Source organism: Callionymus lyra, chromosome 10 (assembly GCF_982586985.1).
Source record: "Callionymus lyra chromosome 10, fCalLyr1.hap1.1, whole genome shotgun sequence".
NCBI classification, from domain to species: domain Eukaryota; kingdom Metazoa; phylum Chordata; class Actinopteri; order Syngnathiformes; family Callionymidae; genus Callionymus; species Callionymus lyra.
Genome location: NC_141827.1, coordinates 18,713,791 through 18,774,738, shown reverse-complemented (window position 1 = coordinate 18,774,738; position 60,948 = coordinate 18,713,791). Strand labels below are relative to the sequence as shown.

Below are 60,948 nucleotides of genomic sequence, written 5' to 3'. Positions count from 1 at the left end.
AAGCAAACAAAACCCCCCAGAAATAGTTCAAATTATTATAAGAATAAGAATATAAACATAAATAAATGTAACACAAGTCTTAAAGTTTGAGACAAACCCAAGCTTGCACACGCACACGCACACGCACACGCACACGCACACCTCACTTGAAATGTTTCACGAGTTGTGCATTAGACTAACAATGATGTGTGAACCGAGGGCTTTCCCCTGGCTAGCTGGTCCAAACACAAGTTCCTCTGTTAGTGAGTGAAGGCCGTGAGTGAGGAGGAGATTGAATCATTGTGTGTGAGAGTCATGACCAGGACAACATGACCGTCCAGACTGGAGCTCAAGTGTCTCTAAAACAAGAGAACCTTTATTTCTAGACACTAAGAAAATGTCCTTTCTACTGCAATTTCCAATTCGACCTGAGTGGCAGTAATGAGCCAGAACTGGCTTACGACCATTCCCTCTGCACTTTTTTTATTTATTTATAATCATTTCTGTCATTGTACATTTTTGCAGCTTGACTTGAAAAAGTATGATAAAAAATGCAAGCGATGGTCTGATGACGCTTCATGAAACAGTGTCATTATTTTCAGAGTCCACTAGATGGCGGTCTCTGCACTATTTTCCTTTGTTTTGAAAAAAGAAAGTTCTAATGAAACAACACTTAATTTTTAACCTGATGGCGCCACCTACTGACCTCTAAACATCATGACACTGCTCCATGAAGCTTCATTACACCATCACTATTAAAGACCTTTTTTTTTACCAGAGCTTGTTGCAATGTTTTCTTTCTTCTTTAAACTGTTACATATCTTGTGTCATAACTTCTCAACTCAACATCGTACGAACCTTCTTCGTAGACCACAAGACGCATGTTTGTCTGTTATAACCCTTCAAACGTAACAAGATCCTCTCTTTTTAAACAAATGACAACGGTGGCGCCGTAACTCAGAGGTATAATGATCCTGCACAGGTATTAGGAGAAACGCGTGTACAAAGGGTGCGACTAAGTGCTCCATCCATCACGGCGAGGAGACGAGCGAGGGAAGGATGGAAAAAAAAAAAAAGCAATAAAGGAGGGAACATAAACAGACACGATGCTGATGTGGGCGACTCGGTACAGGTGGTTCACAGATGGTCCTGCGCTGGTTAATGAGTCTCTCTGAGAAGGTGGTGGGGGGTGAGGCGGGTGAGGCGGGTGAGGGGGAGGCAGCGCCCTCTGGCACAGTGTCGGCGTCCTTCTTGACTTCACTAAGGTCCTCCATCACCTCCAGACTCAGACAGCAGGGATTAGCTGCCGAAGAGAAGTCGGATCATCGGTCAGCGAGGAGGCCGGCGGGAGGGCAAGGGTCACGCGGAAGTGGATGAAATGCATTTTGGGATTAGAAGGTTTAGTTCCCAGTCCGAAGGTCTAATACGTGACGATCCGTCCGTCCTGCTGCCAGGAGAAGATCCAGTGTTTCCAGAGTGAACGTCTCCACGACTCTGGATATCAACACTGAGTCTCTGACCGACGACACAGCTTAACGTCTCATGATCATTTCTTCAGTGCAGTTCACTGAGCAACCTGAGTGGCAGTAATGAGCTTTCTTAATGTGTGTATGGCCATCATTCCACTGGCTTTTTTTTTACCATTAAATTGTGTAGTTATTTATTTGAAAAGATTTTTGTTTTAATCTATCGAGTTATATCTAGTTTTCTATAATTTTCCTTTCTTTCCCATTCCTGGTCTTTAAAAAGATATATTATTATAACTTTTATTTACTTTTATGTGTAACTTTCTTCTTCACTGATAACTGTGTGATGACGATAGATGATGATGTTTTGTCTTTTTTGTGTATTTTAATGCTGACTTGCATGTTTCCACAGTATTTTTGGAGGGTTTTGATGCTTTTGTAATTTTTGGATTTAAACTTTTATGAATAGCTGTTAAAAAAAAAGTTTTCCATCTTAACTCTTTGAGGGCCTTTAACATGTAAACAAAGTTTCTTTTCTCCACTCGTTATTTAAACAACATTTTCAGTTTGTGTTGACTTTTTACTTTTTTTTCTTCTGCAATTTCAGTGTTTTTTATAAACGTTTTTTATTTACCTCCTTTTTCTAATACCCTTTAAACTTTTTTATTTCATCTCCCTGGTTCATCTGATGACTGTTGAAAGAGCTGTTTCTTCAGTGTTGTTTTTCTGATTAATTAAACATTAACCAACATCCTGGTAAATAAACAAACAAATGTTATCACAGCTTCACCAACGATGATGAAGACACGTCACATGAGCAAAAACCGGCTGAGCCTCGTCTTTTTAATGATCGTTTTACTAATCATTGTGTGTCTCATGGAATATCACACTGTTTAATTAACAGTGTGTGTGTGTGTGTGTGTGCGTCCAGATGTACAGCTGTCATGAGTTGAGGTTGTTTTGAGATCCTCTAAACGCCATAATTACCGGTCCTTAAGGCTGCAAATTACAGCTCAGAGCAACTCAAATAGCCGGATTCAATTATTTACAAATGAAGAATGCCGATGCTGGGTTATTGTAACACACACACACACACACATGCAACATACACACACCACACACCACACACGCACACATATGTACACAACATGTACACACACAAACACCCACACCCACACAGAAGACACACACGTACACAACATGCACACACACACCCAAACACACGCTTACACACACACACACACACACACACACACACACACATAGACACACACGCACAGTCGCACACACACACACTCGTGCTGGTTAATTGGAGTCCTATGACAGTCGGCGTGAGCAGCTGTTGTGTTTTATTTGTGGCTCAAGAATTTCAATGAAAAATGCTAGTGCTGTTTGTCCTGCAGCTCAGAAACAACACAACATTAAAACAAATACAACAAAAATACAAACAATGTAATAAGACTCTTCATAATAATATCTACAAATATTAAAACATATATTTTAAAGATTTTTTTTTAAAACAATGAATGAATTAAACTAATAAATAAAGAACAACTTTTACAAACATTCTAATCGCAACTTACTGTATGAATTTTATTTGATACATTTTTATTTTTTAATGTATTTTGTGTTCATGATGCAAACTTTGACGTACATGAAACTGTTAGCGTATTAGCATGAGCAGCTAACGTGAGAACGCTGCACCATTAGTTAAACGTTTTTTCTAAAACACAACTTTATGTTTAATGAATATTTAACAACCCATGAAAAGCAGGAACGTGACAAATAAATGGCTGAAACGTGGACGTCGCTAACAAAAATGACATGCTAACAGAATTAGCTCTGATGGGATTAATAAATAAGCGACATAAGCAGCTTTCTGTCGTTTCGATCTCATATTTAGCAACGCATTACAAAAAGCTCATGACGGGAAGTTGGTGGTTCGATTTTCATCTTTTCGAGGCAGTTTGACGAGCGATTGTTGGAAAGTCTGGGATTATCTCGTCGTGTGTGTTTGAGATTATAGTTTTTATGACAGGTGAGAAAAGACAGAGCTTAATCCTGCGAACAAAGAGGCTTTTAAAATATATAAAAGCATAAATATTAGACTTTAGTGTTAATACTTTTCCTGACTTTTAAAGGTTTTTAAAAAACATGGAACAACAACAACAAAATTCAACACTCGCGTAATAAAGGACATTTAATATATGCCGTTTACGGTTAAAAAACATTATTTTTTAAAGTAAAAATGTTTCTGTGGAATCGTGTGTCCATCAGAACACAATTTCTCCATTAACCTAGAAACTAATACTTCAAAAAACTTCAGGATCCAGATGGAACTACAAAAAACAACAACAATATAATCAGTTACGGTAACAAAAGTTGGAAAATATGTTCATAACTTTTCCCATAACTTCTCCACAGGTGTGGAGGAGAGGGATCTAGAGGACGACTGAGGTCAGGTGATCTGAAAAGCCGTCAACAGCTCTGGTGATTATCAGGAGATTGACACATGCAGACACACGTCAGGGTCTGCTAGTTCGTGGATTATGCTAACAATCCTAGTGCTAACACGCGGACGTCGACCACAATCCAATTTGCACGAAAACACTCAGTGAACCTCCCACCTGCCCTAATAATACCTTTTTTTTTTACACGACTAAAACGATCCATTTTGTTTAGCAGCCATTTTGAATTGACAAATGTCCATCGTTTAGGGAAAGCTTTTACCTGTGAACATATAAACATTTATTTTCACACGTTGTGACATTTGTTTTTGTTGGGATAGATTTTATTATGTTGTTGTATTATTAATGTTGTTTAGAGGTCAGTAGGTGGCGCCATCAGTTTAAAAATCATGTGATGTTTCATTAGAAAAGTTGTTCAAAGTAAAGGAAAAGAGCAGAGACGCCATCTAGTGGTCGCTTAAAATAATGACACTGCTTCATGAAGCTTCATCAGACCATCACTAGTTTAAAGTAAATTATTTTATTCTATTTAATCGTTTTTGTGTTGACGAGCTTTCATGATACAGACTTGTATATCTTCAAAGGCCACTAGATGGCACTTTAGCTCTCTAAAATATTTAGCTGTGAAACAATACTAATGAAAATTCAAATAGTTTAACTGAGAGCGCCACCTACTGAGCCCTAAAAATAATGACCCTGTATCACGAAACTACATCAATTTTTTTTAATATAAGTTATATGAATCTTCAATTAAATGACAAAACTATAATATATTATATCAAACTAAGCTTATTTTATATTATTATATATATATTTATATATTATAACAAGAAATAGATTTCTGTAAAATGTCTCAAGTTATTACGGGGTCAGAAATAGAGAATAACAAGTTAGTAGCGAATTATAAATTTGAGTCATATTACAAAGAAAAAAGAATTTGGTGTTTTCATCTGCGTCGCCTAGTTTTGATTAGATTTAGGGATTTTAATCAAAATTTCAATCCACTGATGTTGTGTAATTAGATTTGTTTTATTAAAGTCATGCAGAATAAGATCCTCGCTCTCTGACTTTAGTATCATTTCTTCTCATCATCCTTCACAAACACAAGTTACAAATAAAAATAAAGTAGTTCAATGGACTGTGTAATCAGACTGTTATTTAATAAACAAATCAGTTTCTGGCATCCTTTACAGCACATGAAAATAAATCCAACAGATGAGTGAGTTCGGCCAAATCAGACATGCATACGTCGTTTCTACGTCATAGATATTTAATACTTAAATGATTCTATCCTTACAAAATATAAAAATATGTGAGGCCTCATTTACAACCATATTTACACCCTCGTTTTAACTTAAGTGACATTATTAGCTCATTCTTCTATGTACAGACATCAGCAACGCAGAAGCACAATTCACACTGCAACGAAAACAGAAGCCGGGTTTGGACCCCGAATAAATTGCAAGTCAGCCTTTTTATCAAACCATTTAAGGGCGTATTTGGAGTCGGAAATAAACACTGATGCGCTTTTCACGGTTGCTGTAAGGAAAAAAAAGAAGTCGAGTGAATAATAATGTTAAGAAATAATGCAGTTCTTGCTTTTTCTGCGTTTGTGCAACTGTGCGGTGCGGGTGGGTCGGACCAGGCCTGTGTTGTTGTACTTGTGGACCAGCTCTTGGTTGCTGAGGTAGCGCAGCTGGATCGGCCGGGGAATGGGTTCCCCGAGGAAGTACCCCTCGTCCTCGGATTCGGAGGACGAGGAGCAGGTGGAGCACCAGTCGTCGTCGTAGTCGTCCCAGGAGTACTGGTTCAGGCCGGAGCGGTGCGCCGCTCCTGGGTTCTGGAGAGTCACTTCAGACGTGGTCCTGGGACACTGCCTGAACATCTGAGACGGGCGCCTTCCCCCTCCTCCTATTCCGTATGAATCCCTGGCACTCCTCGGCGGCGGGAAACGGTCGTAGTCCTCGCGCACGCACAGCTGCGGGCGCTCTTGGGGTCTCACCCGCCGCTCGGCCACTAAATTCAGAGCGTTTTCTGAGCGGGAGCGCCGAGACCTCCGAGAGCGATGGTGGTGATGGCGGCGGCGTTGCGGGGTCTCCTCGGGCGCGTCTATCCTGACGCTCGGCCCCCGTCTAGCCCCGCTTCCGATCCCGCTGTCCGCCCTGCGCTCGCTGATCGGCGGCAGGCGGGCGGCGTTGGCGCTGCTCACCAAACTGACCCGGTCCTCTTCCTGGAAGGTGAACCCTGGCGGTAAATGGGTCCCACTCATGCCGGCGGGCTCGCAGTACTGCAGCTGGTACGGGGCGGAGCGAGGGGGCTCCATCTCCATGTAGGACTGCGGGCCGTTGAGGCTGTGCAGAGACTCGGAGCTCCTGAACTGCACCGACGAGTTGAGCGTTCCCATGTTGCTTTTCTCGGACACGTTCATCCCAGAGTCTTTGCTCAGGTCGGGCATGGAAAAGCGCGACAGGTGCTCCTGGCGTTTGCCTCCTCCGTCCGCAGAGTTTCCTGTCGGGGATCAAGAACAGATCGTCACAATTTGTACAAATAAACTCACAACTTGTTCAGTGAAACCACGTCCTGTCCTAACTTTAGAGTTCACTCTACAAAAGTACCCACCTGTGGCATTAGACAGGGCCAAAGACTCCATGGACCCTCTCGGGGTCTGGTCCAGCGGGGTCAGTTGGTCGGGAAAGCTAAGTGCATTGATGGGGTTCCTGCTCCGGGCCACCTGAGGGGCCGGAGGTCCGGGTTCTCGGTCCCTCTGGAAGCCGTGCAAACTGATGGAGCGTTTGTCCGTAGAGAAGCCGTTGCTGTGCTGGGTGCACTGGGACACCTCCGTGAAGCTCTTCTGCGTCGGCAGCTTGGGAGGGTAGTAGTCCTCGAGGGCCGGTTGTTGGAACCAAGCCTCGTTCAGTGAGTGGCCCTTCATGGCTGACACCGGAGGCCTCCTAAGTCCTCCGCTCTCCTTGATTCTATGGTCCTGCTGGCCGTTCTGGCCGCCCTGGCTGTAGGACGTCCTCACGTTGCACTGGCTCAGCAGCTGAAGAGGACTTGGGTTCTGCTCCGGCCGAGACTCGTAACTGAAGTCGTTTCCTGCCTGTTTTTGGTTCTGCCAGGTCGGCGGCTCTCGAGTCAAACTTGGCGTCTGGCTGGAGAGACTCAGAAGGTCCATTTGAATGGAGAGGGGATCCACCTCGCCGGAGAACCGCTCCGGCTGGGACCCGCCGCTGTTCTTGCCGGCCTTCGAGCTGCGCCTGGACTCCCTCGTCGAGCGGGCGCTCTGGAATGCAGAGTCCGAGGAGTCTGACCCGTTGGGCTCCTCGCCGAGGCTGCAGGAACGCGAGCAGAAGATCTGCCCCTGCTTCGGCAGGAAGGGGCGACCCAGCAGGGAGCGCTTGCAGCGGGCGCAGCAGAAGCAGCCCTCGGTGGCGTGCCAGTGCTGCCCGTCGTACGTCATCTGGCCCTGGTCGATGCCTGTGGACACATGGCACAAGGGTCAGCTGCTAAAATCATAGACGGTACTTCCTGTTGGGTCGGTGAACTTCATGAGTTCACCGAGAGGGAGTGAGACGAAGAAAGAGAAAATTGTCGCAGACCATTTTTCAAATAAACTCACGAGTGTTTATTGAGTTCGACGGTGAGTCAAAAAGTGTTTTTAAAGTTTAGTTAATCGGCCAGTTGGTCAGCTTTGTTAGTAAAGTTTTTGATTATAGTAAAAAAAAAGCTTAAAGGTCAGAGGAATCCTTCACAAAATCCCACTGAAAGTTCGCCTAAAGGAAAGGGGGCTGACTTTACTGAACTAGCTTGTTTGGTGTTTGTGTATTTGTGTGTGTATGTGTGTGTTTGCGGGGAGAAAGATCTGCTTCGGGTAATGGCTTCCATCTGGTCCAAACATGTTGTCTAATGGTTTTTTCGTTTTATAACGAGTTTCGTTGCCAAAACGCTTTTCAATATCCTGTCAAATAATTACAGAGCAGCATTTTTCTAGCATATGTGCTACGATCACACCTGGGCTGCGACCTCATGACCTGGGGGCCATAAGGCTGGGAGACCACGTTTTTTTCCCGCGTCTCCTATTGTACGAGTTCAAGTGTAAAAAAAAGTTTGTCAAATGTGGCTGTGAATGACGTCATCAGTGATTTAAAGGAAAATAACGCCATGAGCTAATGTCTCGCTCAAAGTGGGTCGTCGGGTTTCTTGTTAAAAGTGATGGATGAAGGGTATGAGGGCAACTTACCGATGTGCTCCCCGCAGGAGTCGCAGTACTCCGCGTAGAGGGACTCGAAGCAAGAGCAGCAGTAGGGCCGCCCCTCCTTCATGATGTAGCGCTGACCCCCCAATACCGTCTCGCACTCGAAGCAGCAGAAGTGCTTCATGTGCCAGTGGCGACCCTCGGCCTCGGTGCACTCGTCCGCCAGGATGATCTACGGGAGGAGAGATGAGGAAGAGAAATTCAAAGTATGTTCATCGCCCCTGTGTTTTGGATGCTGGAGGAGAAATCTACTCGTGATGACGTTATGAGATTAACTCCAAAGGTTATGGACGTCTAGGTGCTGACTCAGCAGAAAGGGCCTAGCTGGTAGCATGCTATGTAGCATCCATCCTCTTCTTTCCATTCAGATAATCGAACAACACTTCAAATTTAGTTTTTTTTAAGTTGATTTTTGCTAAACATTAACCATCTAAATCTAAGTTTGACCTTGTGAATTGTCATTTTTGTTTGTTTTGATTTCTTAAAAGACAGTTACGGAGCACAGAAAATAACTTTATTGACAACTTTAGAGAACTTTTATTTTCTCTAATTGGTTGATTGAAGATGGGTTGTCCGAACAGGAAGTAGTCAAATACTACTCGAACAGTAAATTAGCCGCATGATATCCCCTACAGGAAGCAATATCGTTTAGTTCAAACAGATTTTAGTCAAATTTCGGCCAAATGGGAGAAGACAAAATTCACCCAGAAGCCAGAAGTATTTGAGTATTTCACCAGACTACCAAGAATTGTCGCCTTAACAGGAAGTAGTCAAATGTCGCCCAGACAAATATTAGCAGAATTTTCCCCGAACCAGAAGTGAACAGGCTTCATCCGAACAGCAAGAACCATTGCCTAAACAGGAAGTACACAAATGTCGCCTAAACAGGAAGTAGCAAAACTTTCCCCAAAATAGAAGAAAACAAGCTTTAACCAAACAGCAAGAAGCTTCGCCTTAACCTAAAGTAGTTAAATATCGAACAACTGGGATTAATCAAACATCAACTGAACCAGGAATATATGAGTGTCACCTAAACCGGAAGTAGCCAAATTTTCCCCAAACCAGAAGTAAACGAGCTTCAACCAAAAAGCAAGATGGTTGCCTTAACAGGAAGTAGTAAAATTCCACCCAGACAGTGAATAGACAAGTTTAGACTAAACAGGGTGAACTGAATGTTGCCCAACCAGGATGTAGGCAATTGTAGCCCATACAGGAAGTAAAGGAGTGTTACCCAAACAGGAAGTAGCCTGATTTCACCGGAACAGGAAGCAGCCTTGGCCGATATCGCAAGAGAAAACCATGTTCACTCATAGATTGATTTTGTTGATGATAAAAAGTATCTTCTGTGGTGCGTCTCTTAAAAAAGTCAAAACCGTCTTTTTCAAATTCAAATGACGGAAACCTGCAGTTCCGCAAATCAGGTAATGTTTCTTCTGGATCCACGGCACATACACAAGGACCGTTTTTTTCGTTGACGTAATTGTGTCATGAGTAGTTAAACCTGATATTAGAGCCTTCATTCAAGGTTCATGGATAACAAAAAAAAGCTCAAATAACATTCAAGAGTCCCACCGACCAGGAACCTCCGGAGCGTGATAAGGACCGGGCGATAAAGGACTGACCTCATTAGATCGGACAAACAGTTGCGCTCATGTGACTCAAGCGGCTGCTTGTATGTATGGACTGAATGTAAACTTTTAAAAATAGCCGCGCAGACATTCCGTCACTGGAGGTGCAGGAGCCGACACATGCGAGCGCATGATAGTGTTTACCTCGTCGCAGGCCGTGCAGCGCGGCTTCAGCCTCTCGGCGTGGTGCCGCCCGCAGTAGATCTTCCCGTCCTGGAAGAAGTAGATGAGGTCCACCAGGAGCTCGCTGCACATGCTGCACACGAAGCAGGCCGGGTGCCAGCACACGCTGTGGCTGGCTCGCGACGCAAACACGGCGATGTCTCCGCCGTTGATCTGGCCTCCACACTGCAAACACAAGAACACTTCAAGTTTAGCTACGACAGTAGAATCCATTAGAATCAATACAATGAAAGATCATTCAAGTTACACAAGAACAATTGTTGTCTTTATGATTTAGGGACCAGACACGAGTCAGTGTTAATGCAGGTCATGTGATAATAACTCTAGATCAATATATATGTAAAGTATGTAACTAATGCTGTAGATGAAAACAAAAGGGAAAGACCAAAGTCATAGAGAAAGATAAAAGGGCTCGGACCTAGTTAACTGAAAACTGACTAGTCTAAAATATTAAGACTAAATTTGAATGGTTGAATTTAGCAGGTAAACCTTTTAATTGTTTTACTGAAATGTTATATATTCAAACACCACTCATTAGATTTTTAATAACGGATTTAAATAATTTGTATTTTTAAAGTTCTTTTCATTATTTTTGGGAATCATTTCATTTTAAAATATATTTTACTTTTTTTCTTCAAAATAAACATATTTTTACACATCAAGTGTAATAATCCAATTGCCAAATTCTAATATAAATATCCAAGAATTCAACATTTTTTATTTCTTAGCCTTTTAAATTAAATATTTGAATTGATGGTTCAATTCAACCATTCCCTATTCTGAGGCACACCGGGGGGTGAGCTGTGGACATTAGCTCCATCTAGGCAAAGTTATTTCACCGTAAAAATTCCCATTTTATTATCCAGTCCAGAGTTCACATCAGGTGTCTGGTTTCAGTTTTGGCCCGGTTCCATGTGCCCCCCTTTCATGTACGAGTACACTTTAATAAATTCATCAGTCATGCGGCCGCTTTATTTCAGAGGGCACCGGAGTGTGTTACACACTCGCAGAGCGAGCCAGTGGACATCAGAGTGGCAAAGGGGACGGAGGAAAATGGAGTGATGTATGATGGGAGCTAAAAGTGCACGAGTGGAAGAGAAATGACAGGGAGTGCTGAGGCGACATGGAGGAAAGGTCAGGAAGGCAGAGTGGATTTTAGCGATGATGGAGACATGGAGCGTTAGCGTCTCGCTGGCGTGTCTCCAGTCCAGGAGGCAGAAGGGCAACATTAAGATGGAGTGATGAAGGATGGGGGGGGTGGCTCGATCAATACACACTTTCTCAGCAATCTGCTCCTTTATTCGTGTGGAGGCTCCGAGCAGCTCTGCTCAGCAGGTTCACAGAGTGAATATTTGATGGGATAAAGAGAGAACGTAACAGGTTTCCCTGACGGATTGCGCCTTAAAAGCGTGACGGCCGAAGGGAAATGACACAAACAGAGACACGCAAGGGCCCGTCCACGAAAAAAACACGGGCGCGACAAGGTCGCCAGGATGCTATAAAAACAGACGACGGTTGTGTTTACGGCCGTCGTAAGTCATCCGACATTAGGCCGTCATTACACCCGACACGTTTTCTCAACGCGCCCCACGTTTACCTGTTCGCAGATGGCTCCGGTCATGGTGACAGGGAAGGGGCGGACGTTGCCGCGGCCCAGGTTTTCCCGCTTCCTCTGGTTGCTGAATAGCTTGAGCTCCCGCTTCTCCTCATCATCGAGACTGTTGCAGTAACGCACCTGGACACCAACAAGAACATACCGTTTGAAACTCACCATGACAGTCCTGGGTGTATGAAACCTTTGTAAAAAAAATGGTGTTTTAAGGTATCAAAGTGTATTTAAAAGACTTAAGAGTGGTCTCTTAACGACTATTCCAGGTCACTGAACGTTGTGATAATGATTTGATACATTACTAGGGGTGTGTAAGAATCTGGGTATATATTACGTATTACGATACAGGGGCAACAATACGACATATTGTGATACTGACGATACTACATATGTAGTATTGCCGGAGCCGTTGCAGAATTTACAGACTTGCACGACTTTTGCCAATCATCGTAACTGCTTTCATTTCATCGGAGGACATAGTGACTGCTGCTATCTAGTGGCTGGAAGTTTAATTGCAACACAGAAATTAACAGACATTGTAAGTAAGTAAGTAAGCAAATCATTTTTATTTGTATAGCGCTTTTCCAGATCAGGGTCACAAAGCGCTAAAACAATCAAAACAATATTCAATAAAGTATATATTTTAAAGATCAAGATAAAACTGATAACACAACAGGAGTTCCAGAAAATCAAGGAAAAGCCTGAACAAATAAAAACGTCTTAAGATGTTTCTTAAAGGAGTCAGTATGAATATTTGCATGTTAATTGCAAATGATAAAACAATAATTATTGAACTATTTTTAATTTATACACACTTTATTGTAATATAAACTTGTAGTAAATAAACTTAATATAATTTTAAGGGAAAAAAGGACTCTATACAGTATCAAGAAAAAACAAGATACAGATAACATGCAAAACGACACCAAACTGATCAATCTTGGGATCTTAAAAACGACAATGGTTGACATCTAAGATAAAAAAGATCCATTTGTTTTCAGCTGTCAGGCCGATCACAAGCGTCAACTGAAGAACAATCATCTTCTCTTCAGAGTTTCCACGCCGTGAATGTGCTAAAACACTCCAACCATCTCCCTCCAGCTCCTCCCTTATCTCTCCAGCGCCCTCGAGGAGGGGAGGCGAAGACAGATAGATGTCTGGCCAGATAGATGGGAGGTATGAGGTGAGGAGGGGGAAGGGGGGAGTCGGCAGTTAGGACTCTCACCTCGTTGTCATGGGGCGGGAGCTGATGGAGCAGCTGTTTGATTCGGTACTTCTCTCCCGGGCTGTTCACGTAGGGCACCTTGTCCTCGGGCAGGGAGTTGTAGTACTGGTGAACCTGGGGAAGACAAAGGAGGTGATTTTTTGGAAACGCGTTAAGAGTTAACATCACACAGGGTGTGATGATCATCAATCCATCACCGGAGATTAAACGTTCTCCAGATTGCAACAGAGATAACTGCGATACGTATGAGACGGTAATGACTTGTGATGATCGATTGCTGTTAATAAAGAGTGAGTGAAAAGGAAACAAGTCACCCGAGGGAGAGACGGCACCCTGTTTTTTCAGTGATTCTCAGTGATTAATTACACATTTTTATAAGGAAGTGGAGCGTAAATGTGAGGAGGAGCAGTAGATTCAAGACTTAAGAAAGGACGAAAAAAAAACAAATGAAAAACTATTTATTTCCTTAAAAAAAAAAAACAGAATATCGAAAAAATAGTACATTTATTAATGATCTAAAAAAACATATATTTATATATTTATTATTTATTTATTAATAACACACAACATACTAATTTGATTATTTAAAAAAGGTCCAATCTTTTAATTAAAAACAGACATATTTTTACATGAGTCATGTTAATCAATAATCGTTAATTTAATAGTTTTATTATTAAAGCTTGAATTAAATATACCCGACTAAGATCTAATATCTACTATATTAGTTACTATTGTTGATTTAATCTGGTTACTTTAGTACAAATCATATTAGTTATTGTTAATAAAAAATATATATTCAAATGATACTTGTTATTCTAAATAAACAGAATTGAAAGTTTGTCTAAAGAAAAATCTTTTTTTTAAATAAATAAAACACATAATATTGAGTACTAAATAAGAATTGCTCTCAATAGGACAAAATTTTGTTAAATCATAGTGGAGGAGAAATTCTTTTGCATTTTTTATAAAACTGGAAAAACTAGCTTAATAAAATAATGGTGTCATGAACACGGCATGCTTCCGTAGTGTAGCAACATCAGCTGGTCGGACACAAATGTCTGACGAACCTCATTTTAAAAACCTTGGACGTTCTTCAAAAGCCCAAAGAAAGTTCATCTAAAAATATCCTATAGCGAGTGTGAACTCCTCTCACGGAAAATCTCTCTGATTTATGACCCTGCAGCTGAGACCTAATGGAACCTCACCCTTCTTTCTCCGCACATGGGAGTGTGTTAGCGTGCCGCCAGAGGAGCGCACACACACACACACACACACACACACACACACCTGAATAAAACATCCATTATCTGGAAGAGTGTGACGGAAAGACTAATGCTAATCTTGTCATTTCGACATCTCGGAGAAAAGACAATGAACGTTGTATCCGTGTTATTTATTCACCGCTACAGTGTAACAGAGGTGTGATGGAGGTCAGCCAGTCAGGCGTGAATGTGACCGTGTGTGTGTGTGTGTGTGTGTGTGTGTGTGGGGGGGGGGGGTGAATCATTCAAGCAGCAGGATTTTAGGAGGAGATTGGAGGACAAAGGCCAGATAAAGAGACGATGAAAAAGGGAGGATAGTAAAAGAGGAGCTGGGAATACTGTATATTTAAGACGAATAAAAGGCTGAAAAACATGAATCAAATGTGAAATGTTGGATTAGCAAGACTTGAACTTGACTGAGATCTTCCTTACATGACTCGGTCGCTACAATCCTAAAAAAAAGTTGACTTTGAGTTGCCGAGAACGGTTTCGTTTCAGTAATATTATCTGCGTGATCACATCAACCAAACAGTTGGATTTATAACAAACAAGATTTATTTTTAATGTCAACAGCATGATTCTTATCGTTTTGGTCAAAACAGAATCCTCGTGGACAACATACCATCAATGCTTGATCTGGATCTTGAAAACGTGGTTATTGGACACTTGAATTGGATCAAGAACTTAGAAGCAGTTGAGCTCACTTGAACTTTAGCATTACGTTCTTACAGCGACCCGAATGAAAGTCCTCTTACTGGAGTGTCATGTTTTTTTTTGTCTTCTGCTCCGCGGCTAATCGCTTCAACTCTATTTAATGGGAATGCTACCACCAGCTGCGGCGCACAGTGTGTTTGAAGTGTCCACGAACCAGTGTGATGCTCCGCTTCTCCTACGATATGCAATAGACCTATTTTTGTCACTTGGAAACCTAGTCGATGCATCGTTCCAGCAGGAAATCAGTCATGACTATGAAACATCCGAAATATTGCAAACTTGGGCGTCATGTTACAGATCTTTGTGTAGTTTCTCTTGGTTTCATTGTAGCTAAGATAATCAAATACAGAAAAATGATGGCATAGAAACGATCATTTTCCACTGGCTCATCTTAACCCAACTTGCTTCTACTCTACCCTGATTGTGTTGCGTTTCCATCAGCATGGTACGTTGAAGCAGATACTATTTTAGTACCTGCGCCGCCGTGATTCCAAACAACCCTAGCCAGGCACTTAAAAGGTGACGTTGACCATCTTTCGGTCCCTGGTCCTAAAAGTTGTTTCTTAGTCGGTGGACAAGGTCCAAACTTTAATGGATCTGGTAAGTACACAATTATCTCCAAGTTTCGCCCACCGCAAGTAGGTAGCAGGGCCCAAGTCGAAAGGCCCGTGGAAGTAGAACAGAACAATGTCGAGTCAAGTCGATTTGAGAGCTACAAGTCGTACAAAGTTGTACAATTTTGTACGCTACAACCCACCTCTACTGCAAATGCAAAGCGAGAAAGTTCAAGGAAGTGGGAAGACAACTTCAACTATCCTACAGATGCTCCACTTGGTAAACAAAAAAAAAGGTAACAGCAACACTTTCAGTAAAATTAGGCCGTACAAACCTCTAAAAGGCAATTCAGTGGCTTATGTTTGTCAAAAATTTTTGCCTATGAATTGTCTTGTGGTCACAAGCCCTCTGGTTTGATGGTGAAGATCTCCGGTACTGTTTCTTGACATAAGAAGCAGCTCAAACCCAAGCCGGTTAGCTACTCCTACACATCCAGACTGAACAATTGTGTTTGTCAGTTGTGCCCTACATGATATGTCAAGGGTGCCCCCACCATCCCACCCATGTGACCCGATTAAGAGAAAAATGAATGAACGGTTGTTGGACTCCGTCACACGTGTGGGGTTATCTGAGGATGTGATACGAACAGCCTGCGGGGAGACTGCTTGATCCCAGATTAAAAAGCTGGCCTCTCCAAATGGCCATCTTTGGTCCTCCAAGTGTTTCCTTTAAGCAGGATTCCGCCTTGTGTGTTTATTTTTGGTCTGAATTTATGGCAGGAGCCTCTTGTTTGTGAGTGTAACCTAATTCCGCTCTGCTTTTGTTGGCGAGCAACCGAGTCCAGCAGGACCATCCACGTCGACCCGCCGATCACGGATACAAAGCAACATCGTCGGGGCGAGAAAAAAAAAAAACGACCCACAGCTGACGATCAAAAAGAGAAAAACCTGCTCGAGGGTTACAATCTGGAGGTGAAAGGAACGCCGCCGTGAGGCAGAGATCTGAAGACGGATATACATAATGGACATGGAGGAGCAGCTTGTGATAATAACTGTAATCGAAAACAGGCCGACCTAAAGACAGAGAAGAATTTTCAAGCACACTAAAGAAAAAAAAGAAAAAAAAAGAGTGTTTTCCAAAGCCGGAGCAAATGGCAGGACTTTGCAGCCGATTGACACGAGTGTCGGCTCCACACAGCTGGTTTCTATTGCCGGTAATGGTGGACGAGTCGGAGGAGCACCAGGCACGGCGATCTCTCAGCGAGCCACTTTACAGCCGAGGGGAGGACGGAGGGGCCGCGGCGCGGAGGAAACAGGCCTCGTAAAAATCTCACATGATGGGTAGATTGTGTTTTCAAGACGTTTACGGGCCGGCACTCTTTTTTTCTGTAGAGATGTTTTTCGAGGGGGGGAAATAGTTGAAGGAGTTATTGCTTTAGCAGATTGTTTTACACTCGTGCTAGCTGCTGCTTGTTCGGAGCTCAACACATGTTTGTCCAAACGTCCTCGACAACCATGTTTGCTCCTCACTGTACGACACTTCCAGCTGCTCTGCTCAGCAAGAATGACTAAGGAGGTCAAACTTTACATGAAAATGCTCCGGTTTGAGTAAAACAACAATGTCCAACCAGCCTTTTTATCTACAATAACATCACTTTCTGACTCACTGCTAACTCAATAAAGTGAAGCAGGCGAATCTGGTCTGTGTTTGGGACGGTCCTACCGAAGAAGAAGTTAAGAGTTTCTCTACTTTAAGAAGGAGATGGAAAATTTAAAAAATATAATTGTACAGTATTATCACATTGTTTGGATTTGAACCATCAACACATTGTTGGAGTTTTCGAATCCATTTCGGCAAAGAATTTATTAACAGTCAAACATCACCAAACCATGTTGGAAACATTAAAGAAACTATTCCAGTTCTACATGTTCATCTTTCTTTTATCACCTTGTCAAGTCAATTTAGTAGTAAACTGTACATCTGTGAAGCTGAAGGATCAAACATATCGCTTGTTACGAATTCAACCACACATTAAAAAGTTGGCGCACCGGTTCTACCACTAACGCTGAGAGATACTTTTGCCAAATCCGGGAACTCAAACAGCAGCGTGGGACAAAAGATTTTTCTTTTATATTCATGTTCCTTCTCTTGAATAAAGGGTAGGCCTTAGTTCTTGAAACCTTCAGCGTTGAATCATACATTAAAACTTGACCATTAGATTATTTTCATCCTTTTCTCTTCTTCTGAACCTTCCTCTGACATGTGGATGATAAACAAATTCTCAATTTTAAACGCATATTTAAGTTATCTTCTCTTCACTTCACTTTTCCGGCATATAATACTATTAATATCAAATAGGTAACTTAATATTCAATTATTAGAAAGTGTGAGGCACAAACTTAAAAATGCATCAGGATCAAATACTTAGAAAATGTTTGCAAATCCTGGCATTTTTCAGGATAGATTACAGTTTTTAAATCCGCCTAAAAATTGTATTTATATTGATTAATACCCCGTGGCGGATAGTTGAGTCACGGTGATGGCTACACAACACTAGATTGGATTGTGGGGGAGGGTGGAGGACTAGACTAGTGTGAAGGCGCCTTCTGGACATAACACCACCGGAGATCATTTTGTATTTTGGGTAAAAGATGGGCACGTGTGTGTGTGTGTGTGTGTGTGTGCAAGGGTTCCTTAGTTTCATTCAGTCTCGTCCATTTACAGGCAACAGAGATATCAGATGGACATTATTGACCTTTTCAACGACGCTATCTCGTCTATTCTTGCTGGAATGTTGACATCTGATTAGACGGTGACTGTTGTTCCCCCGAGGGGGGCGGGCCAGAGCATCATCTTGAATCGTTACCCTATTAGATTATCTCTCTGGCCTTCTATGGAATTCTGGGACGAGTCGTAGACAAACTTTGTTTTTGGGGAGAAGCCCTTTCAGAGACAGATCAGTCGCTGGCAGATGATTGAAAGTGAACACTGAAAAGGTTTTTTTTTTAATAGACGGGAAACAAAAAGTCCATTCTGTTAAAGTGCTGCTCTTGCCTTTCGAATAATGTCAAATGGATTTCCAGGCTAATCCCCCAAACTTGGCACCGGCCTTGATTTTTGTTGGAGCAGGACACAAAGAATGGGTTTCTTGGGAGATTAGGGTCCACACAGAAACTCCATTACATCTTCTGTACGTAGCCAGAAGCGTGATGGTTTCGAGGACATCGACACTCCTAATGTTTTTTTTTCCGATCATGTTGACATGGTCGCAGTTCAGGGCTGAAGTTTCCCTCTGATCATGATACCGCCACTCAATCCCAGACGGGGATTATACAACCGGCATCCCGACTGTGAAATCTAACCATCGTTTTTGAAAGACAAACCACAGTTTCGGCTGTAATGGTCTCACTGTTATGGAAATAAAGCTACATAAAAACATTTACATACTTCACTGCCATTTTCCAAAGATCGACTTCCAAGACTAAAATATTTATCTTGAATAATTGTTACCGTCATAACTCCACAAGTTACAACGGATGTCATCCCTTTTTTGTAAATCACTGCTTTCCCCCAATATAACGTTTTTCTATAAAAATATATTTTGCTACGAACGTATGACTTCAGCCAACCTTTCTGTGTTAATAGCCTTGAATCGTTTATTAATTTCACGATATCTCCAGGATTTCATGAACCCTGTAATAAACCAGGGGCTGTAATACATGACACTGAAGGAGAAATAATGGCTCTCATTTTCAAGGCCCAGTGCTGTATTGACCACTTTATAAGCCTCGAGATAAACCCGCCACCATAAACACTTTCCAGCGTCCAATAAACTGGATCTATCCGACTCCAGAATTGGAAAAGAGGCTTCTCTGCGCTGTGCTCAGCACTATTTGATGCGTTTATGTTTTACAGTGATTTAGCTGAGCCTCTGGGGGGGGAGCTCAGGAAGCATGTTTGCAAGCAAAATAAACCAGAGATAAATGTATCTGTTAGTGTTGGAATTCTTTTAGCCATTAGCTCAGAGTTAATCAGTGTCTCTCGGACGACCCGGGGAAATCCTCTGTATTAGGTCAGAAGACCTGGAGGAGATTTTCTGCTGCCCCTGACCTGACCTGGGATAAAGAATGGAACGGATGAGTGGTACCTGTTCGGGCTTCAGTCCCGGCGGCACCCAGGCGTACTCCTCCAGCGCACATCCAGAGTCGTCGTCCGAGGTGGAGTTCCTCTGGAAGTCGTACATTAACTTGGTGACAGTCTTCTCCATTTCTACAGGCATGGCTGTCACTGCATGCTCCTCGCGACGACACTTGCAGTGCACACAGATCTTCCTGTGGGCAGACAAATAAACAGCCGTTATGATCAGTGAATTAGAAAGAAAATGTTTCTGAACTATAGGAACATGAAAATCAACTCTTTTTAAAGATATTAGTCCTGGCAGTGCCGCTGTAATGCTGCTACAGACATATTCATTTGTCGTAAAACACAAAGATGCAAAGAAAAATCCTTCAAAAGATTTGTGAATCCAGATAGGAATCCGGAACATTACGTCATCCAAAAAATAATCATTGTTCATTCTATTTGAATCTCCTGAAATGTTTTTAAAAATTCATTTGAAGATATTCGCTAGCAGACAAAAATTGCTAACATTGTAGGCGGGGTTGAAATACCAAATTCCAAACACTAAAATCTGACTATGGGTTCAATTATTTCTGATGCTTCTTTTGCATTTATATTAAAATGATTCCAGGTGACATTCCTTAATTCCCACTAAAAACTTGCTTTGTTTTAAAACAAGTGATTCCACAAATACTGGAGACATCCAGAAAATGAGCAAGATGTTTTGTTTGTTTGAGTATTTTATCATTCCTCGTTTTATCTGTCATGTCATCAACTCAGTCATAGTTGCAACGTTAGACAGTGATATCAGATTATACACAGAAATACATGTAGGAAAGTCTACTTTCTAACAAATTATAAGACTCCAGGCTGCGCCCTAAGTCCAGCTAACTGGCTCGCCATGTTTACTAGAAGGGCTAGCAAAGGGAAAAGCGATATAGGAAGATCTGGAGTATTTCCACATGGATTTGGAAGACAAACCCCTCAACTGAGCTGACCCCGACCGCCCTGGCGTTATCCTTGTTAAAATCTTGGAAAACTTTGTCCCCTTAAAGTCTCCGGCATTTGGACTCCACATGGGTCGAAGGTTAAGACCTCCCACGGCAGCGCTTCGCAGTCGAAATGTTAGCACAGTTACAACGTTAAACTGCCCTCAAAACAGCGCTCTTGACACATCCCATAATGACCGATGGTCCTCGGCGGAAGAAAGTGATGCGTAGCCAATCAAAATGAGGCGAGTATATTAGCAGTCGCTAAGCTAGGAGGCTGCTCAGCCCCCCTTTTGTCTGAAGGTTGTAAAGTAGAAAGTACCAGTGCGTCGGTTTCTATGGAAATGTTAGCTGGGGGTGTTTAACCACGACTCCTCCTTCCCTCTCTTTCATCTTCACGAGCGTCCCGGGAGTCATAAAAAGTGCTGTTGTACTTTATCAACTCAAACACCTAACGGGGAGTGTTGTCTCTAAAAACACTGGGATGGAGTGGCTGCTCGGAACCATTGGTCGCTCCAAAGTACACATTTGTAATCGTGCGTCTCAATCGTGACTTAACGTTTAGTAAATGGTGAACAAAGACGCAGAAATTGTGCAAAGCTTAGGTGAAGTATAGCTTCAATTTTGTTACAATTGGGAGACACAATATGGTGCTTCCTTTCTTCCACCCAAGCTAACGAGTAGCATTGCTAATGCTAGCAGCGCTCACAAAGCTATTGCTAGTAACTCGCATGCCTTAAAGCTTGTGAGCTCTTGAACATTTCAAAATAAAGGATCAAAACTGCTTATTGGAGTGTTTTGAAAAACAATATTCCCTTTTATCCTTGATATTGTACATTTTCTGACAGTGTTCCAAATTATGGAATAATTTTTCAAAACCGTTTTATCCATCTATCAGTCTACATTACAATTTTAATATGGACAACCAAATCTTAATCAAATACATTTATAAAAGCATTCCATTGATTTTATACAACAGTACATTGTATATTAAAAGAATGTAAATGCACAGTTTTACTATTATGAAGATGTACTTAAAACATAATTGAAATGTTAATTTCAAACTGACTACTTGCTAGCATAGCGCTTGGATAACCTCCATCTAAGGTTAAAATTACGACCTCTTTGTCTTTTTAAAAGATTATAAAAAAAACTGAAGTTAATCTGCAAAAGAATGAACAAAAGTTGTATATACTGTATGGAATATTAATATGAAGTTGATATAAACGTGCCACATAATGTGAATCTGTAAGAAAACGAGTATTCTTACTGATTTCTGTTAAAAAACAAAGAAAAATTGAGAATGATTTTTATCAGATTAAGGCGAACAAAAAGGAAAGGATTTGGTTTTACATACATGTGAAATTAAGTGTGTTGGAAAGTGTTTATAACATTAACTCAAAGCATGTGTTTAAGCTAGATCAATGTTTTTGACGACAGATTAATCAATACAACACTGGATTTCTAAAGCAGTGAGAGCCTCAAGCTTTGGGGTCAAACACAGATATCATGTGAAAAAGTGTGAAAAAAGGGACGACACAAATCCTCCAGATTAGGCGGGTGCTCGGGGTTGGCCAGGAGGTCCTGGCCCACTAACCCTTTCCTGGACAAAACACAGAGACAATCTCATTACCCTCGCAGACAGACGCCTGCCTGTCTGACATTAAGCCCTCGCCCGAGAAGCTTAAGGACATTCACTGTTTGACAAACTAACAGCTTGCTTGGCACAGGACGTGCGAAGAGCCCGGGCAGAACCAAGTGGGCCGCTGCTCAGGACTCCCCTTATCTCCTCTCTTAAGCAGCACTTCTTCTCAGTGGCTAAGTCTCAGCTCACAAAGCTCTACAGTGTGTTTGGCTTAACGCTGATGGGCTTCGACGAAAGAAAGAGACACCACTTGAAGCCCCACTCTCGTCTATCGAGGCGGGACGCTTCCCCGACATGCCAGGACCGATCACATGATACGCCAGAGAAAAAAGGCAACAAGTACATGGAGTTGGAAGAATCTTCCGTCATCACTTGAGATTCTTTCCATCCGCCAGACGACAGGGAGCCTATTACTGTCTTCTCCGGCTTTCATCGCCGCGCTGAGCAGAGAGACAGGCGTCATTGTCAGAAGCCAAGCCACAGGCCCGACTCACTCCCGAAATATTAGCTAGCCTCCATTATTAATGACGCCTAAGAAGCGCCGGGGCCGCTGCTGACAAAGACATCAACGTGTCTGACAAGAGAGTTGAGGTTTAGGAGGGGATCTTGGCAAATCCCAGACTCAGCCAGAGGCAACATGTCCACGAGAAGCCTGGTATCTTCACGCTCAGAGCAGGCGAACTGGTTCCTTCTTGAAGTAGATCTGGGAAGTGTGCCCGGGGGGCCACGAGTGACCCTTTGGCTGCATTAATGCTGCCCTCTTGAGTAAAATGATCAAATTGAAGAAGTTCCAACACTGAAAAAAATATAAATTATATATAGTTTTAACAAGAAATGCCATTTTTATGTTAATCTTTGGGGAATATTTCCACTACTTTCCCTTAAAATGTATTCAACAAATAAAAATATATTTAAAATATAAACTTACGCGCAGTTCCATAATATTCACCTTTTATTTATAGCTCTCAAAAATATTCACATTTAAATCGATACCATACGTATCACAGTAGAGGGGCAATAATATATATATATATATATATACAGTATATATATATATATACATGTGATACGATAGACACAACTTTATGGATGTAGTACCCAAGCACCAACTCTGGCGCTACAGTATTTACAGACACGTGACTCTTGACAAAGTTGTGAAGTGTTTTTTAAAACCAAAATATGTGCAAACATCAGCGCTAAGCTGCTGGAGTCGACTGTATCCTCTCGTCCTCAGTCATCACTGGGATCTATCAGGAATTCATTGTTCCTTTAGCGGAAACAGGAGGGCTGCCACCTAGCGGCCTAAAGTTTAACTGCAACACAAAACTTATTATTAACAACATAATACAATCTTTTAATTACCTATTCAAGTATTTCTTGAAGGTTTATTTCATAACAGAAAATTTGATTTAGTCAACGCTGCTCTAGAGGAAGTAGAAACAAAAATAATGGCGTCTCAGGTATGACATCATACCAGCTGGTTGCCAGGTATTCCTGGCCTGCTTTGGGGAACCACTTGTGAAATATGAAAATACTCACACAGTGGAACTGAAGGAAACGTTTCACACCACAATGCCAAGCTGAGTCAACAATGACGATGCTGGTTCTGGCTCAAATCTCTTTCCCTACACCCTGGTCAGGCTAATACTTGTGTGCGCCAAATCTGAATACCACGATAAAATAACAGTATTTCAATAGACCTCTTAAATATAGCTTTTCATGAAGATGAAAAGCTGTCAAAAGTATCAATACTCAAAACAGCGTATAAAGCAGTGGGGGGTAATACACATTCCTCAGAGGCCACATGTGTCCGTTGTGACGCTGTTGTTTCCAAATAGTTTTTTAAATGCACTCAAATCTTTTAGAGGGGCAAGATATACTCTACTATACAATTGAAAGTTCTAAAACAAAAACCTTATATTCATATTTAAAATACAAATACAAAATAAATAACTAATAAAACGAAACAATCTTTAGTTTCAACATGATATTCACTTGGCACTTTGCCCAGGTCTGCTATTAAGTTACAATAACAATAATGAAGTTGTAGTACAGATATTTTAGTGCACAAAGTGTCCAACACCCCCCGCCTTCATTATTTATCTTCTGTATTATTATGGTTGCATTAATGTTGGTTGTCTTGTTATTAGCTACAGCTAGCTCACCACTACTGTCTGTGTTTGCTGTGTTAAGCCTGCTGCTCAACTGAGGTTAGTTTTTATGTGACTATGGATTAGCACAGTTAGTAGTCTTTACCTAGTGTGACCGAAACGTGTTTTCTGCAGACTGAAGCAGAAAAAAAGAGTCAACCAGCACTTACACTTGCAACTAAACCAAAGCAATTACAAACAATTTTATCACATGTTTTTCTTCTTTACGTATATATCTGATATTTTGAGTCCTTTAATTATTGCTCTATATACTGATCACAAATGAGTGGTTTTTTTTTTAACATTTAAAACAAATACTCTCAATCTGTTTTAGCAAAAAAAAATTCAAAATGTGTTTGAATGCACCGTTAACCCATGTATATTTACTCTTTTTTTCTCAAGGACCACAAGTTTTGTTTGGTCTACGGTTTGTCTTTTGTGCAAACCAGGGACAGACACCGCCATAGCCTCTGGTGGCAGTTGTTTGAAACCAGTTCTCGGTTATGTGAACACAAACTCACCACAACAGTCTCAGACCAACGACGACAGCAAAGAAAACCAGGACTCAAACCCGAGAGTTTCACCCTCAGCTGTGGACCCTGCTGCTCATGATTTACAACATGCCCCGTGCACACGTCCAGGATTTCCCCTCCACTGCAACGTAATCCCAAAGCTTCCCCCTGTAATCTTCATGATTTCAATTAGGAGAGATTTCGGGGGACTCTGGTAATACAAGCGAGGTACATCCCCGCTGCCTCGTAAATGACTGTGGAGGTAAAGTAAAGGAAGTTGTTTTCTCTCTCAAACATGCCCGGACCTCCCCGTCTCCAGGGAAGATGCAAATGCTGGCGGGTTGGAGATTTGCTCAAGACCTGGGGGGTCTGTTTTTTTTTGGTTTTTTTTCCGGAGAGAGAGAGAGAGAGCGGCTGTTGACTTGGATGCGGATGGACAATCATTCACTCTTCCAGGTTAATTATCATCGTCTCTGGCTCTCTGCAGCCCCGGTAACAGATTGTTTTAATATGTAACTGATGCCTGATAGGAGTCACTGAACCACCCGCGGCCTACGGTCGAACAATGGAAGCGGTTTAGAGGGAGATGGGTCCGTCCAGACCACTGCCTGTTTTCTAAATAAGAATCGACGGGGTTTAGATTCTAATCTTTGAACCATACAAAGACGCACTATTGTCTAGTTAAGATAGCGAGAATTATAATTTCATATAATTGTAACTGCTTAAGTCAGTGATGTGATTTAAAGAAACAGTGCCTTCGTAATAGCTAGAAGTTTTAGGGGTGGAAAATTATTTAAATTAAATTGAAATGTTAGGTGCCAAATGTATGCGGGTCCTTCCCAGGCGTGGGAAAATTGTCAATATAATTCTACAAAACAAAGTAAGTAAGTATGTAAGTAAGTAATTTGTATTAATATAGCGCTTTTCCAGACCAGGGTCACAAAGCGCTTAAACAATTAAAACAATACTCAATAAAATATATACTTTAAAACAAAACAAAGGTTAGATTTACAACAACAACTACATTCAAATAATTACTATATTATTCATAACTCTTCCATTACCATTTTTGATCCTATACAAATACATTTTCCTCGTAATGTGACTTGTAATCCGAACATTTCAAAGCCCACAGCGAGCAGATCTGAATCTCAACCGGCGTCCGAAAACATTTGGAAACAGCTGAGGGTCTTTTCTTCCTCGTGTTTTCTTTGGAAGACGAGTGAATCCATTTGTGTGGCTTTTTAATGACCAGCAACGTTTTTTTGGCCCCAAGAAGCCTTTGTAGCGGGCCCTGGTGTCGACTTCAGAGACGTTGGGTTTCGGGGGCCGTGGAGGTGTTCCTGACAAGAATCAGGCTCCTCTAAGATGTTTTTCCCATCGGCGGCCAATTAGCAGAAACCAGATGCACACGAGTTCCTTAGGACAGCAATTAGTGTAGCATCCACCTGTCATAACACATTATGGAGTCGCGTCCTTGTCAGCCGGGACTCGTGCCTTCAACCTTCGAGGAAGTCACCACGACTGTGACAACGAGAACCTTCGAAACCCGTATAAGCCCGGCGTATAAGTGACGGAACATGCCGCGGAATTCTATTTTTTCGCTTTTATTGTCCAAAAACAGTAGATGTCAACAAAAAACAAACAAAAAAATGGATGGAAGTTTGACGGAAAGGTTTATATTGTGGCTTCAAGAGTTTAGTCTCACGTGTGCACCCACCAATGAAGACACAACATCAGAACACAAAACAACACACTTGCAAGAAACCAGGTGAACCTCAGTTTGTGAAGGAATCATCGGGCTCACTTGCTTGTCAATCTTTCTTTAAGAGAGGAACCGCCTAAAATATCCAGAGCTAACCCAAACGTACAAAAAAATCTGGCACAAAACTTGTGAGATTCACCAAGAATCTTTTCGTGATACTTTTCTTCTGGATCAGGGTAAACAATTCCCACTAAAAAGACACTACAACTCAAGTCCTTCACAATCAATCTAAAGTGACCCCCAGGTGTCAAACTGGTCCATAAAAGGGCCGAGCCGGTGCAGGTTTTGGATCCAACCAGTCAAGCACATTATAGTTGAACCAATCAGGCGTCTGAAGACAGTAATCAATTGATTAACAATCAGGTGTTGCTTGTTAAAGCCGACGCCTGATTCGTTAACACATGTGTGTTTGACTGGTTGGAACAAAAACCTGCACCGTCTCGGCCCTTTTCTGGACCAGTTTGATACCCCTGATTATTCTAAACCAACTGCTATGAAGGTCATTTCGAGACGACATCGTCATTACACAACATTCCTGAAGAGGCTATTGCACCGCCAGGAGAAGTCTCAAAAATGTGGGGTCAACCCTGTTTCTAAAGTGTAGGTATACAACTAACTCTTACATCAGGGGTTTCCCCAAGTCAGGCCCTTGAGGAGGTTAAGGGGGGGCAATTGCAGGGCCATAGATTATATTTGTCACAGCCTGTAGCCTTTGTCAACAACAAGAAAAATCCACACAACGGATTCAGCTGCGAAGAAACTGAAATGGTCGTCCTGTCTGTCGACGCGTTTTTTTTTACGATTTAGTGTTTTCACCCCGAGAATCTAAAACACGTTATATTTTTGTGTTTTAAATGTGGTCTTCCAAAATTGTACCAGGTATTTTTAACTTACATTTTTGTCAATAATGTTTCTTTTTAAGATTATCAGCGTTTAACATTCGTCAGAAGAATATTGTAGAAAGTTAAACTTACTACGTACTTATTGTACTTGTGATACTGGAAATATGTTCTAGGGTTACTTGTTTTTTTTTAAACAATAATACGATCGTTACGACTGTGCTATTCTCCAGATCGACAAACTTTTTTTTTTAAGGGTGTCATTTTTTTGGGGGGGCCAAATGGCTGTATGACATACGAGCTCCTTGGCGGTGGAATGCACGGTCGTCGTGCTGTTCCAGTTTGATCTGCGCGTCACTCCAACAACAGCCAACATCACACCTCATACATCGAGTCTCAAACCTTGTTTTTTTTTTCAGGTATTTTTCATTCCGTGACTTATTCGCAGAGAAACTTCCAAAGACTTTTGAGCCAAGAAACGCTTAATGCGGACCAGACTTCTGGAGACGGACCTGCCAGAGTCAGAACTCTACTGATATTTATTTAACTTGTTTGTTTTTTTTTTAATCCACGGAGCCAGAGGACAAAAAAATCTCACAGAAACATCCGTCATGTTGGACTCGAGGTAATAGAGGGGGTCATCTACATCTACAATGTTATGAAGGGGGTCCCTGGTTTTCAGAAGAGACGCGCGTGCGTGAGGACCACCTCCACCGGCCCTTGTTTTCAGTTTGTTTTTTTTCTTATTTACAGAAGGATCTGCTCCATATGGCGCTGAGGCAGCACAAAAGACTTTTTTCTCGCGTCCCGAATAGCTGGATCCGTGGAGATGGGGTGGGGGGTCAGGGTTGAGGGGAGGGGGGTGAGAAGGGGGGACACGCAGAGAAAAACTACAGTTTCAATGTATAAGAACTTTTTTTTTTTAAAGCGCTCACCTTTTTACGCGTCCGTGAAGTGGTGCGTTCTGGAATAACTCTTCCTCATGATAGAAATCATAAAGTCCGCTTCGGTGCCACGAAAACAGTCACCATCTGCGTGGAGGTTTTTCTTTTTTTGTTTTTTTACAAAAAAGCCCCCTTTTTCTTGGTCCCCGTGACAGCAAAAAGAGAAAAAGTCTCCAAAGAAGAATCCAGGAGTTGGTTTCCGCTCCGATAAAGAATGAAAAAAAGAAAAAAGAGGCAGAATATCCTGGAGAGGTTGACGCTCACGAACACGGACGCTCGAGTCTGGAGATCCGTGGGACACTTTCGGTGCTGCAGAGGCTTCACGAGCTCTGCCCGAGCAGCCAATGAGCGGCGGAGCTTTAATTTTAAACGCGCGTCAAGCTTGCCCACGCGTGTCGGTCACTTCCGCTGTGCTACTTCACAATAAAGGCGAATCGCCAAACGTAACTTTGGAGCACATATTTTGAAACAAAACGAAATGCATTTTACTTTTTTGCTATTTTTAAATATCATTTGATAGTTAATTCACTATACAATTATTTCTAATGAAAATAGATTAAAAAAAAACTATTGTGTTATCAGTTTTATTTTGCCCTTTAAAGTTTATACTTTATTGATGTTGTTTTGATTGTTTAAGGGCTTTGTGACACTGGTCTGGAAAAGCGCTATACAAATAAAAATTACTTATTTACTTACTTACAATTAATGGTGATTGTGAATAAAGGAAAATAAATATAACTTATTTTTAAATACACTGGCATGTGACCGCAAATGGTATTTGCTAAACCAAAAACTAATGAAGTACTACTTTTTTTTTTGTTATTATAATATTAACTAACCACATATTACTTTTTATGTGACATCAACTATGCATGTATTAAGACATACAGCATAAATTAAAATTGTCGTCCTCTCTGACCCACAATGCAAAACGTTAGAGACGTTTGCAGTCTTCGTTTGAACATGTTCGACGGTGACGTAAAACATGAAACCATGATGTGGAAAACAAATCAAACGTAGATTTTTTTTGGTTTTCAAAAATATGTTTCTGTAAATGTATAAATATATATTTTTTCCTGTCTAAAGAAGAGCAGGTATTAAGATGTCTGGAACAATGTTGCATATTGATGTTGAATAAAAGAACAGTTAATGTTAATGCATCTCCACACCTAGCTGGACTAACCATTCGTCACAGCCGGTCCTCGGGTCTGCGTACAGGCATGACCTTTTATGACAAGCTAACACACAATTTGAAGGCAACTCTTCCACTTCCTGTGGGTCCGGGCGGTCAGTGGCGGCAGCTTGACACAGGCCCGGGCGGCTCTCCTGCAAGTGTTAAAATCCCAGTGTGATGTCAGCAAGTCAACTTCCCAACACTGGCATAATTAGCACCGTCAATGACTGTCGTTCAGACTGCATTTGCATGAGAAAGGAACATTTTCCCTCGACTCGGCCGGCCATGGCTGAGAGGCAGAAGCTGCAGGACGCTGACCTGAACGGGGAGATTGGGAGCCGCGAACAAAACAGCTCCGTTTAGCATGAGAAATGGACATTAGCCCGACAAAAGACTTACAGACCGATGAAAACCTGCTTGAAGGAAAAACAAGGGCAACTTAGCAGGACGTGCGAGTAGATTTAGGGTGACTTATCAGTGGTAGGCAGAGGTCAAGTAGCTGCCGGATGATAATGAAGATGCTTGTGTCAGGAAACCAAAGCGCAGCGTCTCAACATTTTCCTTCTAATAATCTGTGTGACGGCATTTGTGTTATTCTTAGTTCCACTTAAAAATGAATGTAAGACAAGACGTCCAACTGTGACCCGCAAAAACATTTCCATCTTTTCAATTTAAGATTTACGGATTCATAATAGCAGTATGAAATATTTGTGAAAAATATCGATAAACGGAAACATCAAGAAATTCTGAAAGTTCCCAGCGATGACTGGGGACGAGAGGATACAGTCGACTCCAGCGTGTTTGGACATACAGTATTTTGTTAAATAAAAAAAAACAAATGAAAGCAGTTACAACTCAAGTCATGTGGTCTGTAAATTCTGCAACACTAGAGTCAAGTACTTGACAATACTACAAATATATCGTTGTTACTAGAGTATCCTAATATATCGGAATACATCATATTGATGCCCCTGTATCGTAATACATATCGTACCGCCAGATTCATCCCGCATCTAGCAGGTATACTGTATGGTTTAAAATGTACATTACAGTTAAACAAATAACAATCTTAAGTTTCTCTGTTAATAATGAGTTTTGTGGTTGTAAAATGAAGCTTAATAGACAATATCTAACTCAGAATTATTCACCAATACAAGTCAGCAGGAGACCTTGGCTCCTGCAAGGGTTTGAACCATCCAATCGGTGCGATGTCAATTAAAAAAAACAATTTCTTTGAAATAGCCCGAATTGTTTGATTTCAGTTGAAAATTGTTTGATTTCAGTCGAAATTTTTTTCGATTAAAGTTGAAAATTGTTTGATTTCAGTTGAAATTTTTTCGATTATAGTGGAAAATTGTTTAATTATAGTTAACATTGTTTGATTGCAGTTTAAAAAATGGTTTAATTATAGTTGAAAATTGTTTGATTATAGTTAAAATTGTTTGATTAGTTGAAAATTGTTAATAAATAAAGTAAATTAATGGGTAATTTCATGAGCCGACAACAAGTGTTGGGGTGTGTGAGTCTCATCTGCTTGTTTGTGACGCACATCATTTCAACATCTCCAGAGGACGACGGCGACGACAGTAATTCAGTCAAGACTCCGAAAGAGAGTAAAAAAAAAGAGGTGTAGAAAGGAAAATGAGGAACTCCTTGAAACCACTGCCAGGCTGCAAAAAATTCATCTGAGGGAAGATGTTTTTTTTCACTCTTCAAATGCCGTCCCGTCTCTTTCTGCTCACCCTTTGTCGTGAACCCATCTCCTAACATATCAATTACAGCTCATTGTCTCTCCGCAGGATTTCACAAAAAGACCGTAAGTGATGGTGTCCAGCGCCTGCAGCAACCTTGACTGGTTTTAAACCCTCCTTCCTCAATAAAGGAATCAAAAGTGCGGAGGCCAGCTTCAGGGGACATACCACAGATAGCAGGGCTCGCGTGGACTCCTGCCATGCACAAATAGTCTCTGCCGGGTAATTTTAGACAAACAGGTTTACTCCCTTCCCAAGCATGCATAAGCATTTTGAGCCCTTTGTCTCTATCGAAGAACAGGAGGAGCAATATTGTAAATAGACGTCACCCCGGGGTTGAGGGCCTATCTCAGCTATGCAGGGGAAGTTTTATTGCCTCAAAGGCTCTTATCCTACAAGCACATTATACACGTCTTACCAGCGGGGATTGATTTACATACTCTCAGATATGGACGGAGAACACGGCAGATGAATCGGCTTCTTTATCTCCATCTGAAATGAAGCCAACTTCCCATCTTCTGTTTTTTTTTTTTTTAAAGTGCTTTCATGTGGCAAATGCTGATGGCTATCACTCCAGAGTCAACACACGAGGCAGCTGGGAGTCCAACAGCTGATAGCTCCAGACCAGAAGGAAGGACTCAGGAGACATTAAGAGAGTTCGGTCTGGTAAGAATGTTCCCGATCATCGATGGTTTGTGGGAGAAAACCCTCGTAAAGTTCTTTAGCATTTAGTGGGAAGTATTGTAGCAATCAAATGTGACCTCATCCTTCTAGAAACAACCCCATTAAAGTCCCCGCAGGGAGTGCTTCACCAACTTAACCTCTTCAGATCACTTTGGCAGATAGTTTTGAATTCCAAAAAAGAACCATCTGAGCCTTTTCCCAATGCAAAGATGGATGCTCAGAAACTTCCACCATCTAAAAAGTCTCGAAAGCAGGTCACGTGACTAGCTACTCAGGAAAGACCTCACCATGAAAGTGTAATTTAATCAAAATTGTGGTTAAAATTTAAAGTTATTAGCTATTTTGACTTAAACATTTTCATGGCAAATGCAAACCCAGCATGTGACTGAATCTAACTTCTTTAAAACTTTCTTTTACCAAACTCTCCTACCATTTTCAAAACTGTGCTCAGTAGAAATGGAGCAGTTTCAGGCGTCCACACAAAACCTCTGAAAATTATGTGGTATTTTAATGCTCTCGCAACAAACAAGAAGAAGATGTTGACTCTCTAAACTAATCTTATTCTTCTTTAAAGCCTCTCATGGAAAAAAAGAGAATAATTTATTCCTATTATCAATTTTTATTTTTTTGCGATTCTCGTGGTGACTTTCACTGTATAATTTTTTTTAATTTTGTTACATTATTTTCACTTTTCAGTGGTCAATTTTCTTTTTGCTTTTCTTATATTTTATCCTCAAATTCTGTTCGGTTCAAATTTTGTAAATTTTATGAAGGTAAATTATTTTTAAGCAACCATTTCTGAGCCTTTAAAAACTAAATAAATAACATTTTTATAGTATTTAAAAACAAACAAACTGGATAAAGGACTATTTGTTAAAAAACATTTCCCAACCATTTCATGCCATAATTTCTTGCCCATACAACTTAAAAATATATATAATATTATTATTTATGGGCATTTTATTCACCTCAATTTCTGACTGTTTAAGACATTAAAAAATATATTTTTCTTCAAATGATCCTTTTGTAAGGTGATATTTTTTAAGGAATCAACAAAGTTGTTCTTGAGATCTGACACTTATCCAGGGAGTGTGCGGTCTTTAAACACATGTCTATGCCCTGGGGCCAAATCCGGCTTTCCAACTCAATTTTATGCAGCCCGCCAGAGATTCAAACACAAATAGTCATAAAATGTAATTTGAAAAGTATCTTAAACTAGCTCACCTACAAGGCACACATAGACACATCGGGGTCGCTGTTGTCGAGGCTGTTATAACATCTCAAAGTTATTCCTTAAACGTTCAAAACTTCTTTTTTTTAATCTCCTGTGTCAAAGGCGTAGTTGTGCCACAAACCAGTATGCTAACATTAGCATTTAAGAATTGAGGGGTTGATATAACATTGTCAAATGTATTGATCGTTCAAGGAAGAGACGTTTTTTTTCCGGGGCCATAACTGATTGATTTTCACACCCCTTGGTTGAGTATCTATCACTTCGGAGCTTCAAACTTCAAAACTATTTCTTCCGGAGCGCTGCTTCCCCCAGATAAGCAGCCATTATTCAACCAATGTTGAACATTAACTGGATTAATTCTGCATGGTTAGAGGGGTGAAATCCTGGTTGTCCAGAGGAAAGGGAAACAGCGAGGAAATGAGGAAAAGTGGCCGGCTCGGCTGAAATTCTAATTAGCCGGAGGGTTCGTTAGCATACAAACTCGAACTTTGCTGATCCGGAGGTCTGGCCAAGCTATTAAAGTCAAGGAGGGGGAAAAAATGAAGGGAGAGGGGCTCAGACATTAAGGCTCTCGGGGCAAGGCAGTGACCTTGTGGCGTCACTACTCAAGGGGACCGGAGCTATTTCTGCTCCGAATGGCCCACTTTCCAGGCGAAAAAAAACCCCAGTCGGGTCCCTCCACCTCGGCACGTCCATCCATCTTGAGTCAGAGACGGCAGCTCATCCCCTGGCTTCACAGGGCTCCTCACATGGACTCCAAACATAACTGGGTCATGCTCTAGTTAGGAGGAAAAGCGGAGGAAATTCTTGGAGCTGGAATCGGGAATGCCCGACGACTCCGGGATGCGGGAATTGCGAACAAAAGAGCATGAAAAATGAGTTCTGACATGATCGTCTCCAGCGTCCGCGTCTGACATTATAGGAATAGGAGGTTGTTTTTTTTTCTAGAGCGCTAAACATTCCGAGGCGAAGAAGAATGATCTTCAGAAAAACTCGTGAAGTCATATAAAACGTTTATCTCCAAGCAACAGCGGAGGAAGAAAAGTGCTCCGTGAATGAACCACCCACCTCCAAACCTCCCACACTCGGCAGCCTGCAGCCATTCCTCTGACTCAACTCTCTCCCTCCACTGACGCTTCCACACCTTGTCATCAGATCAGCCTCGTGGGTGTCAGAACCAAATTGCTGACACAGTGTGGGCTTTTGTTTCATTCATACAAGCCTTCTCGACGCATCCCATCTCGAGCTCAGATCGCCCTCACCTGTGGCCCACGACGACCCGCCAGATGTTCCCGTCATCAATTATGAACGTCGGCGGGATCATTAGCTCAAGTGTGATTGACAGGCGGCGTTAGTTTGGACACTCGAGCCTCAGAGAGACTAGCATGGACACGGAAGAGGGGAAAAAAAGGAACTAACAAGCTCCAGCTGATGGAATAAAAAAGACAAAAAGCTTGTAGATTTAAAGCGTCTCTGTCAATTCAAGACTGTAAATCACCAACACTGTGCTACTGCACAACAGTATGAAGGCCACCATTACAAAGAACTGGAGGTTTCGCAAGCAAATATTTGAGCTAATGGCTACATTACTTATCATAAAATAATAATGCATTATATTAAGGATTAAACAATAAAACAGCAACTATAATAAAGTAAAATAAACAACATGAATAAAAGAATCATGAATATTTCAATGACATTAAACAAGACAATAAACACTAGGACTAGAAAATCAGAAAGATACTTCGTCATTTTTGTTATTGGAAAATGATCTTAAAAAGCGAATGACACAGAACTTCCTGCATTTGATCCAAAAGGAAATATTGAATAAAAAATGTAGTGTCAAATCAAATCTTGTTGCACGATGATAACGTTAAATGCGATAAACAATCCACTGACAACTCATTTAAAGAATTACACATTGAAGTTGAAATCTCCAAAGATTCTGGAAGCTTGGGAGGAAACTGCTTTTAAAAAAGTATCTTATAAAACAGGAGTGTCAAACACAATCACATAAGAGGCAAAAATCCTTCATCGGTCCAAGTCTTAGGACGAACAAAATGTATATCTTTACATGGACTGTATGTTTATTTAATAACTACTAATAAATGTAACTTCTATCAAATTGTATATCTTTAACATTCGTTTTAATCCAATTGAGACAATCTGGTTATCAGGATTTTTTTATGAGGGCAGTTATAATTGACAATCATCATTATCTTATCTTACTATTAAAATGAACAATAATGTATTTTGATATCGAGACAATCCTTCCAGAGGGACACATAAAATGATTTGGTTTGACGGATTTGCCCGCCGGGGCCTCGAGCTCGACACGACAGATGCAAGAGTTAAACGTAGGAAGAGCAATAAGGAAGTGGACTAACTCATGGGATGCTGATTTGAGCAGAACAAATATTAGCGAGAGAAATGCAAAGACAACACTGAGGCAAACCAGAGCTCCGATATCTCATGTATATCTCACATGCCATGAAACAAGATGAATGGAGAAGAAGATAAACTGATAAACAAATGACACATGAAATAAAAATAGTGGATTGGTGACTATCAGAGACTATAAATAGAGCTGGTGGACGGTGACACTCCAGCAGAAACTGTTAGTTAAATAAACTCCTGAACCTAAACACTGCCAGATTTAAATATTTAGCTTAAAATGACTTGTGGCGAGAGCAGCGACACACGGGATCAGACAGAGTTTAGCTCCAGGGCACGGCGTTCTGGAGCGGCATGCATGAATGTGGCGCTGTGCTTGTGTAAAACTACACCGTGAGTTTAGTTTGCAATTTGCTATCAACACAATTCCGTTAGGATGGAAGAAAGACGTGCTTTCAGGGGTCGCCTGGGGTTTTCCCATCATGCAACCTGCCAGTGTTTATGTTTGAAAAGCAGGTTAAGCTAATGAATGACAACAGAAATACACGCGTCATGATTGCCCAGAGAAAATTTACAGTCAGGTTTGACTTGCTGTATTTATATTGTACGAGCAAAGAAAGTACGAGTGGGAACTTGTTGGCAGGAGGAGAAGGAGGAGCAGGGCTGAGGTCTTCTGGGTTCTGCAAGAACCTTTAATTATTCGTTGAGATTCCCGTCACACACTTAAAGAACACACGTACCGACCTCTCATGATAGAAGAGCCTTTTATTATTCTTAATTGTAAGCCAGATTAAATCAATTTCTCAGTGACTCACGGTGGTCAGTGGTCACTTTGGTGTTGACTTCCAAAGAACTTCAGAGGTTTACCTGACCAGACTTATCTTCACATAGGCCTCAATAAATATCCCGTGTGGTTGGCTATCATGCTAACATGCTAACAGCTTCCTTGGCAGTTTTGCTGAAACAACTGCACCTGTTCAATCGAGGTTCTATTGTTCAAAGTATTTATAAGTTTTGCTTATGAAGAACTAGGACAGAGGTGGGTTGTGAGGCCAATATAGTCTTAAATGCATTAGTGCAAAATAAGCATATATTTGCCCTACATCTAAATGTAAACTAAATGTGTTGATTTAAGTGTCTCTTAAATAGATCATGGACCTCTATTGTATCATCAGTATGTGTCTGTTTGTACAAAACTTTCTTTTCATTGAAATATTTACATTTGAAAATGTGCTCAAGCCCCGTCCACTGAAAACACTGTTTTTCTTGAGATTAAATCTTGTTTACCAAAACCAGGACCATTCGGCTGTGTTTGGTCAACAAGGTTTGTCACTGTGCGTCATCAATCCTGGACATGTCTTCCTCCAACCGGACTCATTATATAAGCAAAGCGCAGTGTGATTACAGCTGGCTGGAGAAGGAGCGAAGCCCATTCAGACATCAGAATGGACTCTGCCCTTGTAACCTCTTGTTCGCCGAGATTTCAGACGAGGGAGAACTTTATAAAGTAATAAGTTCAAAACATGGTCATGATGAGGGACTTACTGCATCTGCAATCTTGGGATTCAACTGTTTATTGTTGTAAATTGTGCGAATCCCCTCAGATAGAGATTACTTTGACATGTAAACCGAAGATGTATCATAAGTCAAGTGAACTACGGAACTGAGATTAGATCAAACATTTCCTAGAATAGTCAGACAAACCGCTGCTGTCGGACAGAAACATCTTTGTCCGCTTCTGACTTCAAAAAAATGACATTAAGGCAGAGATTTATTTATCTTCCGTGTCATTGTTGAAACTCTCCCATGATCTCACAGAGAGATTATCTGTGTCTATGAGGACCAACGTCAAGATCCCACTGTTTTCACAAGAGCAAACTCTGTTGTAGATAAACAGAGTTGCACAGTCAGATAAGAATCTATTAGAACCTCCTGAGCTGGATCATTGGCTGCAGAGCTCGCCAAGTCGACCTGGAGACCGCTCACTGCTTTCTTAGGTCCTTCAAGGAGCGATGGTGTCTCTAAAGTGGGAGTGTAGCAAGGGGTTAGGAAAGTGATTTGTAAAACTGGAATGTGTGATAACAATTAAGAGCATCATAAAGTAGAATTTGGGGGCAGGTCCTGTAGAGGACTAATCTTTTTTTATGACCCAACCAATTATGCTTGGGTTGTCCAATTCCCTTGGCGCTCATCTAAACTATAAAAGAGGAGTGAAACCCACCTCCTCCAAAACACCTCCAAGGCAATCATGGTCAACTAAAAACAAGAACATTTTGAACCAAACATCTCCTCAAACAGCCGCCGACGGTGTGGCTTGTGTTAGCATGTTAGCATGTTTTTCTTCAGGCAAACACAAGGATAAAACACCGGGTTGTTGGGAGTAAAGTCAAAAGTTAGTCAAATCCTCACGATATACGTGTCTCACAGAGATGATCAAGTATCTCATTATCTTCTCCTAACTTTAAAAATACAGCACGCAAGCCTTTTTTTCTGGAAGTAACAAGGTTTTGTTTTTTGATTTCATCACAAGTTTGTTTATAACCATTTCCCTGAAGGAGCTTGGAAGGAGGTGGGGTTGTGAGTAGCGTTGTTTAGGTTATTTATAATACTGGTGCCAAACCAGCACTTTTGAAAGTGTTGGTGCTTAGACGGTGCCCAAAACACCACTTAAAGTATAGAAAACATGGAAACTTTCTTAAAGCGATAGTTCACCCAAAATTCAAACTTCACTCATTTTCTCCTCACCCTCATGTCGACTAAGGGTAATCCTTTCGTTATAGTTGAAAATGTTTGTTCATTTTGATGTAGTGACTGGAGCTCAGTGGACTTGGTCTTTATCTTCCTCCTAAAAGAAACCTTAAAACATCCAAATACCTCCATGGTGCTCATCTGTAATGTTTAATTCTTAGCTTGTTTGTAGAAGACACTCGCACAGATCGTTGAGCGTCATTTGCTTCATTAAAATGGACAAATATTTTTGTCAATAACTCTAAAAAGGAAGGATTACTCTGAAAATAATCTCAACCCTCCTCGGCAGGAGGGTGAGTAGAAAATAAGTTAAGTTTGAATTTTGAGTGAACTATCACTTTAAACAACCTTTTTTAAATGCAAAAATATGTTAGCGATACATATACAATATATTTTGGGGTTGTTCATTGTTTTCTGAATCTGTTCCCGTTTTTAACAGACGCCATGCTTTGTTCTATTTTTGGGGCTACATTGGATGCGTGTGGTACAATAAAGTTTTGCGTATTGATAGTGTATTGATATTTACATTACTAAGAATATGTTTTACTCTGTAAATCTTCAAACTTTTTCCAAATGTGCAATAAATATTTGAATGAAATGGGGCAAAAAAAATCAGCAATGCTTTTTGGTTTGTACTGTCTATGTCAAAACTGGGGCCATCATGGTACTACAACCCAAGTTGAGAATCCTCATCAGTAGTGTTGAAGAGCAACCATTAAACTCATCTGTTAAACCTGCAGCTCTACTTCAGCCTACCTGGAAAAAATGCGATCACATGCGCATGAAACAAGTTACAAAGTCATATTTTCAAAGTAAACAGCTCAGACAGTAAATGCAGTGTTGGCTTTAAAAAAAAACAGGGTCAAAGTAAAGTTCTCGATCAGTTGGTTCTGCGACTCTCTCGCTACTGCTGAATCCCCCCCACCCCCACCACCAGTGAATGCACGGCCCATTAGGACGCATTGAAAGAGAGCAGCACCCTCAGCGAGAGTAAATCATCCCGGCCCACCGCTGTTTACACCAGACATGGCCCGCTGCATGGGCCGCTGTTTATTTGAACTGTGAACCTCCATGTGAGGTGTTTGTGAAAGGAAAAGTGTACGCGTGTGTGTAAGGAGCAGAAAAGAGAGGGCATGTGTACTGCCGGGTCTGAGGGAGGAGGGTCCTGGTCTCCACACAAAACCCAGTGTCTCGCTCTCCGGTTCCCCTTCACACCTCGCTCTCTCACGACCACTTCTCGTGGCGTATTTCATTTGCCCCACGGGCTCCTGGCACTCCTCGGGTCCTGCAGGCCACAGATGGGCCTCTGTTCGCCCGGCCACCGCTCCGAAACAGACCCTTCGCGCCCCCTGTGGAGCTCCAGACACAATAATGTCCTTCTGCTGACCCACATATGACATCACACCCTGTTATTCTTTTACATGCACACATAATCAGCAGCATACTTGTGCAGGGGCACGCAGCTGAATGGCTGGTTCATGTATCATCGGAGATTTAAAAGAAGGTGTCGCACACACACAAACACACACAGTAACGTTAGTGTGGGATCAGCGTAAGAAGTGCAATATAAGGATAAGAAGCAGAGAGCATCAATGAAGCCAGTGTGTCGGAGGCTCAGACGGGCTGGAAGAGCAAAGAGAAATATGAAAAGCAGCCAAGCGTTCAGCTGCAGGAACAAGGACACATAGATGCGAGATAAAATGCGGAGCCTATACAAACACGCCGACACTGGAGCTTTTTGCAGAACTAATCACACGCTTAAGGACGACGGTTGTTTATGCTCCATTTATGAGACGAGAAGTTCGACTCCGCAGCGTCACTGTCCATGAGCGTCAATGTCCATAAACCGACTGTCAAAGTGACAGGAAAGTTTATCGTGCGTTCAGTTTCCTCGATAACTGCACAGGCGGACTTTCTCCGACCGAGCGCTCGCGTACAAAGAGTCGTTCTTAGAAACTGGAGTCATTTCTGATCCATTTCTCCAGCCCCTGAAATGTTCAGAATTAAGAAAATGCAGGGGCTTAAAAAAAGTTTCAATTTAATTTATATATGTTTTAATTGTAATTTTCTAATTCAAAAATATAATTTAGTATATTGTTTCATTATTAGGATAACGGCCCTCATACTTAGTGAATAAATAAAGATTAGTTTCTTATAATAAAATAATGATTGTGGCGCGATTGTCTCAGAGAAAGACGTTTGGAGGGGGGGGCATGTCTCCCCTTGTTGCTTGAGTTTACTCCGGGCATTTCGGTTTCCTCCAGTCCAAAAACACATAGAGTTCGATTGGGAACTTGGGGAAATTGTCCGTAGACATGAGTGTGAATGGTTGTCTTTGTGTCCCCTATGACAGACTGGGGTCTTGTCCAGGGTGTCCACTGCCTCTCACCTGGGATAAACTGAACAATAATATAATAATTGATGCCGTCTTGCATTTTTACATCCCACCTCTAACGCTTACGTATCCTGGTAGGGACGAATCACAAAACAAGACAACAGCATACTTGCAAGAGCCAAAGTCACAAGCAGTTAGGTTCAAGGGATAACACAAACACATTTGATTTCGGGCCTCTGGGTCACCTTGACCCTAAAATAACACAAGGATTAAAAATGTGACAATGCTACTGATGCTAAGCTAACAACAATAAAGTAACTGCTGTGGCTGTATCACGGTCCAAGGTTGTTTTTTTTACCATGACATTTATTTAATGTCTTATGTTAGTAACGAGAGGGAAAACACCTCCAAACAACAGTTTTAAGAAACCCTGCTGTAATAACTACCCTCTCTCTACTCTTATTTTATTTTTTTTACTGTGATGAGGGATGTTTTTAACTGATCGATAATCTTGCTAGCTTTGTTGATAACAGTGTTGATGCTTTTTTATTTTACCATTATCAAAAGGAGGACATTTTTATGACAGGAAGGTTAAACGAAATGTGCCTTTTTTTGTCTTTTATGGACTTCTTAAGGAAAATGGATCTATTCTATGAAAAATATCAGAGTGAGAATTAAAAGATTGTGTAGCTATTAAAATATTTGAGCTATTGATGGAAAACATTTTTGGAAGGTCAGATGTCACTTTATTTACCTTAAAATGGCCTTCCTGATTATACAGTTATCTTGACTCTCAGATTAAATACAGTTTTCTCAACTGTAAAATTAAATACAGTTTTCTCAACTCTCAGATTGAATACAGTTTTCTTGACTCTCAGATTAAATACAGTTATTTTAACTCTCAGATTAAATACAGTTATTTGAACTCTCAGATTAAATACAGTTAGCTCAACTCTCAGATTAAATACAGTTAGTTTAACTCTCAGATAAAATACAGTTATCTCAACTCTCAGATTAAACACAGTTATCTCAACTCTCAGATTAAATACAGTCATTTTAACTCTCAGATTAAATACAGTTATTTTAACTCTCAGATTAAATACAGTTATTTTAACTCTCAGATTAAATACAGTTATTTGAACTCTCAGATTAAATACAGTTAGTTTAACTCTCAGATAAAATACAGTTATCTCAACTCTCAGATTAAACACAGTTATCTCAACTCTCAGATTAAATACAGTCATTTTAACTCTCAGATTAAATACAGTTATCTTAACTCTCAGATTAAATACAGTTATTTTAACTCTCAGATTAAATACAGTTATTTGAACTCTCAGATTAAATACAGTTAGCTCAACTCTCAGATTAAATACAGTTAGTTTAACTCTCAGATAAAATACAGTTATCTCAACTCTCAGATTAAACACAGTTATCTCAACTCTCATATTAAATACAGTCATTTTAACTCTCAGATTAAATACAGTTATCTTAACTCTCAGATTAAATACAGTTAAAGCAAAGTGGAAATGGCCCTGGATTTGTTGTCCTCTTCAAAAGCAAGGATTTCCTGGTCACTGATTTTCAAAGCTATGATTGTGTTCCGTTTTGACAGAATTGAGAAACATCCCAAACTTGACCATAAACTACCATGTATCCTGACAAAAAAAACACACACACAGCAGTTCTCAAGCATCCCTGGCACATGTGAACACCGAGGCAGGAATAAAGAATGTCGGGTCCCACAAGCCAAAAGGAGGAGATCACACACGAGCAGTCAGACAAACATATCAGTGTCCAAAGCTACTGTTCCCACAAACCCGTTAGCTATGGGTAACATAACACAGAGTGACACACTAATCTGTGAAAAGGCACAGCTCATACCCGCCATGTCTAATCACATCACAGCACCGTGGCTCAAGTATGTCGGGGCCTGTTCTGGCTCCTCTCTGCTCTCATGGGGCAGCCTACCAATGAGCAAACCCCAGACAGGAAAGAGTGTGTGTGTTTGCATGCCAAGACTGTGTCGGTCACAAGACCGATACTGGCGTCAGGGATAGATCCCGGTCCGGGAGAGGGGAGAAGTGAAAACAGATCATAAAGATGACATGAACAGAGGGGGGCGTGAAGAAAAAGGACAGCGAGGCAGGGACGATATCTTCAAGCTCATCCATCTGCAGCTGAGATTTAGTCAATATATTTACTTTCTTTTGTCCCGGCACCGTCTGAGGTTAAGTCGGTAACTGCCACGCACTTTCTCTTTGACCCCTGGAGGTCGGAGCAACACGTGATATGGATGATAAAGATGACTATGAATATATGCTTGAAATGAATCCTTTTGTGTAACAATGACTAGTTCCATGATTGTTCATCTTCTGGGAGGTCAAGAAGCCAAAGTTGGTTTTCACAAACAACTCTATGATTTCAGATGACTTACAAAAATATGAGATTGTGTGTCGTCGCGGGATTTAAGAGTCTTTACATCTCCCTCAGTCGTTTTTTTTCTCTAAATAAATCACATGAAACTTTATGTATTTAAGTGATTTCACAGTTTGATGTGTTAAATCAAATGATCTGCCTGTTTTTTTTTACCGTCTGAATTGAAACAGACATGTGAGCAGCAGCAGTGAGAAGCCATACGAGTGGATGACGAAACATTCAAATCCTTCTTGAGTCCAAATAGAATTGAAGAACAGTAGTCAAATCTATGTATAAAGTATAAATCATATGATCATTTAAATCATATGATCATTTAATGTTCGCATTTGTGAGTCAATTCATACACGGACAAATAGAAACACTTCAAAAAAACTTGCAAGCTAAAAAACAAAGGTCAATTTCAATGCCATTTCCTGCATCTTATTGGGCCCTTAAAAGGTGAACAATTCCATAACTGAACAACAAGCTGTTAAAGGAAAGAGAGGAGGGAGATCAATGGATGAAAGCAGGACCTGCTCAAGACATCTACAGACCCCTTAAGATAACTTACGGGGCCCCTCGTGTGAGCCAAGAGTGAGCTGTACAAGATCAGGTGGCAGATACGTTGTTTCCACTATCAAGTTTACTTTAGTATTCTATCAACATTTTCTTTCACTTAATCCCTAATGGTTCCTTCAATTTCTTTCTTCTTCATGCATGTTTTTGCAGTTAAAGTAATACTGCTCCTCACATCTGGCTAATCTTTCAGTGCCTTAAATAGGGTTGTTTTTGTTAGACACCAATGTTTTTCATTTCAATTCCTTAGAAAGCAATATTTTGGTTACAAAACATTAGATGACACTACAGGGCCTTTCACCTCAACCCTGAAGTCTGAAGTATGTCGGGAAAATGAAATGCTACAAACTCATCAATATTTAACAGTTAACTTACCTTTAAAATAAATGTAATGTTTGTTGACGTGTCCAACATATTTTTTTTTACTATAAACCATTTTTATAATGTATTAAAAGGGCAACTAATGTTGATTTAAGTGTGTCTTAAATAGATGTTGGACCTATATTGTACTCATCTGTATGTGTCTGTTTGTACAAAACTCTCTTTTCATTAAAAAATTCACATTAGAAAATGTGCTTAAGCCCCGCCCACTGAAAAACAGTTTGTTTTTCCGGAAATTAAATCTCATTTATAATAACCAGACCCACTCTGCTGTGATCGGTCAAACATCGAGGTATGTAACTCCATGTCGTCAATCCTGGAAGTCTCCACCTCCAAGGGACTCGTTATACAAACAAAGTGGGACTTGATTACAGCTGACTGGATGAGTGAAGCCCATTATGATGTCAGTCCGCTCTCGTAACTTCTTTTTCGCTGAGATTTGAGACGGGGGAGGACTTTATAAAGTAATAAGATGAAAACATGGTCATGACAAGGGATTTACTGCATCTTGGAGAGGAAGACTTTAACATTTGAAACACGTGAATCAGGTGAGTTAAAGTTTTGATATTATACGCCTTTAAGTTTGTTTTAAGATGCATTTTCAAAGCCAAAACAAAACCAAAAAAACGCAAACTCAACATTTTACCATTCCAAAACTATTATTTTCAATTTTAAAGCTGAGACATTTTGTAGATGTCACTGTTAGAGGACATTCCATTCCAGGCTTACTGCTAGCTTTATTTATTCTTTTTCTTTCTGTGGAAAACTGTGGTACTCTGAGGAAACCAAAACAAGCCTTGAGAAACTGTATAAATATTATACAATGCAGATTAACATCAAACCCTGCTATATGTTATACTTACTTAAATTAATACTTAGGAAATATGTTTTTTTCTGTTTGATTTCCTCAGCCAAGTGTAAATATTTGAAGGTCTTGTGGGCAGCATAACTTCTCTGGCCTAAAGACTAGGACACATCACCACTGATCTTTTTTGATTGGTTGAAAGAAGCTGCAGAAATGTAGATTTCTCTGCAGCACTGGCACGGATCCTCATTGATCAGTGGCTCATTTGCAAGCAGCAGCTGGCCCCGGTCCCTCTGATCCTTCAGGGGTTCGTCATGTGACGGCCGTGTCGCTCCACCACGGTCCGCCTCATTGATTTCCTCATAAAAGTCAAAACAGCATTTCAATGGACTCCTCGGAGAGTTTCGTTCTCGCAAACAAATATCCGATCAATACCGAGGCGGGAGGATCCAGGGGATCAGAAAACAGATATAAACAACAGTTCGACTCTGGACTGGAGCAGGAAATGATGAAGCTTGGATGACGAAGAGGTGCTCAGCCTTGACAGCGCATGAACCAAACACATCTGGGAGGAATTATTTAGCACCCATGTGCAACGAATTACATTATTTCTGGAAACCGAGAGGAGTCTGTAATCTGTTCACATTTATTCCTGCTGATGTCGGTTTGTTCTGTTGTGACTTCAGCGCGGTAAACAAAGAGGAAGCACTAATGAAGCGGCCGACAAACAGGCGAGCCGGGCCTCTCTCCGGCAACTCTTAGAGCGAAGGGGTGAAATTCGTCACCTTCCTCTCGCGTCGGCCTGCCAGCTCCGATCATCGACTCGAGGAGTCACGGCCGACTTGGCGGATGTTCACGCGGCTGTTACACAAAGCAGAGCTGACCTTGAGCGAGTTCGGAATCGAACACGGTGAAAAAGTATTCACGGGAAAAAGAAGACGAGTTCAGTGTTAAGAGTCTACAGCTGGGAGGAGAAGACGGCATGTTCTTTCTCCTTCCAGAAGAAGAGCTTCTCTGCCTCTCGTCCTTCATCTGATTATTCTATCATTCAACCACGACATTAGCCATATAAAGATCTTAGTTTGACTCAGATTGGACTTTTTAAAACGCACCTGAACACCTCGTGTATGTCTGTCAATATCAGTCACACTTCACTAGCTGGTAGTGACGATTATATTGTGTCTTTTAAGAGACATGTGGTTCTTCTTTGTGCTTCCAGATGGTGTTAAAATGTTCTAGATTTGATTAGCATCACAGCCTGTTCTTTCATTAAGGAGAAAGAAAATGTGAAAGTTGGTTTTAGTTAAGTTAAAAAATGTACTTTATCGGTCATTTTGTTTGAGAAAGGAAACTTTTTTGTTATTATTATCCAGCATCCTCAATATTGGTAAAATGATTTTCACGTGAGTTTGGATCATTATGAAAAGTTTTTGGCAATTATTTTAATGTATTACTTCATTATTCAGTTTTTATGACCAGTATGAAAATACATATTGATATTGTGAAACAGAATACTTAGTCTATAGTTGTATAGGATATCTATGATACTAATATAACATTTTAGTATCTCAAAAAAAACAACAGATTTGGATGTTTTCTTTTGCTTTTTATTTACTGTCCCTTCACTGCATAAAAATAAAGGTATATACATATTTTTTATTTCTGATCATTTCCTTTTGTATTAAATAACACTTATAATTTGGTAAAATTTCAATTTAAGTTTGCCAAAAAGACACTTTGGAACCAAATGGGCAGATTTCTTTCAAAGATCCATCCCTAAATATATAGTTATTTTGCTAGATGATTGTGAATAGAGGATCAAACCCTCTCTGAGACAAAAATATAAAGAGAGAAGCGTAGTTTGAAAGACAACTACCTACGAATCCGGCGATCACAAAAATAACTGAGCCGTAAAAGTCTCCAGATGACTATCGTTGATTTTACAAGGAAGAAGAAGAACAGCTGTATATAAATAATGAAGCCCGTAGGGTGGCGGTTTTAGAGGAATAGCTGTCTCTAAAACAAACCACAATGAACTTAAAAAATCTTTGCAGGGGAATTCAGAAAACAAAATCAGTTTCACACATAACTATTTTGAAAGAAAATGATAGCGTGATGCCCCCTCTGGAGTGGGGAAGAGCAGCATGTGACCCCCTCGGCTGCGTGGGAAGCGGCGCGACCACATTGTCATCAGATCTGACTGTGGTCAGGTGTCAATAAACCGGCTCATCCATGTTTCATGATCTCGATCTGAGAGTCGGCTAACCGCCGAATCAAGGCGATAAATATAGAAACATGCGCATGTCGGCAAAAACAGATCCATAAAGACGCCCCGCGCCGATCTCACACACTGCATCTTTGTCCTGTGAGCTAACCGCCGACCTCGCTGCCGCTCCACATTTCTGCAGCTGTGTTTGACCAACAAGCGTTACAAATGAAGAATTCTGCAAGAAGAAACTTACAAGCCAAGACCCCGTCAGCCAAATCCACATCATTTGAACTGCAGGGCTGTTCGACTTGTGCTCAGATGTTTTATGACTTCTCCTCATTCCTCCTCTCTTGCTCTTTAAATGTTTCTTCTCGCTCTCCTGGAACTGTGACTTTGGATGGAATGTTTCCTCTCATTATGGTGAAGCAGCTCAAGCAGGAGAGCAGACAGTCTGCGTCTCTGCTGCACATTTTTATGTCGCAATACGATCATACAAGTGTTATCGACACAGTCCTATTCTTCTCCTACACCTTATCGTCCTCCCTTCACACCTACCACAGACCTCACTGGTTGTAGCTTCTCCTGGTGTTGTTTATGTTGTCTCCACATTCAGTTTTCAGTCCCAACCAGAAGCGACAAGAGAAACTAAGTGCTACAGATCATAGGCTACAATTAGATCATCTTAAAATGACACATTCCTCAATAATGTAGTGCAAATTTTAGTTGTTAAAAACCAATGTGCTCGCCCACCCACCATCATAGCAGCCTTTAATGAATAGGAATGGTACCTCCTGGTATCATAAACTTGACTAGCTCTTTTCTATGTGCTGAAATTAGATCATTGTCATCCTCAGTGTTCCATTTATTAATTATTTCTTTTTCTATGTGTACTTGTATTTTATTGCCATCAATTCTATGGACAGTTATATGATTTTTAAGAAAAAGTCAAATTAAATCTCGCCATCTTTTGAAAAATCCTGCATTTTATCCTGTAATTGAGCAAAAAATAGATACGGCAGAACTCTGCCAAGCAGCTCATTTATCATGATTTGTAAAATAAAGCTCACATCAAATCAAAATTAAAACTTCCATGACTAAATCATTTTTGGATTTTTATTGTGCTTACTTACACACTAAAGAAACCTTGAATATGAAGTAATGTGACCAGAAATGGAACCTAGAAAAGTAAGTCTTAATCCTTCATCAACACTAACAATCTGATCTGATCTAGCAGTCCCACAGCTATGGTCAAAGAACAACCCAAATAACACAGTGAATCACAGGTTTCATAATTTAGTGGATAGAACTATTCTATCCTGTTTTAATAAATTCACACTCTCTGCTGTTTTGCTCATTCTGAGCAATGTACCCTTCAAAACCTTCAAATATCCAGATGGAATTACAGAACACCTCAAAATTGTAATCACTTCTAGTGAGTCCATTTTACAAATTTCAGGAAATCAAATTCACAACATTGTGAGCTATGCCACTCCCATTATATAATACATTCCTTGTCCTTAAGAAAACATCTTGAAAGATGTCAAGAACTTGTCAAGTTATTTAGAAAGACCCAGTATTGCCTTGGCGGGGTTCATAATCTGCAATATATCAAAGACACGGGTCAGGCTAGAGGTTTCTGTAAACAACACAGTTTTGGCACTAATAATGGACTTAGACTTGATGAGAAATATTAATTTACCTTCATCAGTTTAATGGAATTAAAGTTTAAAACTCCATTCCTGTATCTCTTCCTGATCTATTATAATATATATTTCCTTCTCAATGGACTTAGGAAAGTGTGAAGCAAGTAGAGAGGAATGTATAATAAAATTGTAATGGATATTTAAACAATGACAATGACCAAAATCAAACATTAACTACGTTTTTCAAGTAGACAAAAGAGTTCATTGAGTCCACTGTTTCATCAAATGTTTGATCTGTTACGAATAAAAGAGCCAGGAGTTCCATTTATTCTGGTCGAAAGAATGTGACTGGGTAGAGTTTTCCATGCCGATTTGCATTGTAATTACAAGCTAGATTACTTTAATGCTGTTAATAATCGGCAAACAGCTCGAAGCGCTGCCCGAGATCAACCACCAACTCGAAGCCATTCCGGAGCACAATGTGCAGCCGAAGAACCAAACGTGGCTCTAATGAAACAAGCCGACCTATCCCATTATCGAGACCTCAGAAAGCCTTTAGTGCAGAGCTTCTTACCCCTGGCTTCCTAAGGCTTTCTCGCAGATTGCTATGTAGCCAGGCAGTGGTCAGGCGGCTAGCCAGACAGCCACTTGTTCGGTCTGTGGATGGACGGCCACATCTGCTCGCCTGCGGCCACAAAAAAAAAACCCTTCACCATGGTCAACTGTTGAGCCAAACCTCAAAGTGTACAGACCCGACCAGCAAACAGGGGTTGTTGCATCTCTAAACCCTCCAATTTAGCCCCAAAAATGACCAAGTCCAGCACTTTTGTTGTGTTTGCCTGAAGCCGTTTAAGCTATCCGTTCCCTCAAATGATAGAGTAGACCTTTGAATATTTCCTCCCGAAACCAGCCGGGACGCATGAAGAGGTAATAGATGAGAAAGTTTGCTGTCGACGCTATGAAACAGAAGGATGATTTTTAAACCTGGGAAGCGGACATTTCACAAACGACTCAGGCAGGTGGTTACAATAAAGCCTTTGCGTCTCATCTGGCATCACATGACACGGTGGCGCGAGTCAGGGCATATGGCCGCGTCCTCCCTTAAGAATTCAGACGTGAGACGTAACCAGAGAGGGACATCAAAGTATGTCACATTCTGAGCCAACAAAAATCCTTCTAGACACTCCTGTTTGGTAGGGATGCTGAGGGACACTACGGTACACAGTGTTACATCTTGCAAACTTTTTGTTGGCATTTGTATAATTCCAAGAGAAGAAGTTGAAGTACCTTTTAAAAAGACCTTCAAGTTTTCTTTTTCTTTATTTCTGTACGTCTTATTCTAACAATTCAAGTGACAAAAAGCTGCTTTCTGGGTGACTTTGATCTCATCCTGTCCTGATTCTACTTTTAAGAGTGAATTCTAAAATGGTTGTTGACCAGAATTTTCTGTTCAGTACTTTTAAAACACTGTAAAAACTATTTGAATTAGCTAAATGCTTACAACAACAAAAACAAACAAACTATATGTTGAGCCAAATTTCAATGGACCAACAACTCGACTAGTGTTTATTTAAAAACAACTATTTTACATTATATAAATTTATACAAATGACGCATGTGAAAAATAAACACCATCAACCCCAGCACAACCCCTCACAACTTTGTCAATATGTCATTTAATGTGATTCGTACTGATAGCTTAACCTTGACAAGGTTGATGGGTTAGTTCACCCAAAACTCACTCAATCATTTTCTACCCTCATGTCGACTAAGGGTTGGGATTATTCCGTTGTCTCCGTCCAAAATGACACACTTTGAAAACATCAATATACCTTTGTGGTGCACGTCCATCTTTTATCGAAGCCACGACGAGAGGAATCTTGAGTAAATATCAAGAGCACTTCTTCTTTTTACACTAAGGTTTTCCGTAACAATTCTGTTTGTCGAGGGTTGAATACAAGATGGACGTTACAGACGACCACCACAGAGGTATTTGGATGTTTTTATGTGTCATTTTGGAGGAAGATGAAGACGAAGACGAATGAGCTCCAGTCGCTACATTAATATGAACAAACATTTTACGTCTATTACTCTAAAAAGGAACAGGTTACACTGAAAATAATTCAAACCCCTAGTGATCTATCACTTTAAGAACTTTTCTGTTTCCATCAGGTTCAAGTTGATCTTGAACAGGAAAGGTCCGTATCTACAGCCTTCTGTGTGAACTTGGTCCACCAGGAGCTTTAGAAAAATCGATTCTGAAAGAAACAGGAAGCTGATGGACTCCAAAGCTGATGTAACATGATCTCTTCATTGTGTCTTCAACCCTGATCCAATAATAGTTCCTTAAATTCAACGCAAAGTCAAATGGCATCACCGTGAACATTAGTGAGGTCAACACAAAAGGACACATGTACACACATCCCTGTAGTTAGTTTGTGGGTTTTATTGGGGGGTGGGGGGAGTGGGTGATGTGGCAGGAGGTTTTAGGTTTCTCTGCCAGATACCAGAGCGCCTCACAAAAATATACTCTATTAATTAATCGGCTAAATCTGTTTCCTATTATCTCTGGTTACGGGTTTCCAGTCGCATGCTGGGCTTTGTGTGTGTGTGTGTGTGGTGGGGGGGTTTGCGGTTGCTTATGATGACATCAGACCCACAGCCACAAGGGATCATTTTAATGAACCAAAAAAAAAAAAAGGGCTCCGATAGATGCCCCATGTTGCCTTCAGGGGAGACAGAAAACATTTGTGCTGACACAATAAATGAACAGGCATCGAGGAAGTTTGTAAGTGTGTGTGTGTGGATGAAGATAGAGGAGCTGTTATCAAAAAGAAACAAGTTGGAGGTCATTGTCCAGCTTCAAAGGGCCTGCCCCCCCACCACCACCACCACCTCTTTGGCCCCTTTGTCTTTATGTGCTGTTTTACAATGCAGGGGCAGACAGGAAGTAGAATTGTGACAGTGGCGATGCAGAGGAGCATGGCTGGAAAGATGAGGGGACGAAAAGGGGGGGAAGGCAGTGGCAGGAGAAGGAGGTCAAACCAAACTTTCTCTGTCAACCAACATTGACCCAGAGCAAACACTGGGGCCCTTTTTTGACTTCTGGGCAGGGGGGCGGGGGTGATGGGGGTTGAAGGCTGTGACTGCTTTTTACACCTCAATGTCAGCAGCAGTCATGAGACTGTTTATGTTGCGACTTTAAAAAGAAACCTCTGCCACGGCGGGAAAAGTTGGGGACATGAAGGAAGCAACGGAGACGCCTCCAGTCCCAGAGACCTGGAGCGGCGCGATAAGAACTCTAATCTGGGCTGCTTGTGGGAACATTCTGGGGTGGTCTGGAGAAATCTGTTTCTCCAGAGAGTCAAAATCTGCCACAGACATAATAGCGCTCGAAATGCTGGAGGCCACTCGGCTCTCACAGGGGGCCAGAGTGTGTAAAACACACAATATTTATACACTGAAATCCTTCAGCCACGTTTTACTGCATCGCTCATTTACGCGCACACAAACAATTTACACCATATGGACAGAAAACGCTGACCCCCGACAGGGTTCAGGGTTGACCTTCAGGAACCTTTCTAGACGACCTTTGTCACAGGAGAACACATGATTGACATGTGAAAAATAATCTTTTACCAAAACATGTTTTATTCTCTTGGTTGAAGTTGGTTCATTCCATCTTCCCTTACAACTTCCAGGACTTTCCAGTTTTGACATACTTGTCCGAGTGGCCAAGCCTCTTTTTTTGAAGTTCCCTGTTTCACGACAAAAGAATGAGAGAAGTTTTCTTGGCTTTCCTGGCCTGAAACTGTGGTGCCGACCATTTGAAGTGCAACCTGAGTAAGACATGTTTTTTTTCCATCCTTGCTGAATGGTGTTCCAGCATCTCCTCAAGAGAAACCCACAATTCTTCTTGGTGAAGACCTGAAAGGATTTTTAGCCACAATGGATTTACTGGATATGCTTTTCTTTAATTGATTTCCTGCATTAACAATCTTCTCAGCTCGAACTCAATACTATTTCCATCCGCTCTACTATTATGTGATGTGATCACATTTTTGCAAACCTTTTCAATCCTCGTGTTATCTCAGGGTCAAGGTGACCCAAAGGCCTGAAAACAAACGTAAGTAAGTAAGTCATTTTTATTTATATAGCGCTTTTCCAGACCAGGGTCACAAAGCTCTTAAACAATCAAAACCATATTCAATAAAGTATATATTTCAAAGGTCAAGGTAAAACTGATAACACAACAGGAGTTCCAGAAAATCAAGGAAAAGCCTGAACAAATAAAAATGTGTTCGTGGTATCCCTTGTACACTGTCCCCGGGTCAAGGTGAACCCAGAAATACATATTCAGTGGTGGAGGTCGTACACAATGGCCCAGAGACAACACAAGGGATACTAGTGAACGAAACTTTGTACAAGAAAAAAAATGTATTAACAAAAACAGAATCTTTGTCAAGCATCCGTCCGTTCTGTCACTTCCTTGTCGCATATATCTTTCGTCCACTACTCAATGTCCAGGCTAATGTGACACCGCCGCTGATTTGTTTAAAAATGTTTGACTGAAATAATTGACTTGCAACTAAACAATACAATATAAACTATTAAGAGGTTAATAACCAAATACATGTCTGTTGAACTTTTTTAAGTAAAAATGTTGAAATGTATCGACTTTAAGTAAAAAAAAAGTGGCATGGGACACGCTAACTCATATGTAGCCTGTACACATTCTGGTGGGGGTGAGAGTATCTTTTTCTTAATATAGATGTGATACAAAGTGCCCGCGAATCGCTTCGATGTTCACTTATAAAAAAGCTTTTAAAAGTAATTCTGTGTTTGCAGCAGAGTGATCCCGACAAGTTGGACCTCCAATAACCATTTCAGGGGGCTGGTCAGTCTGTACCGTTCCTGGAATTTTAGGACTTGGATTTGTGTGAGTCCCACTAATATGCAAAATACTATTTCCTGCAGCAAAAAAACAGTACCGTACTGCAACTGGATCATCTGCTGTTCAATCCTTTCCATACCTTCACGAATGTTTCCCCTAAATATAACACTGATGCAAAAATCTTTCCAAAGAATACTGTGAGAAAAAGTTAAAACGATTTCTTTTAAATATATATTGTGTTCATTTTTTATTTCAGCTTGGAACCACAGCAGAGCAGGTACTTAAATAATATCGTCTTCGAAGTACTTTACTGGTGGAAACGCAACAAAAATGGATCACTCTTGGACCAGGTTTAAAAAAATGCTGTTGCTCCAGTGACTGAAAACTGTTGTACAGATTAGGATCTACAGCCAGTCGTGAACCACTCTTCATGGGATGGTCATCTTTATCAGATATTTGAGAAATATCGCGCAAAACTGCAGCAGTATGTTTCCGTGCTCCACGAAAAACACAACAGATTTACAAATACAGAAGATTTCAAAAGATTTCCGACTTTTCCAGAGTTCTTCATGACAACAAATAGGGCTGAATTTGTCGTTATGCATCTTTTCAGGTATGTTTGTGTGTGTGTGTGTGTGTGTGTGTGTGTGTGTGTGTGTGTGTGTGTGTGTGTGTGTGTGTGTGTGTGTGCTTGTGTGTGTCTGTCTGCAAAGTCCACGCTGAGTATTTATGAGCTAATTAAGGTCTGGCCAGGACTGGCGAGCTGGTGATAAGGCCTGTCTCCGGTCCTCTCATTAATGTTACACGCTCCGCTGGGGTCGAAAACACACACACGGAAACTCTGTCCTACACAAAAACAGTGGCAGCATTATTCAGTCAAAATTAAAAACCGCCTTCGCAGACGGACTTCCTCGATCTTGCCACTCCGATAAAGATGTGGAATTAGAATATGAGAAGTGGAGTGAGCTAATAAGAGCAGGAAGTAGCTGTGGTCAAATTCCACAAATGCTTACGGACATTTAGCCATAATGTGACTCTTTATTTGTACTCTTAACACTCCCTATTTTTCTCGTGAGAGTCTCAAATCAGTGTCAAACGTTTTTTCACCGGCTCTTACGTTTCCACGACCAAACGATCAGGTTCATCAAACACCCCAAAATACCACCACAATTACACTGCAATTTGACTGACGACACAAGCTGATTTATGGTGTGGACGAGTGACCCGGAGGTTTTTTTTTTTCCTTCCACACTGTTATTTTGTAAAACTGGAGCTTCGTCAGGGTTAGGTTTCAGATTCACACGTCGTTAAAACCGTAGGTTGTTTTTGGCGACCGCTGGAAACGGTCTCGTCATGGTTTCGACATGTTCTTTGGTTCCCTCGCCTGGTCTCAGGTTTTTAATAACGGTCATTAAGAATTACGGTCAATACTGGTATTTTTTTTTTATTAAGTTTTTGAGCTCAGTCTCCGTCTTGGTGTCGATCAGAAAAAACTCTTTCGTCTTGATCCGGTCTGTCTTGGTCTCGGGATCCCATGTTCTTGACCACGAGTCTCGAGACACGGAGATGATGATGACAACTGATGTTGTTTGTCAATGAGCTAAAGTGACACATTGTCAGAGTTGTCACTTCATAATGAAATTAAATGTAGGGTTAGGTGACTCAGTTCCATCGACGTAGCTGCCGTCGCAGACGAAACACTTGAGGAGCTGTGGGCTAATAGTTAGCATGGTGTCACACGTCACATTTCTAGTTATTAAGGGTTCAGGGTTTCATGAGTCTTGGTTAGAGATAGAAGCTCCAGTCCACTGCCCTCTCAAAGTGAAAATACATATGCCTCAAAAATATGTCTCTCACAACCCATATTTTCTACTACATCAAATGTTTGACAAATACTACATGTATATTCGTTTACAAAAGAAGATAAAGCTTCTTGTTGTTTCTGGTTTTATCAGCCTTGTAAGTTCATAAAGTCTCAGTACTTCACTGTCTATGACCGACTGCTGTAAAGCAGTGCGTTGGTCACATGACGCAGACTCTCCAGACGGGTCGTTCTGACAAATTTATCCAGTGAAGAACTTTGTTTAAATAATAGCTAAAGAGTTCTACTATACGAGTCACGACTGTTCAACATTAAAGCAGCTCTAGGTAGTTTTGGGTACCTTAATATTTTTGTACTAAAATAACTTTTGACGACACAACTTAAAACTTGTTGATATATGTACATATACCGTGACTTAAGGTGTTTTGTGTGATTTTTATTTTCACTTTAAAAGTTCTTGAGGATGGTGTGAACATTCTACATATCACGCTGGTTGTGGCTAAACACTACCACTTCAGTCCACTGGCGTCGCTTAACTTAAAATCGCATAGAGCTGCTTTAAAGCATTATTATTCATTACGGAAAATATGAAGAAAAAAAATAGTAAAAATATTTCAGGTTGTTTGTGTCTTAAAGTGATAGTTCACCTAAAATTTTCCACTTATTTTTCGACTCACCAAGTGCTGGGATTATTTTAAGAGCAATCCTTTCCTTTTTAGAGTTATAGGCACAAATGTATGTCAATTTTAATGTGGCCACTGATACTAAGTCGTAAGTAAGTAAGTAAAGGTTGTCTTCGCCTTTATCTTTGTCTAAAATGACACCTAAAAACATCCAAATACCTCCATACTGCTAGTCTTTTATGTTCCTCTTGTATTAAAGGCTCAAAGAGAGGAATTGTTTTGAGTATTTATAGCGGAAGTCATCAGTCTCTCTGTTCCTTCCTGAAGTCTTCCGTCATTGAAACACTAGGCAAGAGTCAGTGCACATGTGCAAGATTTAGGCTGCTAGCCTATCAGCGTCCACTAAAAACAAGCTTAATAAATAGACATTTGTTTTATTATTTCTGGAACAATTCCTATTGTCGCGGCTTCAACACAAGGGGGACATTACAGATCACGGAGGTATCTGGATGTTTTTATGTGTGTTATTTTTGGACGAAGATTAAGCTGGCCTAGCAGCTAGTTTAGCAACGCCCGCTAAAACAAGCTTAAGTATAGACTTGTTTGAGTTATTTCGGCCATGGAGGTGTTTGGATGTTTCTTGGGTGTCGTTTTGGAGGAAGATAAACCTGAGCATCAGTTGCTTCATTAAAATGGACGTACATTTTTTCTTTTGCCTCTGAAAATAATCCCAACCCTTAGTCGACCAGAAAATGAATGAAGATTTTGAATGAACCAACCATTTTACTGTTCTATTGATGTTTCTAAAGAGGAAGCCATGGGACACACAGAACCCATTAGTACTGAGACCAAACTTTTCACAAGGGGGCGGGGCTAATTTAATTTCGTAAAAAACGGCCATATTGCACCACCACCACAAAGAAACCGCAAGAATCTTAATCCGATTCTCTTTCTTTCTTCAAAAAATCCGTCTCGTCCTGTTTACCGAGTGTTTACGTAGCGCGCCGCGCTTCCTTTTACAAATCAAGCACACGCATACAAATACATCGCCCGTGTATGACACAGAATCTTAACAAGCGATTGTGGCGAGCGCTCGCACAAATGTTTACAACGAGAACATTCCTTTATGGCGGAGAAAAACACACTCCTGGACAAAAAGAAACAATGAAGTCTTGAGTGAACAGATTTATGTGACGGGGAACAAAAGCAAGAGTTTTTCAGTGTGTAGGAGCAGAAGTTACAGAGAGCAGCATGTAGGCAGGCTTTTTTGGAATCGAGCGCTTGTTTGGAACACGACCAATCCACCGTGTGTATGATGCTCAGCCAAAGAGTGTGTGCACACATAAACACACACACACACACACATACACACACACACACACATCCACAGCGCTGACCTCAGCCAACAAGAACACGATATCCAGGCCAAGCCACAGTACGTACGTTTTACTTGCTGGTCCACTTCTGCAACAAATCTGTGAGATTTATTTGAGATCATTAGTTGTTCGTCTAAAGTAAGAAATTCTTTACGACCCCCTGTCCAATAAACGTGTCCGAAAAAATTACGCTGTTATATATAAACGATGCTTAAAGATATTTAAGAGTTTTCTGTTAAATATAGATATAAAAGAGGGGAAATTTCAGAAAAAAAAAAAAGTTTCCTTAAGAACAACCAAATTCCATAATAATGATCTGTAAGCAATAATATGGTTTTAGTAGCTGATGCTGCCTTCCTGTCCTGCTCACAACTTATAATGAATATTTTTCTTAATTTTTCACCAGAGTATCTACTTCAAACACTAGAAAGGGAAACCTAGTTTTTCTATCTTAAAGTGGATAACTTTCCAGAACTATGAAATGAACTACTCGTTTTTATTTCTTCACCTTCATCAAATGTCTATTGAAAGAAGAAGCTGTGTTCTCTTTAACACAATGGTGGTGTTAACACTGGGCCCCGTCATGCTTAACAACACAAGAACATAAATTACGCCCTCAAATAAATACATAACCTACAGGGACAAATGTCTGGTTCATGTCCTTAAAAATCAAGAACTCGTTCCATTTGGTAAAAAAAAAAAAGTTGTCCTCCTTCCATTGACTCAAACACGAAGAACAAGCATTTCCGATCTTTATCTACACAAACTAGACTTTTCGCCAACTTCGCACAATTGGGTAACATCAGCGAAGCAACAGCAGATCCAAGATTTTGTGGCCAACTGTCTCACAAACATAATTCCCAGCAGCTGTGTTTACTGCTCGCCTGTGTCCATAACAATACAGCCTCAGTCCAAACAGTTCCATTTATTAGCTGAAATATACTCCACTTAAATATTTAAGCAACATTCAGTCGTGTGTATGTAACCCACATATAGATAGAAACGATCCACTTCCGGTCCGGCTCTTATTTTAGCGGGCCAAGTTCCTCCTCCACGTGACTTCTGCTTCCTGTGGTTGCCGGTAGCAGCCCCCACACGCTGTTGCCGCGGACTTTTAAAAAAACCTCCTTGACGCGGACTTTAAAAGTCGGATCAGAAATCGAGATCACTATACTGCAGCGGTTTTCGTCACCTATCCGTTCACGCTACTCATCGGTGAGTTGAAGTTGTTGTTTTGAACTCGAAGCGACGAATGCCCAAGCGGTCATTTGTTTTAAAGAAACAGCTGTTTGGGAAATTGAAAAATGTTGCGCAACAGATTCCTGAAACATTGATATTGGCTTCATGCCTTTGATATTAAGTGCACTTTACTTTGATTTATATTGAATGAAATTATTTTTGTTGATGAATGTTTGAATTATGCTGTATTTATTTAATGTATTTAATGCGTAATTAATTTGGGTTTTCTTTCCTGAATTATGTTTTCAGGTCAGGTTTTTTATTTTTATTTTTTCCCTTTGATGACTTTTCATTTCACCGAGGTGAAATGATGGCGAGCTGCCCAACCCCCGCTACATCGCGGTAGGAGTACCTCTGTTTTTTCTTCCTCCGAACCTGGGACATGACTCTATTTCCTCCCTCAATTGGATTATGAACATTTATGAACTGGACTCTAATACAAAAAGAGAAAATACTTGAACGTTTTGGTTTTGTTTATGACATCAAAATTGTATTTTGATTTACCTGTGTCTGGAATTTACCTCTGTTAATTTAAAATATATATTTTTTTCAACCTTAAGTCGACAGTCTCTTGTTCAATCCCCTGGGCTCCTGTATCGAACCTAGACAAAAGACCCTAGCCCTTAAACGTTACAAGTGGCGAGCTAGCCAGGAGGAGCCCAAGTGGGTTGAATAAATTGCTTGTCTGATACTTGTTTTTTTTTCATGTCAAAAATGGATTTTGTTGTTCTATCAGGGGTGAATATATCGCGCTCTGTATTGATCATGGGTGTCACTTATACTAGTGCCGATGATGAAGTCCTTGATGAACTCCGCACATATGGTTCACTTAAAAATGTTTTGCCTGTTAGCGACCCGAAAAGCACTTTTTATAAAAACCTGATCGTTGAGTTCGAAGAAGGTAGCGCTTTTAGCGCCTTAGCTCGATTACTCCCATACGACTATACTTCTGTTCACGACCATGTGTATAGCCTTACTGCTCTCGCTTATGAGTATGTCGCCACAGCAAGTAGCAGCAATATTCCCCACGATTACCTCACTAATTTTAGAGCGATAGCAGACCGAAGCGGCACACGTTTAGAGGACGTGCTAAAAACAGTGATGGATCAAATCCGTGAGCATTTAAGTGGAGCAACTGAGGACGAAGATAATAAAAATGATAATGAAAATGGACATAAGAAAGGAGAGTACGGCGAGAAACCAGAAATGTACTTGCTGAAGGCAGAACCACCTGTGACTGAGACCCAGACGTCCCTGCCTGCGCCCCTATCTCCTCGACCACCCCCTGGTCCGTCTCTCATTGAACAGCAGGGGGCAAGACGTAGGCATATGCCCCAACCAGAACCCATGAGAGCTGGGTCTGTGCCAAGGGTTTCCCTGTCGCACAATGACCTGAGTCCTCCTGAGATACAGAGGGTTGTAGTAGAGCATGTTGTCCGAAATACTAACCTGAATGTACCTTCTCCCGTGCACCTTCGCTCTTTTTCTGGACGCATTCCGAAGCCGACCAGTGAAGCTGATTTTGATTCATGGCGAGTCCAAATTGACCTCCTTCTTGCTGACCCAGGGATATCTGCATTATACGTCACCAGAAGGATCATGGAGAGCCTGCTGACCCCCGCTGCAGATCTAATTAAAGGTTTGGCCCCAACTACTCTGCCTAATGTCTTACTACGTGTATTGGATTCAGCTTTCGGCACGGTACAGGATGGTGAAGAGTTGTACGCCCAATACCTGAACATCTTGCAGAATCCAGGGGAGCGGCCATCGGTGTATCTCCAGCGGCTTCAGCTCACGCTCAATACAGTGGTGAAGAGAGGAGGGATAACGGCTGCTGAGACAGACAGACACCTACTGAAGCAGTTTCTGCGGGGATGCTGGGAAAACGAGGTGATAACCAAGTTACAACTGGAGCAGCGGCGCATTAACCCGCCACCATTCTCGGAACTCCTGTTGTTACTACGCATGGAAGAAGACAGGCAACAAGCTAGGGAGATGTTGATGAAAAGACACATAGGTTCTGTGTGTTCAAAGCAGAAAGCCAACATCCAGTCACAGAGCACTTGTTCCTGTGGACATTCTGGCAGTAATGAAATCAAGGAACTGAAGAAACAAATGGCGCAACTCCAGCAGCAGTTTTCTGTCTTCCTTACGACACAGCGAAGTTCAGCAAAGTTCAAAACTGTGCCGCGTCAGTCCAGCCACCCTTCATTTCAGCCCCAAGCAAAGCCCAAGCCATGGTACTGCTTTAACTGTGGTGAAGATGGGCACATTTCGTCCTCCTGCACCAATGCAGCCAATGCAACTCTGGTTGAGCAGAAGAAAAACCAGCTACGCC

General features: G+C 41.0%; 1 protein-coding gene across 1 annotated transcript; it reads right to left on the bottom strand.

Annotated features, from left to right (window-relative positions):
* Positions 1-5,056: 5,056 nt before the first annotated feature.
* Positions 5,057-28,625, bottom strand: prickle2b (prickle homolog 2b). The gene is made up of 8 exons (XM_087800650.1): positions 28,299-28,625; positions 19,492-19,675; positions 12,814-12,927; positions 11,577-11,714; positions 9,941-10,144; positions 8,154-8,340; positions 6,533-7,390; positions 5,057-6,421 (listed from the first exon to the last, which is right to left on the bottom strand). The coding sequence occupies exons 2-8, from the start codon at positions 19,621-19,623 to the stop codon at positions 5,490-5,492; spliced, it is 2,565 nt and encodes an 854-aa protein (XP_087656776.1). The 5' UTR covers positions 19,624-19,675; positions 28,299-28,625; the 3' UTR covers positions 5,057-5,489.
* Positions 28,626-60,948: the final 32,323 nt, after the last annotated feature.

Coding starts and splice junctions, on each gene's coding strand:
- prickle2b (XM_087800650.1), bottom strand. CDS start 19,623: ATGCCTGTAGAAATGGAGAAGACTGTCACCAAGTTAATGTACGACTTC. Junction 10,145..11,576: donor CCGGAGCCATCTGCGAACAG/GTAAACGTGGGG, acceptor TTGTGTTTGCAG/TGTGGAGGCCAGATCAACGG. Junction 6,422..6,532: donor GGCCCTGTCTAATGCCACAG/GTGGGTACTTTT, acceptor GATCCCCGACAG/GAAACTCTGCGGACGGAGGA.